At 38.1% G+C, this 62011-nt stretch overlaps 1 protein-coding gene across 1 annotated transcript; it reads left to right on the forward strand.

Annotated features, from left to right (window-relative positions):
• Positions 1-337: 337 nt before the first annotated feature.
• On the forward strand, positions 338-36255 carry not (ubiquitin carboxyl-terminal hydrolase nonstop). The gene is made up of 9 exons (XM_083110386.1): positions 338-572; positions 11116-11245; positions 12986-13201; positions 14281-14453; positions 16988-17238; positions 21769-22009; positions 31158-31318; positions 32148-32297; positions 34872-36255. The coding sequence occupies exons 1-9, from the start codon at positions 453-455 to the stop codon at positions 34912-34914; spliced, it is 1485 nt and encodes a 494-aa protein (XP_082966512.1). The 5' UTR covers positions 338-452; the 3' UTR covers positions 34915-36255.
• Positions 36256-62011: the final 25756 nt, after the last annotated feature.

Here is a 62011-nt window from a genome sequence, read left to right on the forward strand (position 1 = left end):
TCTTGACATGAAATGTACCTCTCGAGGTAAACTGGGGAAAATAAAGAAAATATGAAGAGAAGACGTTTTCATGATTGGAAAAGCATGTCATTTTTAATTTCTCAAATTATGGTATTTTGAAGTGAATTTCTCCCTCCCAGAGAAGCAAGTTTTCAAATTATGCCAGATTTTCCTATTATGCGAACACAGGGTGCAAACGAAGCTCAAATTGTGCTAGGTTTAGTATCATTATGCTAGGGTTGGCATCGCTGATCCTTCTTACCATCGGTTATCGGCACGCCAACTATCGCCAAAAAGAATAAGATTACTTTTTGACTATCGCAATCCGTCGTAGATGAGCTGCGCTGTGTGAACACCGGTACGAAGTTCTTCATGTGTTCTTTGTTCGTGCAAATAGTAAAAGGGCGAGTTTTGTTGTATGCACCTGTATCGTAGGATATTTCATTTTTGAAATGAGTGGATATGGCTGCGTTCATCTGAATAATTTTAAAGCAGCCCAAGGAACATCGTCTTATCGTGTCATACACAAATATTTTGTTGCATGTACGTCAAGTGAAGCTAGGAAGGAAAAGGTAAGTCGATTGAAATCCAACCAGCTGTGATTTTTATGCCACTGGTTTTAAAGTAGATTGGAAAATTTAGAATAAAGCTTGAGATACAAAATGAGTGTGTATTACATCCAGGCTCAGTAGCACAATTGTAGATTTTGTTTTCGAAGGGATATATTTGAGAAAACAGTTGGAGTTTTGGATGTTAGATTTTGAGAAAGTGCTATGTTTACATGTCATCTCACTTTGCATTGGAGTGGAATTCTCCGTGTTAAATGTCAATGGGAGAACATTTGGTGTTTTATCAATATAGACTATTCATAAGTACCATAATTAATTGCACATAGCCTGGTTCCTGTACTGTAATTAGTGTGTGTCGATCTCTGAGGCATAGTGGTTAGCGTAATGCAGGCAGGCGCTTCGGGTTTCGAATCCTCTATGTGTCATTGTTTCTCATCATTGCTATTAACCCGAGGGATAAAAAAGCCTCATATCGTCAACCGAAATAGAACCAGACTTATGGTGCGGATGTAATCAAGGCAACCCATGTTAGAAAGTAAAAAGTAACTAACTTCTACAAGTCTAAAGAAATTGCATTCGGTAAGTAATTTCTCCTGTAAATTTGAAGAAATCCGTTTGTCCGATACGAGAAATTTACCAAAGTAACAGTTATTGACAACGAAATTCTGATTTATAAATTAGGAAAGGAAATGATACTCTGCTTTTTTATAATAGTCATCTATTGCAACGAAAACAAATATAGGCATTATATATTTTTGTATATTCGAAATTACGACTGTTTAGAGAATTGGACAACGGTCTTAAGTAACAATGCAGTAAGAGGACATGCACTTTGAATTTAGTTTATTCATTATAAGAATGTACAGCATTATTGGGTTGGGTAACAGTTCGTTATATCGGAGATGCATTAAAATCTGATATTTTGCTTCGCATAGTTCGTACTTACCAATTTTGTATTGTGGAAGGTAAGAGTCTAGTTTACGTCCTTTTCTAAGGAATACGTGTCCTATATCGTTGGAAAGGTTATTTTATAAGGAATTCAACAAACTAAATCCCAAGGCGAGGAAAAATTTCCTGGAGGATAAAATCGAGAAAAACCGATGTTGTCCGGATATGCGTAATTGAACGTACTGAGGACATTTTTCGATGATGAAACACATATTTAGGGGTGAAATGAGTGCTAATGGAACCTAACCTAACAGGCCTAACCTAACCTCGTAGGCATACCTCGTTCCCGTGAATGGTTAGTGACAGAAAGTGTAAAAAGAAAAACTTACTTACTCTACGGATGCCAGCTGTCTGCTAGCACGGTTTTGTAAACGGGCAAGAAGGAGTATGCAAGAAAGACGTAAATGGGCAAGAAGGACGTAAACTAGACTCTAGACTTGTGGAACATAGTTCAAGGTGCCAAGGTGCCATTATGCTTTTTACACGAAAACAAACAATTTTTGGTAATTATGCGATATCGCCCGAACACTTCTCACTAGTTTATTTCGTTAATTTTAGCATTGATACTTACCTATTCTGCATTGCGGAAGATTCTTTAAGGTAAAGTTATGTCTTTTTCCATAAAATAGTGTCAACTTTTCATATTACGAGTCATTATTTGTCTTCCTTGTTCCGCTTGGGTAACACAATATGGTGTGCACTCGTCTTGGATCATCGCACGTCGTGCTTGTGTTTTGTCGATTTGGAGTGGGTATGCAGTGTTTCAACCTTCTTCACCGAAAAATACCTACTTTCGTATTCATTGTCATCACAAACCATTGACGGATAGCCCCAAAAAAACATTCACGATAGTCCCACAAACCATTGACTGATAGCCCCATGAACCATTGACTGATAGCCCCACGAACCATTGACGGATACCCCCAAAAACCATTCACGAAAGCCCCACGGACCATTTCCGGCAAGGTTGGGTTAGGTTAGGTAAGCATAGTTAAAATAAAAAACATCTGGTAGAAAAAAGTCACGTTTGGAAACACTGGCGAGACCGCGTGACTTTCGACGCTTACACGATCTTAATGGAAACAACGGCATAATGTTGTAGCTTTACAGAAAATGCAAGTTCCTAACATAAAAAGTTATTATTTCTTGTTCTACAGCATGCTATGGTGAAGTTTTTAGTTTGCGCGAAAGAAAATGCCTTGAAGAACTTTGACAATGCTACAGAAACTGATTTCAGTAAGTAGTTTCTCCTGTAAATTTGAAGAAATCTGTTCGGGTGATATCGCATATTTACCCAATTTTTCACATAGAGAGTAGTTTTTTCGCTTCCGTAATGCACAGGTTGACTACAGTTGTAGGTATGCAGTGTTTCCAACCTTCTTCACTGAAAAATACCTACTATCGTGTTCGTCACGTGTGCAAATTGTACATTATGCACGGGTAGCTGATGGATAGCCCCATGAACCATTTCCGATAAGGTTAGGTTTGGTTAGGCAAGCATAGTTAAAAAAGGGGGGGTTGGAAACACTGACAGGGGGTTACATCATCAAACGTATGCAGCATCCGGTTCACGTAGCGAAAGCAATAGCACTTGTGCGTCAGTGAGATATTTCTCTTGAAAAATACATGTTTTCGATTAAAGAAAATACCTCGACGAACGTTGGAGACCTTAAGAGAAACTCATTTCCATAAGTAGTTTCTTCTGTAAAAATGAAGAAATGTGTCTTCGATATACCGAACTGTTTCCTTGGGTTGTGCTGGTTTATATTATTACACGACATTTTAGAAATTTCTCCAATTAGAAGTTGGTTTTACCATATTGCTGTTTAAACATGACTTTGTCGGATAATAAGGTATTTTTTTTTAAAAAAATGCAATGGATGATACTCAGTTTGATGTCATCGTGCAGTGCACTTTGAAAGAAAACAGCATGAAGTCTGGCAAACAAATCTACTTGTTAAGGCAAGCGTATGAGAACCATCCTTACAGCAAGAAATTTGCTGTACACCATGTTTCAAAATGATTTGAACGATTCCAATTTATTTTTATTCATAAATGGTCAAGATAAGATGCAATTTCACACATATGTAATGTAACTCAAAGTTTAAGTGCCAATGGTTAACATGAAGTTAACTTACAGATGCTTAATGTGAGCACCCTTTGTTACTCGGTGTATGTCAATGCGGTAATCGATCGATATGATGTGAAAATCTCTCATTATGGAATTCCCTTACATAGGGTGGAAGCAGCATCGTGCTCCATCGAACTGATAGATAAAATTCTGCACTATCATGTATCAGCTGTGGCATAAACCACATAGTCCGCATGTTCAAGAATGTTTCGCCAGTTACGGCAGCCATTTTTCAACTGGTCAGTCTGACACCTGGTGGCAGAATTAGAACTACTGGGACCATTCCAGAAAGAACTTTAGGATGTGTTCAACTGTATTTCACTGGATATTTGATTGGTGATTATGTTGCATTGCTCATGGAACACATTTTTTTCGTTCAAGTCATTTTGAAACACCCTGTATTTTAGACGCACACATTCCTCATGTGATCATAATAATCATATCTTGAATCACTTTGGCAAAGATCATATGCACAATGCTTACCATCATGTTTTGAACGTAAGATGTGATCTCTTTGCCCAAAATATGGCAGCAGATGATTTTGCCCAATGGATTGTGGGGGAAGTTCTTCCCTGAATTTCATCCATTACTAAGAGATTTGGTGCCAATGACTTGACAGTAACCTCTTGAGTGTTAGGATGATTATTTTTAATCAATAGATTTTGATTTTTTATGAATTTTGTTTCAGGGTGCAGAAACCACAAAAAATAAAGTTTTTTGGTCCCAAAGTGTGGCCCATGTAATTAAGAAGAAGAAAAATGTATACACACTCAAAAAGTGGAAAAAAAATGTTCAAATGCTAATGCTAACAAACTTAACTCTCCTAACATAACAATGTAATATTATTAACCCCATTAATTCTAACACAACCAAGTAAAAACTGATCATATCTATAAGAAAGCCATAGTCAAGAAATATACATACATAACTTGAAAATATTTTTCTCTATGTGAAATGTCAGATGGCATGTGAATGACATTCTACAAGTGCAGTCAGTCACAGTTGTATCCTAGAACACTTTCTGTTCAAAGCTTTTTAACAAAATATCATTACTTGCACTCCAATAGAGCCATAGCAAAACAGGTGGAAATTCTAACAGCATAATGATCATAACAAAAAGGCAAAATTACTATCAGCACTGCCATCATGCCCACTGAACGAAATTCACCTGTAAGAATGGTAACAGAACTATTCACCCACCAGATTGTGCCACAAGCTGACTGATGCCAGAACAGTAACACATTGCCAGTGTTAGCATCAGATACTCATGATAATTCTTTTACCATATAAACAGAAACAATGTAACTATAAGCAACTTGATTTCCAATACACTTCCTATTCTTCTGCAAGCTATGATGCACCAAAGCAGTAACATTTTGTGAACAACACTCCAAATTACAATACATAATTTCAGATATAGCCTTTATCAGACATAATAAATAGTATCATTTAGAACCACTAATTATGTTACTATAACTCATCTCCATGAGCTACAATCAACAAAACATTCATGGACAATATCATCTCCATAACGAATGCAAAATTTTCCATTTTCTAGCCTTGGTATGGAGGATGAAGGGCACCCTACATTTTTATTAGAAAGATCATGGTAGGATTCTATGTTATACCTTTGGTATGAAGTACAGCACCTAGAATAACATTGTGTGGAAAACGGCATGCTTCTGCGCTCTCAGGCTGGTTCCACTCGAAAATGATCCGCTAGAGGCGCTGGTGTTGACCCCGGTGCTTGGTGTTCGACTGCTTATAATGGAAGTAAATGGAGTTTTCGCTGCAACATCTGATTCTTTTACATGAAGCATTTCTATGAATGTGATAATTGCTATGATATTTGGTACAGTGGTCGCGAAGATATTAACGAACATTCTAGACAGTCGACCACGTCCTGTTATCGTCATACTTTCGTTAATAATACGGGAGAAAAAATACGCGTGAAATGTTCTTGGCAACTAAATTTTTGTGTATGAATTAGGTTCATTATTATTATCATCATCATTTCTTTTAAAGATATACACACTGAAGCATTTGTATTTTTGATATTTACTGTCTCTTTTCTTCCGCTTTAAACTAATCGCGGCGATGATGATAATGATGATTGCATGAAACAATAAAGGGAACCCCACAAAACTTTCTTAGTGCCATCGACATGAGTGTAAGGAAACTTTCAAACCAATGGGACAAGCGACACGGGATGTTCACACTGTTGCACTAGTGACACACACTTCCAGACTGTAAAATAGCATTCATTGCACATGAGGATCCAAACAGCAAACGACACGTTCATATGGCGTATTCGCGTGCTACTTGTTACTTCGGTCGGAAAGCTCCTTAAAGGAAGGGTGCTGAGACCGAAGCGACGTGCTACAGGGGGAGTTTCCAACTAAGTGACAAGCGACATGGTGCCTTCAGTCTATTAGCAAGCGTTGCTTGCGAACAACAGATAGGCGACACGATAAACCGCACATTACAACAGATCTAGGCGACACGATAAGCCACACGTGTCGCTTTGTCGCTTCTCCGTTGCTCAAACTGGGCCATTTCCTCAATAGCTTGCAACATGTTGCCGTGGTTTGCAGTAGCGGCTGGCCAAGTGCAACAAGTGCAGATGTTTTCACCTAATTTTCAAATTAATATTGACATTTATCATTTGCTTGTTAAATTTAACTATTTCCCAGCAGAACGCACACGATAATACTCAAATAACACGCCGCTCGGCGCTACGCACGTATTGAGTTCGTCCCAACCCAAGAGCAAACACCGCTAGGTTGCGGAAAACTTAGCCGGTTGTCATGGCAACGGTGACGTCACCTAGCGTTGGCCTTGAACGGGTGTCGCCTTCTAGATGAAGCAGTTCTCTCGTCGGAGAAAACATCGCATCCAGTGCTTGTGGCAAAATCTTCGCGTTCTCGCGAGATCTTGTTCCGCGTGTGTGTTTCGCGTTTCCTATCGTGTGTTGTGTTCATGTGTTGAGCTGTGGTTTCTACAATGAACCCAGTAAATGACTTAGTGTGTAATTTGTTGCAGACACCATTTTCCAGATGGACGGATGAAGACAAAAAAGACGTTTTAAATTGGGGGGGGGGGGCACTGGCACTTACTATTTGTTTTCATTGCCTATAAATATACTTCTTCACCTGTTATTTTAGGCACGAGCCGCTACTGGTGGTTTGTTGTTTGCGCATACGCGATGCAATGAGTGTCTTGCTTTAGTGAAATTGCGCACTAAAGCGACAAGCGGCTTGAGGATTTCACCAACCGAACGCTGGCCTGTGCTTCCCGTCATGCCGCTACGATGTGAAATGTTGCTCTTCATTGGCTCTTTTCCAAGCAACATGTGTCACTTCGGTATGAAAGTTGCCTTGGACCGAATGACCCGTGTCACTTTGGTGTGAAATCCTCGTATCGTTTGTCGCGTGTCGCTTTGGTGTAAAATCTCCTTGAGGAAACGGTGCAGTCAGAGCTTTTGTCCCTACGGTTCGAAAGGCTGCATTGATTTCCGACTGCTCGCTTCCAGGCGACATTTGTGGTTTGTCGCCTCGGTATGAAATATCTCTCAGGATACTATTTATATTCTAATAACATAGAAAAATAAACTCTAATACACAGTCCAAGACCTGACGTCCGTAATCACATTGCGATGTTTCTTCTGTGTTATGCATGCTATTTATTTATTAATTTTATTTTACTTTTCTTTCCAAATTAATGTCATTTCGTGACTGCAAATCACTCCACAAATATAACTGTTTCCATGAATTCACGTACCACCTTTCAAGACAAACTAATCTACACAATATATTCCAAAAACTAACTAAGCCGCATTACTTTCATAACAAAATTAGCACCTGGGTCGATCGCACTGCCATCTACTTGTCATCGTCTCGGGGAACCAGTTTCTTGGGTCGTTTTCCACACTACGTTATTCAAGGCGCTGTAGTATGAAGTTTTCTTAAGCTAAGTATAATATATATTGAAATAGTGAATTTTAAAAACTGAAAGCAGATTGTGTCATCCTTCATTCCCAGATCTCCCTCTGCTGTAGTTGTTGAATACAAAAACCTTTAGAATATGCATATGGGTCATTCCATGTCAGTTTGAAAATTGGTTGGTTTCTATGACCAATTTCAGAAAAGATTTGATTTATCCCAATTTTGTGGTTAAAATAAATGGGTCATCTATTCTACTGTACACTAGTTGGTTGTTGGCATTTTGACACACATTAAGGAATGGTCTGATTTTGTAACATGTGCAACTTGGCTCCGTGCTACACTATATAAAAAATCCACCATTTTCCAGTAATTACCCCCCCCCTCCCCATTTTTTGCACCTTCCGTCACATGTAACAACACAAATTGTGTGATAGAATATGGAGGCAACATAATGAGTGTTTCTTGAGCCCACATCAGGGTTATTATAAAGATTAATACCACCTTGCTGGGTGGATTACATTTGTAACTTCAGGCACACAAAATATGCATCTTTTGACACACAAGTCTTTTTAAGACATATTTTGGATTTTTTATTTGCTGATGTAAACCAGCGGTGGATCATCTTGATACAATGTGTGTATTCCTTGGCTGCAGCAGGCTGTGATTTGATTAACAGTTAGAAAGCTATTGAGTCCTGAAGTTAGCTCCAAGACTCATTGCTCAAATGCGGATCACATTTTCAGGTTTGCACCATCTTCCTCCACAGGCTATAAATCTGGTACTATTTCTCGGGGGAACCTGTGACGATTTTCCACTGCTAATGACAATTCTTACGCGTCAAAAATAACGTCACAACTTCCTGTTGCTCTGCTTTGCCTTAGTTGCATTTTCTATGCGTCAATAATCTAGTACTTGCATTTTACACATATAGATGGCAGCACCATCACCTACAGTGCTGTAACGAACTTTTGCAACTTCGACACACAACTGCTCTCACTCGCCGGCAAGCTTCGTCAAACAACAGTAGTACAACAAGGTCTAAGTAGACACATGCCTTGCCTTGGTACCCATGGATAGTATGCTTAACTTTGTGTTAGCAATTGTTAATTGAATAATGTATTGTAAACATTCTTTTCAGACATGGTTGAACTGACATGGACCCCACATGATTATTGCACATCATGTATCCAAGTTATGGATTTTGGTTTTAAATGGTTATATTAAACTGTTTAATGTTGGGAAATTAAGTTCTGTTGCATATATTTGCACATGACCTACATTACCAGTTATCAGCTTTATCAATTCTGCAAGGCTTCGAAGTAGTTACTTCACTGCTGAAGTGCAAGCATTTTCTCCTGTGGAAAGTAAGAAAAAACCAATGAGATGTTCATTTAGTTCTAGTTACGTGATTTTTCCGTATTTATATTCTAATTCACTTAAGATGAATATACAATGAATTTCAGTCCTCTACATTTATACATATATATATATATATATATACGAAGCGTAAGGCAGAGAACAGGGAAAGCTGGAGATTGCAGTGAAAAACCTGCCAATTAGGCAGAAAACAATGAATGAATGAATATATATATGTGTATATATATATATATATATATATATATATATATATATATATATATATATATATATATATATATAAACAGTTGGGCTGAAAAGTTCGTAGGCTAACATAGTAAAAAATATTTTTTTGACAAAATTCGATTTTATTATTCAATATAGTTGCCTTCGAGGGCGATACAACGACTATAGCGGTCATACAATTTTTCGATGCCATTTTTATAGTACGATTTCTCTTTAGCCTCAAAATAGGCCTCAGTTTCGGCGATTACCTTTTCATCAGTGCTAAATTTCTTTCCAGCGAGCATTCTTTTAAGGTCTGCAAACAGGAAAAAGTCACTGGGGGCCAGATCTGGAGAATATGGTGGATGGGGAAGCAATTCGTAGTCTAATTCATATAATTTTGCCATCGTTTTTTTGTGACACGGTGCATTGTCTTGATGAAACAGCACGCGCGGCACCCATTTTGCACACAGGTTTCGCATGTTCAAATATTCATGCACAATATGTCCAACACGTTCCTTTGATATTTTTAAAGTCTCAGCTATCTCGATCAACTTCACTTTACGATCATTTAAAATTATTTTGTGGACTTTTTTGATGTTTTCGTCGGTAACAGCCTCTTTGGGGCGTCCACTGCGTGCATCGTCTTCGATGCTCATTTTGCCTCGTTTAAATTTAGCAAACCACTTCTCAACAGTTGATTTTCCTGGTGCAGAGTCCGAATAATGTTTATCAAGCCAAGCCTTGGCTTCAACAGTATTTTTTTTCACCAAAAAGCAATGCTTTATTAACACACGAAATTCTTTTTTATCCATTTTTTCACAATAACAAAAGCTGCTTCACTCACAATGCTATATCTCACGAACTAATTATCCGGCAGCTGTGAAATTTATACACGTATCTTTTGAAGGTTAGTACTAAGTAAAAATCACATGGATTTAATTCTAGTAACGCCATCTATGAGTCAGCCTACGAACTTTTCAGCCCAACTGTTATATATGTGGCACTCATCATCGCGCTGTTGAATTTTAATTTCACTAATCGTGTATATTGTAATTAACAAAAGCAATTAACTGTGAGTCAGTTTTCTACCTTTAGAAATAAGAATGTTCAATATGGTATCCATTTATATTCAGTTAGCTTTCACTAATCTCATGCATTCCAGTTTATGTAACAAACAAATGTATCAAATATCAGCTTTCTAGTTTCTAAAGTAGGAAAGTTTAATATGGCAGTCATCTATCTCCAGTTTTGCCTTGTAATCAAGGGGTCCCGGGTTCGATACCCGGTGGAGGCACAAGTGGTTCGGATCCCACTTTAAACTGTAGGTCCAGTCCCGATTAGCCTTACTGGGCATAAAGTGGACTTAAAACAAAAATCAATCAATCAATCTATCTCCAGTTTAATGGAACTTCCCTACATGAATTTATTCTAACTAACATGAGCATCATCACACCAGTTATCAACTTTTGTGCTTGATAAATGAGAATGTTCAGTTGGGAGGTCATAATCTACTAGTTAATGCAATTTCCATTTTTGCATTTACTTCAAGAACGTAGAGATTTTATTCATATACATCAAGTTTTGGCCTCAACTACTTGTACTATCCAATACCGTCCTTGTGACATTTGGTCTTGGCCCTTATTGGGTTATGGTTATCGTGACTTGCGTTTGACAATTGCACATGGGGCTCAACCCATGGGGGCTGCTTATGCATCATGGAACAAATGTTGGAGCATTGGAAAGAACTATGTTGGTAATTAGTGAAACAATGCTGCTTTCCTGATTGTATAATAATGATAAAGCTACAGTGATTACTAGTATGTATGTGACTTAATGCTTGTGTAATATATATATATTTTTTTTTGTAAAGTTGCAAATTTGAACCAATTTGGCATTGAAGTTCAATTCAATGACACATTTTTTGTTGGGTATATTGCAGGCATTGTCCTGTCTTTGTCATATGTGTTACTGCCATGGCCCCAGACTGCACTCGTGTCTCTACTGCATATTCTTTGGATGCTACATGGGGCATATTCAAGATCATGCCAGGGTGACAAACCATGCTCTAGGTAATTTTGAATATTATTTTTTTTATATATGATTAAGGAAATGTACAACTTAATAATGAAGAAGACCATGCTTAGAATTTTTTTTCTGTATGCTTCAAGTTCACATGCATCTTTTTCAAGAATGACATGAAAAATATATTTAATCATTGAAGATAAGATGTACATGTTTATGTAGTCATTGCGAAAAATTAAAATGCCATGTCTTCTTTATTATTACATATTATATAACAGCTGTCACATATGAGAAACTATATAGAGTTTGACATGTAATTACATTATTTGCTATCATGTAGTGATGGAAAAGTCTCAAATTATGCCAGAATTCAAATAAATATCTTTAGTGATCAGTCAAGTTAGATAACTATTGGCTGCTTTTTCTTCTAACTGTTGTAACAAAATAGACATCTCTCTTGGCATGTCATTTCTTCATGCAAATTTGAACAATGCATTTTTCTTCATAATTATAAAAGTGTTTGCACATTATGTATCCGACATTAAAGATTCTTTGAACAAATTCGTATTTAGTGGATGGAATTTGATTTTCTTTTGTAAGTGGTTTTCTGAGTCCATTAAGCAGAACTTAAAAAAAGTGACATGGGGCAAGCCAACAAGTCCAGGAATAAATGTATTTGTATTTGGGCCAGTTGATCATTGCATTACCTGCTCCAAAAATGCATATCATGATCAAAGGGAATAGGCCGAAGTCTTGGGCAGGTTTTCCTGCCATTAGCATTAGTGGGTTCATTGCTGCCTTTCTTTCTTTCTTATCAGTGCCTCTTTCTAAGAACACTCAATAATTTATTTTTATGTGGAATTGCAAATCGGAAGGTTGTTTAGTTGCTGCCATATGAATATAGAATGAGGACACTGTTGCCAAACCAAACATCATGGGAAGTAATAAATTCTGTTGTCTGCTGTATTTTTCTGGCCAAAATTCCATAGCCCACAATGCAAATGACAAACTGACCCAGGATAGGTGTGGTCTTTCTTCTCCTTTCCCTTTGTCACAATGAACAGGGGTGAACAACTGACAACTGAGCTCATGCTCAATAGGAGCCTTTCTGCTAGTTGCTGGACTGCCTAGTTTATTATTCATAAAACTTCATAATAATGCATGTCCTCTGTGTACAGATATTACAAGATACACGGGTCTGTCAAATAGAAACCAGAATTTGTTCCATACAGTTGCACAAGCAAATGTACCTGCCTATGACCAATCTGAGGTCGAAGTGGGTATGTCAGAGACTTGTTCGGTACCAAGCAGTTCAACATTGCCAGTAGAAAGCACGAAGAGTGAGCAAGCAGTGTCAGTCAGTTGCACAACTATTGTTAAATTTCTACCCCAAAAAAGGTGCAAAGCTGAGAGAAATTTTGCACTGAAACATTATTGAAAACCCAAGTTTGCATTGTGGCCCAAAACAAGCATAACAACAGACTGCTTGTGCTCAAGAAAATAATTGGACAAATGCACTCTACTGGGCTGGAACATCCTGCCTATAGCCCTGATCTCTCACCCTGTTTGGCCCACTTTAGGAGGCATTGGGAGGTTAACTTTTCGAGGGTGATGAGGAGGTGAACCGCTTCTCATGCAATTTGCTTTGGCACCAACCAATGTCTTTCTGTGCCACAGGCTTTAATAAATTACCAATCCGGTGGCAAAAGAGAAGGGAGAACCTTAAAAATCTGGGACTGTGAACATTGTCGTATCTGTAATCGAATCAAATATGCTTACTTTTCCAGCTATGGATCTTGTGTGTGGGGTTGTGTACTGCTTTCAGTGTGAAGACTATGTCCATGACAAAGAGTTGGAGGCTATAGCACTTGAGAATGAATCAAAGCCTCGAAAGTCTGGAGGAATTCGAGGAGTGTATCGTCCATGGGAACCTTCTAGTCATGAAATATCACTTTTGAAGCAGAATCCAAGAAGGAAACGCATCACAGAAAACTCAACATTAGGTAAGGAAATTTGTACTTCAAATTTTTACTCTAGGCTAACTCTATTTTTTTGTGTGTGAATCATATTTTGATGTTGAGGTAGAATTCAATGGGGGAACTGAGGCCCAGGGAATGAGGGATGTTTGTGTAAAGGGAATTGATATCAGTAGAAGCAGGGATGGTGTTTGGAGGTTTGTTGAATCTAACAGCAGATCTAATCCCTACAATCCAGCGCTAATATCCTGACCCACCTTGCCCTCACATGCAACAGCTTTATCTCTGATACCTTTGAAGACATACATCACCTCCGGATCCATGGCACATTTCTGGCAGAAGAATAGTCCCATTCTACAGAATGTCTTTGTGGAAAAACTCAAACAAGAGTACCTATAATTACAGAGAAACTTAGTACTCATGGGAAGCTGTTTTTAGTTTGCTCTATTAATTTCGGTGCCCACTGCCACCAAGCAACAATGCAACAAGTTCCAGCGAGGATGAAATTAATAGCACAAACTAAAAACAGCTTCACAGAAACCGTGAGTACTAACTTTCTCTGTAATTATTTACTACCGCGTGTCTCATTTCCCAAAATATAAAAAAGAGTACCTTGATACCCACCCACCCTTAAAACCACTTGGCTGGATCCATTTTCATGCTCTGACACCTGGGAAACCATCCCTATCCACTTTTCCAGACCAACTCAACCGCTTCAGTTCCATTAAGTTCACCCTGCCTCACTCCATTGATTAAATCACCTTCCTAGATGTGGATGTGCACATCGAGGATGGGAATTTGAAAACACCCACCAATATTGAACAGAACTACAACCTCTACCTACCCCAAGCCTTGGTCAACCGTGGTTATCCATCCATGCTGGTCACAAAGCAAATATTCCAAACTACCTCACATACCCCAAACCTGACACTAACCTCTCTGTACTTGTCACCCAATACTACCTCGACCTCAACAAAATCAACACACACACCACATGTTCCCTCTTCCTCATTCGCCAGTCATCAGAGAAATCTTTCCAGATAAGCCCAGACTTGTTTCTGGAGCCACTCCAACCTCAAAAACACTTTTTTTTGTTGTTGTTGCAGGGCTAAGAGGACTGATAAACCTTGGGAACACGTGCTTCATGAATAGCATAGTGCAGGCATTGACCCACACTCCATTGCTAAGGGATTTTTTCCTTGCTGATCGGCATTTGTGTCAGTTCCTGGATAAGCCTGGCCTCTGCCTAGGATGTGAAGTCTCCTGGCTCTTCCAAGAGGTAAGCTCACGAGGATAATCAATTGAAAACAGAAGAGGGAACAGCTTGTATTGCTAGAGGCATGCATATTTAATTTTTGGCAGAAACACAAAATGTGAAAGAAAGAAATTGTAGTGTTTATTTTTCATGTTTTTGACAGGTGTCAGGTGCATTTTTATACCATGTTATGTCACAAAATGATGTGAAAGAAAACTTCCAGATGCAAAATTAGCTTTTAAATGTGAAATTTAGAGTTTATTTATCAATGTGACACGCTCTGAAATCTTGAATTATCCAGCAAGTCATTTGCTGAAATGATGAAATTGATGATAGACAATCACAAATAACACCCATGCGCATGGTAGGATTGGAACCTTGGAACCTTGGAACTTTGGTGGCAAGATTGAAAGTTGGCCACTTAATGCACTTGGCCACTGAGCCAGGAAATTGTTCAATTATTAAACATGATGGAGCTTCTTGATAGTTGGCAGGAAAAGTGTGATGAGGTGATGGGGAACAAGCCTCACACTATCAAGTCCACTATTGGTGCATGGCATTCCTCGTACCATCCCACCCATCGAGAAGTCATTATAACACTGTTGCATACCATTTATGTAATGTCATTTTAAGTGTTCGGCATATTCTTATTGAATGTACAATTTTACTTTCCTCAGACAGGCTTTAACCTTCCGGGACGCGTGTTTATTTCACTTCCGCAAGCACTCGCTTGTTGTACTTTTTACAACATATGCAAATTAGCAGCTTTTACAAGTTTAATTTATCTTGTATTTCTTGACTATTTTTTTTTTGTTTTTACATGTATATTATATTTAATTTTTCTATTATAAATTGTAGGGCGTCTGACTACCATGCAAGAGACTCTGGTTCGATCCCCTGCGGGGGGAGAACCGGGATTTTTTTCCACCTGTTCAAGCAGCTCCGGCGCTCACCCAACATCGTATGAACTGGTCACCTGGAGGAAACTTTGGGGGGGGGGTAAAGGCAGCCAGGGGCATGGTACTGATCACATCACCCCCCACTGTGATCAAGATAGTGTGGGGCCCTCACTCCACACCCCCTATGCACCTACATGGCGTGGTCAAAGCACAGGGGAGCGCTTCACCTTTTTTTTACATTTATTTTGCTGGGTGAGATTATTTTATTAATTTTAGAGGCACAGTACACTGTTCTGATCTCACTTTAAACTATAGGTTCAGTCCCGATTAGCCTAGCTGTTCATAAAGTGGATTTAAAACACCAATTCTAATATTCTACTTATTATTTTATATCGGCGACAAGGTTTCTTCAAGAATAGAAAAGAATTTACCATCCACACACTGTAAGCAAATGTTTTGTTTCTGGACATGCTTCTTAATAATGTTACGTTCCATATTTTCTTCACTCAGGACACTCACTTTCATCTAATCACTAATTACGCCTACATCCTTCTCCTTGCCTGAAGGTTCTTCAAGAAATCGTTCTATTTCACTTGTATCTAATCCATGTGAAATGTTGAATAAAACAAAATTGCTCGCAGAAAGTACGTGTTGTAAAAAGTACAACATTCACTGACATTCATTGTTCGAAACCTTATTTGCCACTGACAAACCTTTAGGGGAGTTACTTGAACTTATGGAAGTGGTGGAGGAGGAGAGTCAAACAAAGAATAGGTACGGACAACGTTGCAACAATAACAAATGCCTTTGTTATTAACAAAAGAACAATGCTGTTGTAAAATTTACAATGGTGTGCATCCCGAAGGGTTAAGCTTCCTGTTGGGTTGTGACTGTGCTTTAAGTAATGTTTTTCAGAAGAGTGAGTCTCTTCCACCATCTGTGATGAAGTTGTTAGTGTATTCTTACCTTAATGTATTGTGTATTAATGTATTGTTTGTTGTGTGCAGGTGCCTTTACAACCTAGCACATTTAACCTTTCTCAAGAGGCTTTTTACACCACTTTTATAACTCTTGGGTAAAAATTTTAGGTAAGGGATTATTTCCTCATGTACATGGATGGAATGGTGCAAAATGACCATATGTGCTGATGGACCCAAATTTTTAAAATTCATTCAATAATGAAGTAATCACCCGGAGTGGGTGATCTGAGGTCGGAATTTTTCCGGCCTTGTCCCTGCATAAATCTGCTCTGGGACTCACCCAGCCTCAAATCAATGGGTACCTGGGTGCAGGGTAAAAGTGGCCGGAGTTTGATGCTGATCACATCACCTCCAAAATTGCCGAAAATCTAGAATGTGTGGGGCCGTACCACCACATCCCCTAAATGTGCCTTCATGACATGGTGCTATATGCATGGGGAACTTTATCTTATTCATTCAATAGTACTTGTATTGTGCTACCTTTTTGTAATTTGTGACTTTAGGTTTGTCAGTTAATGATGGTGGTAGATTTTAAATGGTGGCAGTATTTACAGCAAGACTGTTATCATGTTTTCTAGGTGGTAGATTTGCTAGTTGTGTATGCCATTGTCATTTATTTCATTATTTGTGAAATACGTATCAAAGTGAAGCTTGTTGTAATTATGTACTATTTCTTCAGTTCTACTCAGGTAATAGGGCTCCATTAATCCTTACAAGACTTCTTCACCTCACATGGACCCATGCACGCCACATGGCAGGTTACGAACAACAGGATGCTCATGAATTTTTTATAGCTGCTTTAGATGTTCTGCATAGACACTGTGAAGGGTCCAATCCAGTTCCTAGTTCAAATCCAGATCACTGCAATTGTATCATAGACCAAATTTTCACAGGAGGTTTGCAGTCTGATGTTGTATGTCAAGCTTGCAAGTAAGTATAAAGTATCATAATATTTACTGAGAGAGTATACGTAGCTCAATGATATAATGCTCAGAAAACTTGTTTCTTTATACCAGAAATGTGATTTTGAAACTGGAAGAAGAAACACAGCAGAATGTTTGTAACTGTACGTGAATCAACACAATTTACTTTCCAGAAAAATATATTTGTAGTAATCGTAAAAAATGCTTTACTATCATTGTTATAACATTGAAATAATTGAATGATAAGTATTTCATATACTCTGGTTTTATAAAGTAAATGCCTAAATACAAGGCGGGAACTACTGCAGCCACCTAATCACAGTGGAACTCCGATTTTACGTTCCTGGATTTTAAATTTTCATAAATTCAACCTTGATGGTCCCAATATAGCAAAATGTTATAAAATTTTCCTTGATTTTATATTTTCCCGCATTTTAAGTTCTTTCAAAAACATAAGGCTGATATGTAGGCCCTCTCCCATATTTTTTGTACAGAGGCTTTTGTAGATTGCGGTAAGGGGCAGATGATCGCTTCCGGGTTGTGAACCTTGCCCATCCCATAGCCAACATCGGCACTTTAGAATTGTAAATGGTTGCAAAATACCACTCATAAAGAGAACTGTGCACTTCTTATTTTCATTTTCAGGGAAAAAGAATTTAAAATGAAAATATGTTTCTCATATAATGAATATTACTACTGTAAATAAAATTGAATACCTCAGAATAGTAGGTATGAATACATCATTTTGTTCACCATAAGGTCATGCTCATAGAAGAAAGAGAAGAAATTATGAAAAAAAATCATGAAGAATTAACTTTTCCCCCTAACCCCATAGACTTGAGGGTAAGAAATAGGACTTGAATATCAGCTGCTTTATGGTTCACTTGTGAAAAGAATTGAATATTTGTCTCTTTTACTTTCTGAGAAAGAAAATAATGTTCTAATAATCAGAATATAGCAAATGTTGAAATTATATTTAATATCTTGGAGATTTAGAGTGATGGAGCTGTGATTCATACCTCATTATTGACCAGGCTGTAATATCATTTTCATAAAGGGCCTATATGCTTCAGGTATTAGAGGAAGAAGAAAATATGAAAATAAAATTTTGTGCGTAAAATTAATTTTACCCCCTCTCTTCTTGGAGACATCACTGATACTTGATAGCTGCTAAATGCTTAAATAATTCTTATTACTTAATATAATGCATTTCCACTTGCAAAACTTCACAAAGTTTGAGGCTCCCCCACCCACTACATACTTTAAAGTTCTTATTAGAGCTCTTGTTGAAATCCAAATATAAAACTCTGGATCATTATCCAAGATACATGATAATTATTATTATTATTATTATTTGAAAAAGTGAAGAATGACAAGTCCTGATGTTTGCTGGGATAATTGAATATGAAAGCTGGAATTAGGAACGCCATTTCTACACTACCTTCTAACATTATTTAGAAAATTATTTCTGAAAAGTGAAGAAAATCAATTTTGACCTTTTTAGAAATTATTTTCTCTAAACCACCCATCTCAAAATGTCTGACTGAAAATTGTATAATATAGTCTTTGGTTACTGTGCTTGCAGGAGGTGGATTCAGGCTAGGCAATATTTTTGTGTGTAACCGGTGAGAATTTTTCAAAAAATGTCCTCCATATTCCATATTTTTAAAATATATTTACTGTAAAATATGTTACACTGGCAACGCTGTTTCTAACTGCTGCTTATCAGTAAACCTGTAGAGCATCAAATATATTATTGATAACTTTATGCATTATGTGCATGCATGTGCTTTGAACAGGTAAAGGAAACCTCAAGTCTCTACCATTTTTTTAAATTTTTTTTTTTACTTTTTACTGGTTTGAAAACTCCATAATTTTCCTTGCGTAAAATGTTATACAAAATAGTGTTCTTTCTTTGTGAGCTTCTATCACTGTAAGAAATCAACAGAAGAGGAAAATATTAAATTTTTGGACATGTGTCATGTGGCCATTTAACACATTTTTTTTTAGCAAAATCCGCAATTGTGAGTGGACAGCACCTGTATGATCTGAGGTGAAATCGATCACCCATCTTAATTTCCAAAAATTCTATTTTGTTTTCTGCTGTGCATATTTCTCAAAGTATTATTTACATTGATATGCTATTTTCTTTTCTTGAATATCATGCATTTCAAATTAACATGTGTAGAAAACACATTTCAGGTGTATGGTCAAACTAAAGTTGCATCTTTGTGTAGCATCGAAACCTTGCAGGAAATACATGAAAGTGTTACTGAAGTAAACCACCATGCAAGAAGGAAGTACTGTTGGACAACCATGTACTAGACAACAATTAGAAACTAGGAAAAAATTGCTACCCAAATTGTAATTTCCCTGATGTGCTTTTCCAAAATATTAACACACATGGATGTCATTTTGATGCTGTAAGGGTAAAGAATGGACTTCTCTCATTCTGTATTCAAGAAGCAACCTCAAGGACTAACAACCACATTTGTTGTTGTCGTTTATGTTTCAAACAGGATGTTGTACAAGTGTATCTCCTTGGCATGCCCATTTGCACCATCTCAGTTTGTACAGATACAGAGGAGTGATCGTTTACAAGTGTAAGAAGAATAAGGACTTGCCTAAGAAATTGAAGTTGACAGGAGCACTTGATGTTAATGTCAATTGAAAAAACTTTTGCCAACATTAAAAGCAAAGAACACCTTTCATCAATATATGAGCAATGAGTTTTCCGAGGCAGATAGAAGACTACCTTTCACCTTCAAGTAGCCAGTGATTGCAGACTGTCTTGAAGGAATAGTGATGTTAACGAACAGTATCACGTAAAGTGTTCTCTATTTCAGTATAATGTAGCATACAGAAAAACAAATTCTTAATTCTTCTGTTCTTTTCAACCGGTTCAAGTGGCTCCGGCGCCCACCCAGCATCGTATAAAGTGGGTACCTGGAGGAAACTCTGGGGGGTAAAGGCAGCAGGGGCATGGTGCTGATCACATCATCCCCAGCTCGGCTGAGATCAAGACACCCTAACCCCACACTCCCTATATACACCTTCATGACATGGTGCAAAGCACAGGGGAGCACTTTACTTTACTTTTTAATTCTTCTGGATCATAAAAGAAAATTTCTTAATTTAATTGCACGAGGATCGTTCAAGTCCAACCAGGCCTTTCAATTTTTCAGAATAACTGAACATTCAGTCATATATAAAAGACTACTTATGATGGAAAGCACAATATGTACTGATCCTTGAGTAGTAAAGTTGTATGAGTCATTCCCTTGTTTCAAGTTATTCTGTATACACCAATGTCACAGTTTGAATATGGGGCAATTATTATAAGACAACAAACAAAGGTGTACCGGACAATAATTATGGGATAGAGGGAGTATTTTCCACACGTCCAAATGTGTTCAGTTATCCTGAAAAATCAAAAGTTACCATTTGATTTGAATGCCCCTCGTGCTTAACATGAACGTGTAAATTACTTGATTTGCCATACATATAGAAAATCTACACATAGTGTCAAGTCCCTAATGGCTTGGTTCTTGCTCATCTATGTCCCTCCAGAGGACTGCAATTGAGATATGGACCTCACGAGATCAAAATTAAGTAACCGTTATTAAGTATGTTTATAGGCCTAATATCATAGTCTTTGGAAATGGCAGGGCAGCTTAAGACAGAAGGGAAGATGGAACTTAACCTGTACATGCATGTAGAGTCTTGAACCCCCCCTTTCTCTCTCTCGCTCTCTCTCTCTCTCTGTCTCGCTCTCTCTCTCAACAGTCACACCTCCACAGTCGCCTCGGGGAAGTGAAATGGCGTGCGCCTTTTTTATTTTTTAAGTTGAAATGCTTCTTTTAGATTGATTTAACGTTTGTGGTTTTAAATAGTAGCATGGGAATGGCAGTTTTATTCGGTCTCTCGGGAATATCAAACATCCAATGACGTAGAAAGGTACATGGGCAGAGAAGGACACGTTGAACTATGTCATAGTAGTAGGAAGAGTCAAAACGCCATTTGAAGTTGAAGTTGATTTCCCATAGAATACATGGGATTCTGTAAATACTTATTAATCATATTTTTCGAACATCGTGTCTAACTTACTAACCAACTTGAAAAACAGTTTCCACTTGCAACATGGAGAGAAATTCATACTCTCTTGCACACTAAACCCTTTTTTAAATAGCAGTGCCCGATCCGACAATATTGAAATAAATGCACAACTAGTGCGTAATTGTCCCTCCTCACCTTAAAACACCAAATCAATCCAAACCTTTTACAATAACCTAGCATAACCCCACCATTCATTCTCTGGAACTCTGCATATGTATGTTATCGTAAAGTATCATTAAACATTTCAATGTGGTAACTCAAAAAGGAAATCTACAATGAAATGGTAAAAAGGTGAGCATTGGTAATTTTCCCCTTACATCACTGCTAATGTTAGCTTTGTCGGCAGCCGTACCAAAACCATTGAGAACATTAGTTAGCCCTTGTTTTTGTGGTTAGTGCTATCATCCATAATTTCTTCTAGTGGAGTGTCAACAACGATTGATCCTTTCTGGGACATATCCCTGGATCTTGGCCCTGCATCAGACACTGGAGAGAGTGATCCTGAAGCCATGTCTCTAATGAATTGCCTGGAGAGGTTCACAAGACCTGAACACCTAGGATCAGAGGTCAAGATCAAGTGCAGCAATTGTGAAAGCTACCAGGAGTCAACCAAACAGTTCACAATGAAGAAACTTCCTGTTGTTGCAAGCTTCCATCTAAAGGTAGTTTTTTTCACTGTTCATTTGCTTATGCTACTGTGACGTCTTGCATCCTGTTAATTATTATATTCTGAAGGAACACCTGAGTCACTTAAATTTTCTCGTCGTTCCATTCTGTTAATCAAAACTAGAAACTATTTTTGAAAATTAATAAAAGTGTTTAAAATACATTTTTAAGTGTAGCATGATTTGCGTAGAAAATGATATCAGAAACCGTTAATATTTTAAAGCATGTAACAGGCTTTTTTTTTGTCATGTGATCTTACTTGGAACACTTGAACTCTTAACAGTTTGAATTTTGATCAATTTCTTTTGAATTTTAAGTGTTTCTACTTTGATAATATGGTATTATATAGTAGAACAACACCTCCAAATACCCTGTAATTCAGCTTAAATATGGAAATTTGTGTACGTCCCAAGTAGGGGATGCAATAGCCCTAACATGGAAGCACAACTTTTAACATGTATATTAACCCATTAACTGCAGTGGAACTATATATAGACTCTCTAAAAATGGTCATTTTTGCAGAGCATCTATATATAGATGATATTTCAAAATTAGGGTTTTTGTATTGCGGCAAGTACTTTTCTAGACAGCTTTTTCACTTGCTATTATTAGTCTATATGGGCTATTGTCAATCAAAACAATCCATTGTTGATGATATATATTTATATATCCCGAAACCTCTGCCATCGTAGTGCGGTGTGCTATCCACTCTGACATGGAGGCAGACATATTATGTATGTGAAATCCCCTAGAAAATATCCCCCTGGTATGAAACGTTACGGCTCAATACAAATGTAATTGCTTTATATTTGATTGTTATTATTATTTTTGTCCAGAATTACATAAAAAATTTATAGCTGATTATTATTATCCTGTCTGTTAAACTAGGGTGGTTATAATTTTGATGTACTAATATTATTTATATTATAATGCCTATTATGTTCGTAATTTCATAGTATTTTTCACAATTTTGTTAACAAAGTTTAAACGCAATCTAAGGTAATATTTCAAATGATAATTCTCTGACTGAATGTCAAATTCGAGATATTAATCTGTTTTCTTTCTCTTAAGAAATTGTTTATGCTCTATATTCCTAAAACCCTTTAAGTTATTGTCGCAGTTCTTATTAACAACAATGGAAATATCTATTTTGTTTATTTTTTTGCATTCAGTAAATTCAATAAGGTCTTTATTGACAGAGATGAATATTTGCCCTGTACAAATTCATTTTGTTTTTGCTGCAAGGTTATAGAAATTAAGTTTTTAATATTGAGGTTTTATAGCTACACAGAATGTTTTGCATTTTTGGTTGATTAGATTTTGGAAAGGTCGCAAGATGAGCTGTGAAAATTATGTCATGCTATGACAGATGAACATCGAGTGTTAGAATAGTCATAAGCAGTAGAAGCATTACACAATGGATAATGTCCAATTACCGGGGCGAATCAAATGAAAACCTTAATTTTTTTTTTTATCTAGTAGTTTTCTGCAAATAGGGCTGCACAAGTTTTCTGCATTTCAGCATAGACCTATTGCAGATCTATATATATTTTCAAGTCTGAGTTAGTACCTGAATTCTGTAATAAGATGAAGAATTTTTGAAATGCACGTGCAATCACTTATTATGGGAGACAAATTTATGGTAAATAAAAACTGAGGAGAGCGGTAAAAAAAAAATGTGTAGATCGGCAGTATATACCAGCGGTGAAAAAAAAAATCAGTACTCTTTTGAATGGTGAGATAATACAAAAAAAAAAAAACCTGTAAATTAAGTTTTTGTGATCAGCATCTGCTTGTGGTTTATTGAATTTTTGAAGACAATATTATGGCAAATATGTTATATATTCTCAAGTCTAACAATGAATCTATTCAGAAAATGGCGAACACTCATTTAGTTGCATTTCAGACTCAAGTGATAGGTGACACAGGTCTCTTAGAAACAAACCTTCATAAATAAATGCAATATTTCAAACCGAAGTGACATGACAAGATGCATGTGTTTCTCAATATGGTGCATGGTGTCTCCTTGGTCTGTTTTGCTTTATACTAAAGGGACCCTTGTCGCATGAGGATATTACCAATCAGTTCAGGCCTGGTGCAGGCTATCATACTACTATGGCATGAAACATTGTTGTTGATTGGCTCAAACTCAAGTGGCATGCGTCTCGTGTTACTTGCCACCTAAGTCTGTTGTTCGCGCATATTTATGGATAGGGACCTTGAATTCTTTTTAATACGACAACATCAAAAAATGTTAATTGCTGCAAAACAACTAAATAATAGTGTTGATGTATGTGCAGTGGCATGCTGTGAATGCATTTTCATCCATTTGAAAATGCCCGACCCTGTGGCCGAGCGGTTAGCACATCGCGCTGCGACGCCAAGGGTCCCGGGTTCGAATCCTGGTTGGGCTTGGTTGTTTGTGAATGTCCATTCATCAATTTCATCCTTTCATCACTCATTCTCATCTTCGCAAATTAGCCAAGAGGCACAAAACGCGAAGTAAAATAAACTAAATCAATCAATCAATCAATCATCCATTTGAAATCACGAAATATCACAATTATGATCACTTTTGTGAATATCAACACATTTTGTGCTTTAAAAACTAAAAATACCATGAAAATCCACCACTTGTGTTTTGTATGCATGCCTACCACATTTCCAGATGTGTAATGTGCATGCCTTCCAAAATTTTGTACAAAAGGAAAGTATGGTGTGTGTGATATGAAATAATACCAAAAGCTACATGAAACCACATGTAAATACGTTTCGAATGTGCACTTACAGCCAGATGGGAGCTGTAACATCGCTAGTTACTAGGGATGGACGATATCGGAAATTTGATATCGCTACATATCAAGAAAATATAGTCAGACGAAATTATATTTTTTTCGTATCGTGATATCGACGATATATCATCTTCACAATATATTTTGCCAAAATATCATAATATATCATCTAGTTGCGCCTGGTCGATATTTTTTCAATATCGCAATATATCGTCTTGACAATATATCGCTAGAGGCACATATTTTTGGTAAATAAAAAAGCAAAATTTCGGTACAAAAACTGAGTCAATTTCGGGTTCAAAAGCGGTAAATAAAATGTAATATCGGTGTTATAGCGGTGAAAAATTGGATGAAAAGTGGTATATAAAAAGACAATTTGGTTTTAAAATTGTGAATATAATCCTAAATTTGATTTAAAAACTACACTTATTCCACAGAATTAACATTTCACTTCTAATAGCATATTTATGTAGTTATAAGAGTATTAAGTTTATTTCTGTGTAAAGGAGTCCATTTTTGCTTCTCCAATATTAACAGCAGAATTAATCAATTTTTGCGGGAATTGCATAACTCACAGGATACTTCAGACTTCACAAAGAGTCGCATCGGTATATAAATGGTAAATTTCGTGTTTAAGAGTTAATTTCGCTTTTTGAAGTTCATTTCGCATTATTTCGTGACAAAACATGGTCACAAAATGCATCTCACACCTTTCAAAAACATGAAAAATTAACACTACAATGTGTTTTTTCAAATTTCGTTTTTTCGTCAAAAACGAAATATGCATGCCCCTATATATCGCCCATCACTAGTAGTTACCCGCGCGAGAAACATTTTACGTCACCGAGTAAAGTGAGGCAGTTCTGACGGACATAGAGTGTGCATCTGCTGTCACTTGGAAACCATAACCGGCATTTGTCGCACGAGAAAAGTTTTGTTACCGAATGAAGTGGCGCGATTTCAGCGAGGATCAACATGCACCTACTGTCACTGAAGTTGTAAGGTAAATAGTTGTGGTTCCCTGTTTAGGAATACCGGGCCAAAGGTGTAAGATAGGTATATGTCGTCTTGCCATTTTGCCATCTCATCCTGCTTTCGACGTTCTTTTTTTTCTTTAATATTGGGTCAAACAGGAGGGGGGGGGTTAACTGAATGGTCATTTTAAAAAGTCGTTAATTCTTGAAGTTTTCTGCATTGTTAAGTTTCTCGAACTTATTGGAAATCGTTAGTTTTTATTCCAGAAATGCAAAAACAATCACTTAAAGTGAAAACGACGTGTAGAATTCAAGATTTCCAGAGCTTAGGGAAATGTCGAACATTTCCCGTACTGAATGTTGGGATTTACAAAATTTCCCATCCGACCCAAAAAATGATGTCCCGCACACCCCTAGTGAAGTGTTTTGCGTTACCTAACGAACTGACGCGATGTGCATGTACCATCACATGGGAGTTGTAAAATTGGCATTTGTCATGCAATAAACTTGTTTTTCCTTTGTTACCGAGCAATGTGGCACAGTTCTAGTGAAAATAAAGTGCGTACCTATCGTCACACGGGAGCCGCAACATCTGTATTCCTTGCATGAAAATACCGATCGAAGTGACGCGATGTATGCGGAGAAAGCTGACCTCCGTGACCGAGTTGTTAGCACAGTGAACTATGTCGCTAGGGGTCCCGGTGTTGGCATGGTTGTTCTTTCTGAGTGTGTCTTCATTAATTTCAAAATACCATTACTCATTCTCTTCATCACGATTAGCCAAAAATGACAAATGCGATGCTAAAATAACTTTTTAAAAATTAAGTTGCGCGTAAATAAGAGTGTCACGAGAGTGATAACGTCTGTATTTGTTGTCCGAGAGACGCTGAACTGAAAGAAGTGCGATTTTGCCAGAAATCCAGTACATGCCTACAGTCACACGGGAGTAGTAACATCGTTACTTGTTGCACGAGAAATGATTTGCATGTTTCCAACTTAATTTGATGATATTTCACGAAAAGCCGTTCATTTCGTGGAAAAACACACATTTCATGTTCCTTCGTGAATAGAACTTGCACTTATTTTATCATTGGTGATGTAGTTATTTGCAGAATGTTAGAAATTGCAACGTTTCTTCACATTTCGCATTTTCGCGCATCACGAAAATTCAATGTCCCTACTTATGAAGTTTTTACCACCCATCTGCTTGTGGACACATACCATGTTGGAACTTCTCCATTCGTAAACTAGATGATATGGTAAGCATTCATAGAGATATTTAATTTCATTTGCCGGAGAATTTCTGTAAGTTTTAGGTTTCGAGAGAGAAAGAAACCACTGCTCATACCTGGTGCAAGTGTGTGTGGATGAGACATCTACTTTCAAACGTCAAAAATGTCGTTCTGAAGCTCACTTGATCAGTTTCCCAGACTTGAGGTCGTTTTGTAAACAGCAGTTGATACCTCGTGTAAATTTATCTTTGTACAGTCGATCGGACTTTTAAGATTTTTCTTTCACTCCCTCGTAAAATTGCATGTAAAACTATTATTGTCCCTGCTATATAATGAACATTATTCATGACAAAAGAATGCACTTTGCATGTCCCCCCCTCCTCTCAAGGCCAATGCCACATCCACCCATATTGTTTGGTTTGGTTTGATTTGGTGTTTTAAGTCCACTTTATGCACAGTAAGGCTAATGGGGCTGGACCTACAGTTTAAAGTGGGATCCGAACCACTTGTGCCACCCATATTGTGTCATAATCCTCATAACATATTTAATTACGACTATGCTATTACTAAAAGTAACTTTTTTTAGATTTACTGAACACTTTACTTCATCTAGCTCCTAAATTCTACCTTTTCTTAGTCTAACGGATTAAATATAGTGCACTTAGTATCAAAAATGACTTGGAACCAGCTGCAGAAAATGAATTACTAAGGAAATATATTCCAATTCCCTCCCACATTTCATCGTACATATTACAGCATTGTGCCACAGTGTAAACTTTTTTTACATATATTTTAGAAAAATATATGCGTTGAATTTTATATTATTCTTAGGAAAATAACTGCCCCCCTCAAAAATTTTGATGGCACTGTATGAATCTTGGTCCCTTACATTGAAAGTGGTACATAAATTAAGAGTATTTGAAAATATTATCCTTAGGAGAATATATTTGAACCTAAAAGAGATGAGGAGGTAGTTGAGTGGACGGTTACATAATCTAGAACTACACAATTTGTATTCCTGTCCAGAGATTATTAGAATAATTTAATCGAGAACACTTAGGTGGGCAGGCCATGTGGCATGAATGGGAGAGGAAAGAGGAGTTTACAGGATTCTTGTTGGGAAACTTGATGGTAAGATACCTGTAGGAAGGTTAAGACGAAGATGGAGGGATAACGTTGAGATAGACCTAAAGGAAATCTGTAAAGATTGGATTGATTTTACCCAGGATAGGGACAGATGGAAGGCTTGTGTTGCTGCAACCAGAAACTTTCAGGTTTAATGCTATAGAGTTATTTATTTAGTTAGGCACATGCCATTATCTCCCTTTGTGGTCACTTGGAACACTTCCGTGGAACTTTTTTGCACCCATTGTGAATACTTTCCAACACATGAAATGTTTACTGAAAGTATTCAAATGAATTTATAAATGTATTCTAGAGTAATTTATAAGAGAGAGGAGCAGAACACACATGTTTTGATGCATTGCCTAACTCTATTTCACTTTGCATGCAAGTGAAGGAACCGGCCATATTTAAAACGTCAACAGTTTATGCCTGCATCCAGTTTATTCACCTTCCATGCAACAAAATCAGCTTGACATTTCATACTATTGCCTACAGAACGGATATCATGAATCAGAACAAGTTTCAAAGCAGACTATTATTATGTATCTTGAGCCACCTCTGACTGGAAGCGAGTCCAGATGCCAGTGCCTGGTTGGTCTGCAAATGCAGTCCAAAGTTTATTATATAAATAGAGATGGAGAATTTGGTGCTTCCAGCAACATCACCTATTACAACATCCACCACACTGTAAGAAAGTCAGATGACAATCATTGAAACCAAGGGAGCATTTCGCACTTCTTCATGTTCCTGGTTCCCCCAATTAAATAAATTTAAGGATTATTTCATTAAATATTTATGGTATTCCATTTGTTTTATTTTTGTATACACCAGCCTCGGTCACAGAAGGATTAATGAGGAGCATTACGAAGCTGAAGATCATAGATTCGCATCCTGAGTAAGGAATTGCCGTTTCCTTGTCTCCGTACCTTTTACCTTACCTAGTGTGGAAGGTTTATTTGCAGCAGAGTCTATACAATACACGGTGGCTCAAAAAGTCACTTAACACCCTCGGTACAAGTCCACTGCAGCATGCAACATGGAAATGGTGATGACCAATCATTGCCAGGCCAAGTGGGAACCACATTGACGCCACCCACATGGTCGATGTCCGCCATCTTGAATTCAACTTTAGAATTTTAAAAGGGAAGGGGGTGATATGAAATATCAAATCAGTCTAGAATTTCATGAGAAATGCAATGGTGAAGGTTTTTTTGATGTATCTTTAACCAGTAAAAGGTTATGACTGAATTCTTGTACCAATTTGCTCCTTTTCGAGGTGTTACAAAAATGCCTTAAAATTTGTTTAGCGCATCGGTAATGCATCAAGATCAAAGTGACGTCTAGGGAGAGAAGTTCACATGCCATTGCACACGATTTTAATCGGATACATCCATGAAGACCTGTGCATTATGAATGGTTGTCGCGAACAATTACAGTGTGACGCTACATTACCATTTGTACGCCATTAACTTTCCCCCCCCCGACAAGGATCATGGTTTGTTTGGACCAAATTTTCCTCACATGCGTATCACTCCCGCTATTTTGATATGTCAAGTTTAAATTAACACCCTGTATAGATGATTTATTTTTGGATGCACTTCTCTTCAATGTTGCCACAGGGCAGGGGTTAAGAGACACTGTCCCATGTAAAGCAGTCTATTTTTAACTTGGGACATTACAAAAAGTTAGCAATAGAATATAAACTAATAAAACTAAGTTGCTTATGATACGGTCCAGGTATTAAGCAGGCTACAAGGCATGGTCTTCACGGCCAGAAGAAGAGAAATCATAAGCAGATGTATTCTGTGTGTATTCTTGCTGTATCAGGATTCAATGTACTTGAATGTTTTGGACATAACGTCCAGTTTCTATTAAATATGTTAATTGTTCACCGTCTGGTTTTTATCTTGTGCAACTTATATTAATCTACATTACCATGTCCTTCACTCTGAACCTATCAGCTTACGTCTAATTAAATAAATAAACTAATAAGAATAAAGAAACACTCTTTGGCATGAACACAAAAGTAATAAGAAAGAGGACATTCTTCCAATAAGCATTTCTATATGACAGTAAGGGCAAAAATTTAATACTGATTTTCCTAGGCCTTCTGTAGACTTTCCAAGAAGTTTTAAACATTAAAAAAAGTTTACTGCCATTCCTTCCATTTTCCTATTTTATCCTTTTAAGTCTTTTTATGTTTTGACTGACATTTAAAACATCTTGGAAAGCTTGAAGGCCTAGAAAATGGGGCCAAAAATGCTGTGTATGAGAAGCAGAAACAGTTTAAGCACTTCTTAATATTTTTCTTATTGACAAATTCCGAGAGGACTAATAAAGACGAATAAAAAAATGTATACTATTCTTATTTTCTTGTTAAGCATAATCTCATCTATTGCAGGTGGAAGAATAAAAGTTTACCTAGAACCCTTTAACCACTCATAAGTTAGGAACCCCATGCACTTCTGTTTAAAATAGTGAACTTTTAAAAGGCAGGGTTGGCAATGCTGTAAAATAAGCATTGGAACTTATTTTCAACACAAAAAACACAATCTGTTTTTCTTTAAACATTTTTAAAGTGCAATATACAAGCAATGCATACAGTTAAAATGATTTACAGGTGGTTTAGAGGGAGAAGTTATTGGTATTTGCTATGCAAAACTACAGCCAACTTGGTGGCCACGTGCATCGACTTTTGATCTCGCCACCAAAGTTCCCAGGTTTGAATCCTGGTATTGCGATTAGCCAAAAGTGGCAGAAGAGAGAGACTAAAGAATAATGCAGATACAAGGCTACCAATGTGTCTTCCCAGAAAGGATTGTAAGCAATATATCATTGGATTAGGTTATGAAGAAGCAAGAAGGTAATGGTTTGAATCTGTTAGTTTCCATGTTATCAAAAATCAAATGTAGGCTTATGTGACTTTCGAATCACTTTCTATTTCATATGAATTCATTTTGTTTCATGTTATTCTTCTCCAAGTTTCTCCTATTACTCAACAATCTTTTCTCTACTTTTCAGAGATTTGAACATTCCAGTGACAAGGATATTCGTAGGAAAATATCAACATATGTTTCATTTCCAGAGTATTTGGACATGACACCCTTCATGTCTGATCAGCGTAACAACAACAATAATAATAATGGCCAAGATCTATCCATTGAACCAAGTAATGACAATAGGTAATATTTCATTAATGTTAATTGATCTATACAAAATTACTTTCTAATTAATTTCTTTTAATATAGGTTCCGCCAGCTTGGTGGTTAACTTTTGATCTCATCACTAAAGTTCCCAGGCTTGAGTCCTGGCATTGGGTTTTGTGAATATTTCTTCATCAATATAATCTACGTACAAATTAAAACCTTCATTTGTTTTTGTTTCTTATCTATTAGATTTATGTATGTAGGGTTGCACAAGTTGGCACAGGCCTATTGCTGATATACATATATTTTCAACTTGAGTTATTAAACTTGCTGGTGTGGTAAGCATGCATAGAGCTATTGAATTTTCATTTGCCGAGAAATTTCTGTAAGTTTTAGGCTGACAGAGGTCAAGAAACCACTCCTTTCCACTGATGCAAGTGTGTAGAGTAGGCACCATCTTAAAAATGGCATTTTGAAGCTCACTTGATTAGTGTTGCAGCCTTGAGGTCGTTTTGTAAATAATAGTTGATACCTGAAGTAAATTTGAGTTGTATACAATTTTTATTGGACTTTCAAGGTTTTAATTTGCCTCCTAGTAATTATCACATATCCTCACAATTCGTTGGCAGAAAATAGACACAAAAGGTCGAGGTCTACTCTTCTGCATGTTGTAAATTACCCAGTCACTAATGTTAATCAATATTTTGAACATCTTAATTGTTACAATTTTCAAGCATCAATATTGGTGTCAGTTGGAATCTGTAATCGTTTCGGTACTGACATGTGTATTGGTTCAAAGTGGTAACTGTAACTTACATTTTTATTTGTGCTTATTAAGTAATGATTTTTTTTGTTTGCATTCTAGGTATTCCCTTTTTGCTGTGATAAATCATATTGGAGAATTTGGTTCAGGTCATTACATTGCATATGTTCGTCAGCACAGAGATTATTGGTTCAAATGTGATGATGATATAATCACTAAAGCAAATATCAGAGATGTCCTCAGCAGTGAAGGGTAAGTGGCGAATCGGAAATTACTTGGCGTTTGTTACATCTTCCTATACTTCGTGTTCACATTTTTATCTTCATTACACATGTATGCTTTTTTTAATGTTTTTTCCATGTAGAACGTTCAGTTGACCAAGTCCCAGCAAACATCATGTTTAATATCAGTGTGTTAATTTTGTTATTACTTTTGATCTAGCTTTATTTTCCCACCTCGTACAATTTTTCAAGGTGTACGATTTTTATAAAAATGTCAGAAGGCTGTTCTGTTGACCATGCAACTTTCTTGCTCCCCCAGCATCACACCCAGTTTTGTGGCAGTTTCCTTCACTGAGCAAAATTAGGCCTTGCTGTCCCAAAATCTAGGATTTTAAGTCAAAATGTAAGGCACAATCATTTGTCATACATAATGTACGTATATTACTAGGAAATGTTAGCAAAGAATGTGAATTTGGTGGATTTTCAGGTCAAACACAATGTCTTCTACATATGAGGGTGTAGAATAATAAATTCCCTCAGAATATTCCCGTGGTTTGTTGGCATGTGTGCCACTTTGTGCTTGGTGCTAATGCAACTCAACATCAATCTACTGGTTCTGGATCTTGTATGCTAGTGTGGAAATCTATCAGAGTTTGGGTTCCTGATTGTGACATTTCCCATGGCATGGGTGGAACAAATGAGATTCTGCTTTTGTGCAGCACTTGGTAGTTGTGAGTCTGTCCTCCAGACTCATCTCCATATCGGAGATGTTTTTTGGTAAAAGTTGAGCCGACTCGAGCTTTCTCTTGTGCAATGGAGGTGCATTGACATATTTAGTGCCTGTCTCGTTTTCTGCTGTACAGAAGTGTCTTGGTGGTACCAGATCATGAGATGGAGGTAGTGGAGGTGACCATTTTTCAACATCAAAGTGGTACACAAATCAACATCCCAGTTTAGGAGGACCTTATCTAACTTTGAAAGATACTGCTTACACAACCCTGAGTTGTTACAAGATCTCATGACAAGGCTAACTGAGGTTCATAAGCTGGATAATCAGATATGCATGAGTTGCATTGGGCAAAGACCTGAACAATACCAAGATGGAGATGCCTTGACTGCTCCACAGGGCTCACCATTTCCTCAGACAAAACTCGCATCACGGTTTAGCAGAAACTAACTAAACCTGTGCACTGGACATATACGTATATCCTGCCTGCACCCTGCACTTGACAGTACGGATAAGTGTAGACCCAGGGCAAAACTCCCCATCCCAACCAAAGAGGCTTGAATCACAGCACACAGAGCAACATGGCAAGAAAAGACATGGCGCTGCTTTCCACACCTTTCAGTACCACCATAAGGTTGAGGCTTCCCAGTGGCATAGTGGTACCTGTCACCTTGTAATCAAGGCACCCTGGGTTCAATCCCCGGTGGAGGTACACCAAATGATAGAAATCTGATGCAGTAATATGATACTACTTCCATCCCAGATACCATCATTTATGGTGATGAAGAGGATGGACCTTCAAACTTAATAATAATACAGTAAGAACTGCATATCCCGGAACCTCTATAAGAAGGAAACCTGTAAATACGGAAAGAAAGTCCCCAGAACGGACCTATTTTATACCTGAAAATGACCTGCTTAAGGTGGAAACCTCTTTAACGTGAAAACGGAACACCATTTAAAGACCAATGAGAGGTTTTTATTCTCAGTAAGACGGAAATTTCTTCCTTTATTTTTTTTCGCTCTCAAGAAAACAATGCAATACTGTAAGTGGAACATGCCTCTGTTGCCACTCACTTATCGGTAACATTGTCGATATGAAAGAATGCGCTACAATACTCATAGCTGTTACGATTCAGTTTCTTTCTTTCGTCTCTTACCCTCTTTCTCCACCTTTCTTTGTCTATTTCTCCTCTGTTCTTTCGTCGTCTTTCTATTTTTCTTGTTATCTCTCTTAGTTTCTTTCTTTTTCTTCACTGATCTCAATCTTTCTTCACCTCTCTTATTCCATCTTTCAATCTTTCTCTTTCCCTCTATGCACATCGCGCTACGATGCCAGGGGTCCCGGGTTCGAAAAGATACATACATAAGTACATACTGTATGTTCTGACAATACTGTAAAAAGTGTACCAACATGTTGTGTAGTTACATAATTGTAATCTCTGTTATGCTTATTGCGACTGTATCGCATTTTTATTCATGTATGTACATGCATTAGTACCACAGAGAAGAGTAATGCAAAATGTAAATTTGTCTTTCCATTATTTCCTGCAGCGCTCTATACTGTATTTAAAGTCAACCCTGTATAAGAAGGAAAACTGTTAAGACGGAAAATTTTGCTCGGAACCATCATGTTCTGGGATAGACAGGTTTTACTGTAATAATAATGCAAAGTAATGAAAACCGTACCCTTACTGATGCTGTAGAATTACACTGCGAAAACCTTCTCTGAAGGTATGACCATTGACAATTACACTAAAACAATTATTCACGTGCAATAGCATACATAAAATTACTATTATTTTTAGAAATATTGTTACACATTGGTGTAGTATTAAAAGTCAAATCACACTAAAAACCTGACTTTTGTGATTTCAGGTATTTACTCTTCTATCATAAGAAGATTCTGGAATATGAATGAAGGGTCTGGAGGAAAACTTTTGTCCAGTATTAGGAGCTTTCCTTTCTGTGTTGACTTCCAAGGTTTACCAGGCATTCTCATGGGCACTTAGCCTGGGGCCAAATATAGTGTTTTTTGCTCTAGATGAAATTGGTTGTGAAAACTCACTTACTTGTCCATGCACTTTGGTATATTGATTTTTAATGTTGTGTACATTGCTTCAATGAATTCATACTTTACAGCAGTGTCCAAAGTGATTTTGGGTTGCAAGTGAAGTTGGTGCTCTTGTGGGATCTCCTGTGTTTAGAATTCCTATAGTTGTGTGCAGCTGATATCCATTGAAGGATACAGCAACTGAGTTAATGTGTTTTTATTATTATTGATTGGGATTCTGTTTGCTTTTGGCGTGTGAGTGAGTTGCTAGTGTAGCAATGCTTGTTCTATTTTTTTTCTTTTTAAATTGAGTAAGTGATTCTTATAGGTTGACTGTTTGGTGGTTATTAAATGGACAAATTCTGTTTTAATATGTCATCCCCTCTTGTAATATATCCTCAGTTTGAACAACATATGTTATTTTGTGTTCTTCGCTGACATGTGGTTTGTTTCTTTCATTTCTTTATACTGATATTGCATTGGAGGGAGAGCAGGAAGGACCCAAATATCTGTGTGTGTGTGTGTACAACATCAATGTCTTTTGTGCTTGTACATATTGTCATTCTGTGTTTTTTTTCAGCATTTTGTTCGTCCGTTGTTTTTGTTACAAGTATAAAGATTAGTAGTGTTATTTTGATAAATTTTCATTTTTTATTTACAAATTGTTAAGTATTTTAATTTTAATGTGAGGAAATACCCAGTTTTCCTTTCTACTGTGAGAGTTAAGCCTCGAAACAGCTTTTTTTGTGTGTTTGTGTGTATGTGTGAAACTTATTGTGTTTTGATGAGTGTTGATGCCTTTATGGTTCTTGGAAATATAATGGAATTTGTGAAAAAAATGTTTAATTCACAGTGTAATTATTTGGTATATGTAATATATGAAATTTTTTGTGTATGTATTAGCTGTACATAAATTTGACAAAAAAAAATCATTATGAAATGTAAACTTTTGATTTGAAGACTAGGTAGATTAAACAGTATTTTATCATCACAAAACAGAACTGATTTACTGGCAAATTGGAAATAATTGATTTCACACTGTACATGTGTATTTCATTGCACACATCGACTGCCATAGCATAAGACTGGAATATATAGAAGTGAAACAAAAGAGAGAGAGAGAGAGAAGTATGTCTGCAAGTATAGATTTGATCTTTGGCATTTGTTTCACTGTTGAATTAGCAAATGCCCTAAATCATGAAAATACAAAAATGACTTCCAACAGTATTCTTTTTTATTTCATTCTTCCTATCCTTTCATAAGTATGGCAGCTTGGGCATATCTGATATACAGAGGCTGTTCAGCATATGTTTGACCAAACGCGACTCCTTCTCCCAGAGCTCAGAATGAACTTGCCCAACCTTGGTCGGGCACGTTTGTCAGTGTAGTGTGTGAGCTGTAAAAGAGTGGTTGTGTTTTCTCACTGGGACCAAAGTCCCGTCCAAACTGAGCTGCTTTTGGGAGGAGTAAGTTGTATAACTTTTCCGAGTGTTTTGTGTTTTCTTGCTTGGCCGAAAATGCTGCCAAAACAGTAGCTTTTGGGAGCGTTATGTTGTAGCCCTTTACAATGCAAAGTTCAGTGTGTCAATGATCAGGAAGAAGTGTAAGAGCAAGGATTGTGACGTTAGTTTGACTTTAATAATCATGAATGTGATCGGCAAGTATACGGATTGCATGGCCCCAGCGTTCGGTTCTGCAACAAAGGGGACGAGAACACGGCCGTGCACACAAGCCACCACCAGTATGCAGGCGAAACTTCGCAGAATGGCCATGCAAGAGAATCCACCGACCCAAAGACAGATGGCGAATTGTCTAAATATGTCTGGGAACTGTTAACCGGATCTTGCACCTGCATACTGGTGCTGACTTGTGTGCACGGCCGTGTTCTCATCCCCTTTGATGCAGAACCGAATGCTGGGGCCATGCAATCCGTATACTTGCCGATCACATTCATGATTATTAAAGTCAAACTAACGTCACAATCCTTGCTCTTACACTACTTCCTTATCATCGACACACTGAACTTTGCATTGTAAAGGGCTACAACATAATCGCTCCCAAAAGTGACTGTTTTGGTAGCATTTTTGGCCAAGCGAGAAAACACAAAACACTTGGAAAAGTTATACAACATACTCCTCCCAAAAGCGGTTCAGTTTGGGCAGGATTTTGGTCCCAGTGAGAAAACACAACCACTCCTTTACAGCTCACACACTACACTGACAACATGCCCGACCAAGGTTGGGCGAGTTCATTCTGAGTTCGAGGGGAAGGAATCGAGTTTGTTCAAACATACGCTGAACAGCTTCTGTACACTTGCGTGCGAAAAAATAGACCCACCTCACACTTTTGACATGAAATGTTTTTCAGAAGAAAATAAGACAATAAAAGAAGTGTGAAGTATGTTTTTGAAAGATCGTTTTATAACGTTAATTGCTTAATATCTAATGGAAACTAATTACTGTTGGAAAAAGTAAGAACAAGTAAACATTTTATGTCAAAAGTGTGAGGTGGGTCTATTTGTTTGCACACAAGTGTATGCATATAACCATTCATTTTTTTCAGATTATATAAGTTTCTCCTACTAAACACAATATCAGGTGGCTACAATTAAAGTTGCCCTACTCGTAGCCCTCTGAAGCTTGTTCGAATTGCACTGTAACTTGGTGTAGAGGCAAGTGAATGCTGATGAAAAGAAAAATAGTTCAAATTTTCACAAGCAGGTTGAATTGTGATGCTGAAATTTCTTGCACAGTGAACAACTTCACAGTTATTCTTTGTGTGCCCATTGATCACACTGGATATGCTTCTAAAAGTTGTTCTCTGGCATAAGAACTCCAGGAACATAACTCCAAAACTGCAGTGTTCAATTTTGTTTAATGCATATGCCCTGAAGAGTTCTATTTGGAGTCTGATCGACATATCTGCACTTCTAATCCTTAGCAGGAACGTGGAGTCATGTATCTCCAATGTACTGACTCTCTTTAACCTTTAGACGGCCGAGCAGGTTTATGAAAGTAACCCCGTTCTGGCCCAGGCTTCTCGGCGGGAATTTTAAATTTGAACATTCTTTGGAGGAAAATTGTTAGAACTCTGCACTATGGGAGCAATCTACTTCGGATAACTTTTGTTTTTCAGCTAAAACATCAGCGCATGCAACCGTGTACAATTCAGAACGGCGGACTGAGGAAGAAGGGCTTAGAGGGGCCCGATCCCCAAATTTCAATTGATAAAACAAAAATCTGGAGTTTGTCCCCCTCTTCTCCCGCTATTTTGTGGAGAGTGTGTGAACTTTAGTATTTTTTTCAAAGAATGGACGTTTCCAAAGAGTGAAACATGTTTCATGTTCCTGGGTGCCATACAAGTTGAATAATAAGCCAAAATGTGAAACTGTTTTTTATGAAAAATAGGTAATTTACATATTGCTCAGAAAATTGTTATAACTCTGGCACTATGGGAGCAATCTACTTCATATAAGTCTTGTTTTGCAGCTAAAACATCAGAGCATGCAACCGTGTACAATTCAGAATGCCTAACCGAGGGGTTGGGGGGTGGTTCACCCCCGAATTTCAATGGAAAAAAACAAAATCTGGAGTTTGCCCCCTCTTTCCCTGCTATTTTGGAGAGAAGGCGCAAACCTTAGTATTCTTTTCAAAGAATCGACGTTTCTCAAGAGAATGAAACATGTTCCTGGGTGCCATACAAGTTGAATAATGAGCCAAAATGTGAAACTGTTTGGAAATGTGGCATGGATATGTTGAGGGGGGAGGGGAGGGGGGTCATCAGTGTGAATTTCCCAGCCTTGCTCCAGACCTGTCAGAGTTTCCACCCAAACACAAGAGTATGAAGGTTCAAAAAGCACATCCATTTCGTAATCAGCACCATGATACCATATGGTATCATCTGGCCAGTACGACCTTACTTTTGATTATACCATATGGTATCATCGGGCCAGTAAAGGTTAAGTCAGACATATCCGTACTATCAGATTAAAAATTATAGATACTAGAGTTTGGACTCAACATAAAAACGAATTACATCAAAATTTAGCTTATTCATTTCTGCGTTAATCTATGCTAGACAATTTTTTTTTAGAGTATGCCTTCTATTTTTTATCGTAGAGGTTATTCGTTAAGAAAAATTGGACAATCAATAAATCACATTCCACAGTTCAATACATAGTAAACAAATTTAGAGAGGAAGGTTCAACACAGAATGTGCCGAGAAAACCAAAAGAGTGACGCTTGAATAAACGTGATGAATGCTTTATTTTAAAAAGAATGAGAAAAAAACCCCGACTAAGTGTTCCTCAGTTACGACCATTAGTAGAAAAAGTTGCTGGCAAGATGTCCGATCAAACTGTCCGACGTGCCTTGTGGAAGCGTGGATATCATGGCAGAATACCACGAAAGAGGCCGTATGTAAATAAGGTGAATCGCAGGAATAGACTTTCATTCACGAAAGACCACATCCACAAGGACCAGGAATTTTGGGATAGTGTCATATGGTCAGATGAGTCCAAGACTAATATATATACGGGACGTATATATATACGGATAAATAGGGTCTGGAGAAAATCAAATAGACAATGATCACATTAACACAGTTCCAACAGTTAAACACGGTGGTGGGTCATTAATGATTTGTGGCTGTATGTTGTCCAAAGGTGTTGGTACCATCCAGTTTATTGCTGGTATCATGGATGCATATGTCTATTTGGACATATTGAAGAACAATGTAAAGCAGAGTATGCAAAAAATGGACATGCCGCCTATCTACAGATTCCAACAAGACAATGACAGTTATTTGAAACATGTCGGAAACTGGTTAATTCTATGAACAGGTGTCAAGCAATAATTAAAGCCAAAGGATACGCATCAAAGTATTAGAACTGTCAGTCAATTTGGTCTGAATATACTTTTTTCTTTTATATTATTAAGTGTACGAATAGAAAAGTTGTAAAAAAAATGGCGTGTTTCTCTTTCAGTTTCATTATTGTCATTTGTTATACAGAATTTGGGTAAGATTTTATGTTCCTAATGATATTAGTTATTGAATTGTAAAGAAACAATTTCGAAAGAGTGTATTTCCTTTCAGATATTAAAGCATTTTCTTTGAAAATCCGTGTGTACGAATAAGAACGTTACATACTGTATATATATATATTATTTTTTTTGATAATTGCAATGGTATTTTTTGTTGTGTACGCTGTATTATTCATAGTTGACTACAAAACTTTTTGTCAATTGTATTCAAATGTCCATATTGCAATAAATCATTGTTTTCTGCATGCTGCAGTCAGGGTCCAGGCTGGAGCCCTCGAATTTTCAAAATTTTCCCCAATGTTAACGTTAAAAGTCACGGGCTTAGCGATTTTTTTTTTTATATAGGGGTTGTTTTATTACGAGCTCTCCAAGAGTGGTCTTTGTGCTTTCCTCAAAATTTTGTGCACCCAGCACCCATTGGTTCCACGCTAGAAACTAATTTCGGAGACAACTTTTCTTCCTTGAAATCAAGGTCTGGGAGAGAAAATCAAACGTAAACACAGCGTTCTGGGCCGTAAAGAACCTTTTCATCTTTTAAGTATTTCAACTTGGTCCGTGAACCGAAATACTGGGAAGATATATTATTACGGTCCATGTTGCAAAAATTCCAATTCGGGTCCAGTCCTTTGAAGAAAGCTGTCGTTGCTTTCTCTCAGGCAATCGTGGTATGAAAGTTTGTAAAAACCGTAATTGGGACGTGTTGGATTCACGATATATCATATATATCTGACAAAAAAAAACAATTATCCACTCGTGAGCATGAGAGACTAATCCAGCTGATAGGTGAGGGAATGCAAACACATTCACTCTGTCTCAAGAATCTGAGGAGTAAGGCCACGTTGACTAGCAAGTGGGCAGAACTCGAGCAGCTGCAGTCACATTACTCCCTGCATGTACAGTGGCGTGCCAAGGATTTTCGAAAAAGGGGGTTATGTATTCATTTTTTGTTTGGTAGTCAGTCTTCATTTTGCCATTTTACTCCCTTTGATGTTCTTTTTATTTTTAGAAATACTGGCCCAAGGAACAGGCTATGACCCCCAACCCCTCACCTTGTGCACATGCCACGTAATCCCATTCTCTCGTGCATGTTCCAACCATTATACATACAGAAATGGAAATGGCTGAACTACAGATTATTTACATTGTCACGTACACAAACTGCATTGTTGTTCTTTGAGGTATAGGATCATAGATGGCAGCATGCAAAAAGAACGACGTTTATATTTGATGATACATAAAGCAGCTTAGAAAGTGGGCCAGAGATGGCAGCACCCAAGAAAACTTATACAATTGTAAATAGAGAAAAAGGAAAGCGCTGATGTGGTGAAATAATGATTGTAGATATTAATACTAATTATAATGAAATAAATAAATGAACTTAATACAATAACAGGATACAAATAAGTTGGAAAGGGTGATTAATATTCAGTAATAGCATAAGTGATCATTATATAAAAGTAAAGAAGTCGAATTGTAATTGCGATTCTGTGTCTTTTTCGGTTCCCACGAACTGAGAGTTTCGTGCGGCTTTTGGGTTGTTTTGTCCTAGGTGTAGCACCATCTCACGGCAGGCACCCAAGCACTTTTGGTAGGCACATCTATTGCAGCTCCAAGTTAAGGTTAGCGCCGGCCAGGCGGCGATCTTTAACTAACCCCTTTCTCTTCGTTTGTCTATGTGATCAATTAATATTTACATCAATTTGAATAAGATCGATATAGAAAAGAAAGAAGGAAAAATACACAATATGTAATAATTACAAGAAGAAGCAGCAGTATTAGTAATTATAAGAAGAAGAATTAGTAATTACAAGAAGATGAAGCCTTAGTAGTTATAAGAAGAAGATGCCTTATTAATTATAAGAAGAAGAAGCCTTAGTAGTTATAAGAAGAAGATGCCTTATTAATTACAAGAAGAAGAAGCCTTATTAATTATAAGAAGAAGAAGCCTCAGCGATTACAAGAAGAAGAAGCCCAAAGAAGATTGGCTACAATAGAAGAAAAATATTGTATGAAAAGATTTCCAAAGTTATCTAATATTTGTACATGATTATTCAAGAATATACGCGTATTACGAATTGAACCCTCCATAGTGGTAAAGGTAAAGTGTTCCCCTGTGCTTAGCACCACGCCATGAAGGCATATAGGGGGTGTGGGGGTAACGCCCCACACTTTCTTGATCCGGTCGTGAGTGGGGGTGATGTGATCAGCATCACGCCCCTGACCGCCTTTACCCCCCAGGGTTTCCCCCAGGTACCCATGTTATTCGACGCTGGGTAGGCGCCGGGGCCGCTTCCACCGTTAGAAAAGTTCCCGGAGGGTTAAATCGATTGTTTCTTTCCATATATTCGTAGTGTTAGTCACCCTGATCTGCACCCAGAGGTATCTCATCATGTCTACCCTGTGCTAAGCTGGTGGATGCTCACGTGAGAGGACGTGGCATTGATTAATGGCGACCAACGTGTGGGGCTCGATACAGACCAGAGGTTGAAATAACGCAAAGAATAAGATTTTGGAAAGATAAGTAAAGCGAAAATGGAAGAAGGAAAATATATATGTTGTGGCGAAGAAGGAAATAACGAAGAAATAATACAGTGTAAGATATGTGAAGAAATGAAACACTGGTTATGTGAAGGAATCCGGAAAGAAAAATATGAGAAGATATGTGAAAGAGGAGAAGGATACGAATGCAAGGAATGCAGGAAAGTAAAGTTAAAGGAAAAGGAAGGAAAGAAAGAAGAACAAAACACGATTGAGACGTTGATGAAAATGATGATGGAAATAAAAGAAAGTCAAGATCACAACAGCAGAAGGTTGGAAGAGAAAATAGAAGAAAACAGCAAAGAAGTTAAAGAAAGGTTGGAAGAGAAAATAGAAGAAAACAGCAAAGAAATTAAAGAAAGGGTGGAAGAGAAAATAGAAGAGATGGCAGAGGTATGCGAAGTAAACAGGAAAGCATTTGAGAGAGAGATAGAAGAAATGATAAGGATGTCAGATGAATGACATGAAGAAACCAATAGAAAGATCGAAAAGGAAGCTTCAAGAGTGAATGAAGAATGCCAGCAGAGGAGTACCAGTTTAGAAAACAAAATTTTGGCAAATAAGAAACAGATAGATATTAACATTTCCAAAATAGATGAAGTAGAAAACAGAGTAGAAGAAATGAAGATTGCGACAGAAGAAACAATAGTAAAAGAAACTTTAAAATTTAGAGAAATGATAATTAGAGAGCGACAAGAAGTTAGGGAAGAATTAGAGGAGAGTAATAAGAAGATGCAAACCCTCGAAAGTAAGAACGACAAAGGAAAGCAAGAGAATAAAGTACAATGGAGAGAAATAATACCTAAAATAGAGGATATGAGAATACAAGATAAACCAATAGGATTGGATTGGATTGATTTGGTGTTTTAAGTCCACTTTATGCACAGTAAGGCTAATCGGGCCTGGACCTACAGTTTAAAGTGGGATCCGAACCACTTGTGCCTCCACCGGGTATCGAACCCGGGATCCCTTGATTACAAGGCGACGACGCTACCACTGTAAACCAATAGGTTTCAATCGAGAAAGAAATGATGGAAAAGAAGAGTATGAGAAGAGGAGAATAAAAAAGGAAAGTAGTAGCGACGAATCGACTACAGAGGAGGAAATAAAACATAAAAGGAATCATCAGAGGAAGAAAAGGAAATGGAAAAGTAGTGAAGAAGGGAGCGACAATGGAAGGTGGTTGGACAAAGTAAACGGAACTAATTGGGAAGAGGGAAGATATAAGACAAGAATACCTAAACCTAATGAATTACAACACTTGCCCAAGTTTAATGGAAATATATCTGACAAGTGTCCACGAAAATTCCTGAAGGAACTGACAACTAACGTGAAGCTAATGAGGATCCCAGGATGTTTTGAAAAGTCTGCAGCAGGCTGGTATCAGTTAAATCAGCACAAGTTTGGAACATTCGAAGAGTTTAGTAAAAGATTTTTGGAATATTATTGCAGTGAGGAAATTAAGGAAAGGCAACTGGAGACATTGAAAAGAAAATATATAGATTGGTCCAAGGTTGAGAGTTTGGAAGCACACACATGGGAACATTAAGGAGCTTCAGAAATTTGAATGAAAAGTGGAACGAGGAAGAGTTGGTTAGACAAGTGATAAAAACGCTACCAATATGGACACAAAGAGCGGTGGCTGTAGTAAAGATAAGGAAGGTGGAAGATTTGATAGACTACCTTAGAACAGATGACATGCTCAAAAAGACTCAAAGGTCATGGGATAAGGAAAAGGAAGGTGGATATTATCCTAAGAGGCATCATCTTGAAGAGGAACAACGTCCAGAGCAGAAATTCCGGAAACAAGAATTCGGGATTAGGAATATAGAGGTCAGAAATGCATATAGAGGCAGAGGATTCTTAGAAGATAACAGAAATGGCAGAAGGCGAAATTATGTTCAGGAAGAGCAAAGAAATTATGATAGAAGGAATATAGGACCGTGGAGAGGAAACCGCGGATATAGAGGAAGAAATGATTATTGGCAAAATGTGAATCGAAGAAACTCAGAAAGAGGGATGGAGATAGATGAAAGGCAACCTAGAGGAAACAATTACAACGACAGGAACGAGAGGGGAAATCCTGAGATAAATGAAGAGCGAAGAGAAGCAGTGGAATTAGTCAGAAGCCAGGTGCAGAACGAAGTAGGAAATGCTGGATGGCAGCAGGTAAATGAGGAGTCGAGGAACTTGGAATCGGTCGAGAGGCTAAACTTGTAGAGCTCTCGCAGCAACTCCCAGGTGTGAGAGCAAAGGAAAATGATGAATATATGAAGGGAGAATATACGATAAATGAAGAAGGAATTCTGAAGTTATTTTAAATTGGAGAGCCGAGTTTTGAAAACTTAAAACCTGGAAGATCATTGTATGTGGAAGCAGAAATAATAGAAATTAAGGTTAAATGCTTGATCGATTGTGGGAGCGTTGTCGAAGTAATGAGCTATAAATGTTGGCAAAGAATTAAAGAGAAATACCCACAAACAAAATTAGACGCTTCTGAAAAGGACAAAGTCAGATTAGTTATGGCTGCGGGAAATGAAGAATACAAAATTCATGGCACGGTACGCATCATGATGAGCATCAAAGGAGCGAATTTCGAAGTAAAATTTCTGGTGATAAAGGGTTTGAGGTGTGATATAATCCTAGGAGTACCTTTCTTAGAAAACTACAATGGGCACATACACATAAAAGAAAAACGGCTAAATCTAGAATCAATGGAGAACATGAAAGTAGATATCCCTATGAAGGATGAAATAAAAGGTTCCGAGAGCGAAATAGGCATTAGGAAGCAAAGTCTTGTATATCAGAAACATGATGCAGTGTATAAGAAGAAAGACTACGATGATATAATTGAAAATGAAAATGTAAAAAGTGAATATGAAAAAGAGGTCGAAATAGAGGACCATAAATACAAGGCATCGAAAGAAGAAATACAAGCCAAAGTGGATGAGTGTCATTGGATCTCGGAAAAGGAAAAAGAAAATTTAAGATATATTTTGTTGAAACATAGGGGAATATTTAGCCAACGCCCAGGAGTGACGGATGTATACACCTATAGGACTGAGGTAGACACAGCGAGTCCAATAGTGTCAAAGCAATATCCTATACCCTTTGCAAAGAGAGAATCTGTAGAAAAGGAATTGAAGAAATGGTTAAGTTGGAGGATAATAGAGAACTCCAATACCGTACACGTAAGCCCAATGCACGTGGTAGACAAACCGGACGGAGGTGTGAGGCCCGTACTGGATTTAAGGGAGCTAAATAAACACGTGCTTCTTCTTCTTCTTATAAGGCGCTACAGCTCTTTATGGGCTTTGGCCTGCTCAATTACATCCTTCCATTCTTCTCTACTCAACACACATTTCTTCCAGTTCTGTGTCTTCAGTTTTCTTATGTCATTTCTGACATCGTCTATCCATCTGGTTTTGGGCCTTCCTTGTGATCTTGTAGAAATAGGTCTCCAATTGTAAATTTGTTTCACAATTCTTTCTTCGGGCATTCTTTCAATATGACCCAACCAGCTCAATCTTTGTGTTTTGATAAATCTTCTTATATTCTTACTCTTTATTAATGTTTCAAGCTCTTCGTTTGTTTTTATTCGCCATATATTATTAGATTGTCTCGTTGGGCCATATATTTTCCTTAATATCTTTCTTTCAAATATAATTAATTTTCGAATTATATATTCTTTCAGCACCCAGGTTTCACAGCCATATGTAACCACAGGTCTTATTATGGATTTATACAGCTTTAATTTTATTTTTCTGGAAACTAGTGCTACTTCCCAGAAATCAAGTAGAAAGAATGAATGAATTACTACACACTTTTTCAGGCACCATATAACAAAAGAAAGAAGAGGACGTCAAAGGAGGAAGTTAAAGGGAAGAAGATAGAAGTAAAAAAGGGTGATATAGTTTATTGTAAAACGCATCCAATCAGTAAGGCCATTGACCGCACAATTAAAAAACTGTTTTTCAAGTATGAAGGTCCGTATATTGTATTAGATACGTTTGGGAACACTATAGTTATACAAGACATGGTGACAAAGGAAGAAAGAAGAGAAAATCTAGATAATGTAAAAAGATATAATTGTACGGAAGACGTTAAACAAATGTTGAAAGGAACACATGAGAAGTGAATAGTAAGAATGGATGTTGCAGAAAATTTTTCCTTGCATACGAAATTTCTACGAAAGAAAAATTTTACCCAAAGGAGGGGAATTTTGTGTCACGTACACAAACTGCATTGTTGTTCTTTGAGGTATAGGATCATAGATGGCAGCATGCAAAAAGAACGACGTTTATATTTGATGATACATAAAGCAGCTTAGAAAGTGGGCCAGAGATGGCAGCACCCAAGAAAACTTATACAATTGTAAATAGAGAAAAAGGAAAGCGCTGATGTGGTGAAATAATGATTGTAGATATTAATACTAATTATAATGAAATAAATAAATGAACTTAATACAATAACAGGATACAAATAAGTTGGAAAGGGTGATTAATATTCAGTAATAGCATAAGTGATCATTATATAAAAGTAAAGAAGTCGAATTGTAATTGCGATTCTGTGTCTTTTTCGGTTCCCACGAACTGAGAGTTTCGTGCGGCTTTTGGGTTGTTTTGCCCCAGGTGTAGCGCCATCTCACGGCAGGCACCCAAGCACTTTTGGTAGGCGCATCTATTGCAGCTCCAAGTTAAGGTTAGCGCCGGCCAAGCTGCGATCTTTAGCTAACCCCTTTCTCTTCGTTTGTCTATGTGATCAATTAATATTTACGTCAATTTGAATAAGATCGATATAGAAAAGAAAGAAGGAAAAATACACAATATGTAATAATTACAAGAAGAAGCAGCAGTATTAGTAATTATAAGAAGAAGAATTAGTAATTACAAGAAGATGAAGCCTTAGTAGTTATAAGAAGAAGATGCCTTATTAATTATAAGAAGAAGAAGCCTTAGTAGTTATAAGAAGAAGATGCCTTATTAATTACAAGAAGAAGAAGCCTTATTAATTATAAGAAGAAGAAGCCTCAGCGATTACAAGAAGAAGAAGCCCAAAGAAGATTGGCTACAATAGAAGAAAAATATTGTATGAAAAGATTTCCAAAGTTATCTAATATTTGTACATGATTATTCAAGAATATATTACGAATTGTACCCTCCGTAGTGGGTTAAATCGATTGTTTCTTTCCATATATTCGTAGTGTTAGTCACCCTGATCTGTACCCAGAGGTATCTCATCGTTTCTACCCTGTGCTAAGCTGGTAGATGCTCACGTGAGAGGACGTGGCAACATTCCATAGAATAAAATTGGAAACCTACATGTTTAACGCATCTGACTACCATGCTAAAGTTCCCGGGGTCGATCCCCGGCCGGTTCAAATGCGGGAACTTTCCTAATTGAAGCAGCCCCGGCTCCCACCCAGCGTCGAATGACATGGGTACCTGGGGGGTAAAGGCTGTCGGGGGCGTGATGCTGATCACATCACCCCCACTCATGACGGGATCAAGAAAGTGTGGGGCGTTACCCCCACACCCTGTGTACGCCTTCATGGTGTGGTGCTAAGCACAGGAGAGCTCTTTACTTTTTGTAGCGAAGCTACAAAATTCCTGTAGTTGTAGCGAAAACTTCTTCACAGCTACATTTCTTCTATGCATTTTGAGGAAAATTTTGAATATGACCACAGCATCAAAACAAATCGGCAAAAACGCTTACTTTTGCAGGAGGTTCATATAGACAGTCTATTACATGGAAATACAGATAACCTAGATTGTAAATATCTTGTTATCGCAGATTATAGATATCTGCGTAATTTATTTCATTAATAATCTGTCTGTAGGATGACCGCCGAGATTCCTGAGCAAGCGGCAGAAAAGCCCGTGTCCATCGTCTTTGGACTGCTACTGGAGCGAGCGAAAGCAGTCGATAACTAAACTAGGCAATTGTACGTACATTGCGCTCATAATGTTATAACACGCATTAAACTCTTAAAAAGTAGAGAACTGGAAATAAGTAAAAATGAACTGTAGGAACTTCCTCACTTCCTACATGGAGGATTTGCCCCTGTCCTCATCTTTGTTACATTAACATTACAGTGTTATATCCCCCATACCAATCTTCTGTCAATTACGTTTTCCCTGATTTATTAACAAATTTCATTTTGTTGATTCCACGGGGTGGAAACACATGAAAACTTTTAATTTGTTCTGACCCATAAAACTATTTAGAGCAAAAAAAAAAAAAAAACCTGAACAGTAAACCTTACTTTCTCGCATATTCACCATGCTTTAAACGACTTCAACACAACGTATCCTACTTAGAGTACTTCCTGAAAATCCCGGCAGATGGCATATCGGTTAATTTTAATCGCGAATAAAGCATGGGGAATATGCGAGAGAGTAAGGTCTACTGTTCAGGTTTTTTTTTTGCTCTAAATCGTTTTTTGAGTCAGAACAAATTAAAGGTTTTCATGTGTTTCCACTCCGTGGAATCAACAAAATGAAATTTGTTAATAAATCAGGGAAAACGTAATTGACAGAAGATTGGTATGGGGGATATCTACAGTGATGGACAAAAGTAATCATACAGTGGAACTGAAAGGAAGAAAGGACGAATTGCAGCAGCTAGGAATACAATAAGGAAGTCAAAACTGTTAATGCTTTACCATGTATGCACCAAACGATATATTGACAACAAAAATAAATAACAGATGCTGCTTGTAGAAAAATAAAATACAAAACATTCTCAATACCCGCTTCTTTGGCTGGACAAAAGTATTCATACACCAACATAAAAGTTCACTTTGAAGAAAAGAAAGAAACAAATACCATGTCGTCATAATTTAGTATGTATTCCTCTGTTATGGAGAATAGCTGTCAAGTCTCTTTTGCATAGAATGAACAAGAGGCGTGGTTATTTCAGATGTAATATTGTGCCACTCATGCAAAATGACCTCTTTCAGTCTATTCTTGCTTGTTATGTCATGTTTTCGGAGTCTGGTTTCCAAATGGCTCCAAAGATGTTCAATGGGGTTAAGGTTGGGGGACTGAGGTGGAGTTTTGAGTGTGTGGAGAGTATTATATAACAACCAAAGGCGGACAATCTCAGCTGTATGTTAAAGGTCGTTGTCCTGCTGGAAGTAAAAATCATTCCCAAGACCCAAATAATCGATACTCTGCTGCAAATTATTCTTCAGAATATCCAAATAGACAAATCTATCCATAGTTCCCTCAATAAAGACGAGTTCTCCAACACCTGAGGCTGACATACAGCCCCAGACTATAACGCCACCACCTCCATGTTTAACTGTGGCCAAGAGATTTCCAGACTCAAGCTCACTATTGGGCTTTCTCCACACCAAAATTCTACCATCACTATGGATAATATTAAATATACTCTCGTCCGTAAACAACACTTTATCCCAGAAGTCCAAACTTTTACTCACATACTCCTTTGCAAATGTTAATCTGGCCTTCTTGTTGTTCTTACTGGTGTATGGCTTCCTTCTAGGTACCCTAGCTCTGTACCCTGCTCGGTTGAAAAGCCTTCTAATACTTCTTGAGGACACTTGTTTCCCCAGGTGTTCGTGAACATGTGCCGACACTGCTGACGATGTTAATTTTGGTTTTTCTTGATCATTCTCAACAGTGCTTGTTTCTCTCTCGAAGTAAGTTTCTGAGGACGCCCAACCCTTTCCCAATTTACCAGCACTTTCGTGTCTTTATATCGTTTGATGACACTTTGCACAGTCGCACGACTTCTCCCAACTATGTCTGCGATTTCAGAATATGATTTCTTATTGTGGTATAATGATATCATAATTCTCCTCTCTTCGATCGTGGTTTCCTTCCCTTTGCGGCCCATTTGACTTCCTGCAGCACGCCAACACCAAACCAACCACTTCCTTACACAGGTGCAAGTGCAGTAAACAAATATCTGGCACTGAATGATGGAAACGGTTGTTTCACGAACTTTTTGGGGGGTCTATAACCTGGCGTATGAATACTTATGACCATCCAGAAAGCAGTTTATCTAAGGATTACCCACATTTCTCACGACAATTTCAATTGTATGCACACAATTGCTTTGCGCTTCTATTCTTGCCATTCCAATGGAGCATATGTGCTACAGACTTGACTTGCCTTTACGGTCTTCTTTGTATAGTAACATGTTTCATTCAGACAATGTCTTTGTATGAATACTTATGTCCATGACTGTATAACACTGTAATTCGGCAAGGAAATTACGAAGATGCACGAGTCTGCTTACTTTATTTTCATGTTACCATGAAAGTAAAGTTTTAAATTGTACTTTATAAATAAAGCTTTTTTTTTTAAAAAAAAAGCGTCTTACCCAATGCGTCCATGTATTACCGGTATTACGTATGTGTGAAATTCGGAACAGGTGCAAGTCGATTAAGGGAGAAGATGAAAATAGTTTGAGAATGAATTAATGTCAAATGTAACCAGAAAAAAAAGGTGGACATGCTAATGTTACTGTTTCATTCAGTACGATGTCCTTTTTCAGTGAGTATAGCCTGGTCATGAAATCGTGAATATTATTATTAAACCAGCCTTTCTCTTTCGAGAAAGAACTGCAACGATATGTTTGCAATTTTCTCCTGTCCCAGCTTTTCAAGTACAGGCCAATTTAATTCCTTTATTTTCAAATAATTTCCGAGAACCCCAGTTACAACATGACGTGCAGATGATACAGCACTGCTTTGGACAACCAGTGCGTATACATAGTTTCGTCTGCATTTTCCGTGTTATTTTTGCCTATCATAATTAAATGCTTCGTTCTCAGTACAGCTTCACGTTCGTTAGAGTACCTGGAATTCACATCGCATTCGCAATATTTAAAAATAATGCGTAATTTAAACGTTTTCTACCATACCAGTCATGACAACACGCTGCTATTTTGTACTACTGCTGAATGTAAACAAAGATTTATCCTACTTAGAGGGGCCATATTGGAAGCGACACTAGCGCTCAGGTGGTAATTTTAATCGCGAATAGGGCAAGGTCCGTCAAATCTTCACCCTCCTTGGGGAAACTCTTCCGGGGTGCACATTCCACTTCCTGGAAAAACAAACGCTCGCCCCAACTCCCAATGTCAATTTTTTACGCGTTTTACATTTCGCGAAATCTAAAAAAAATGTAATATACGTAATATGATATATATGGAATTTAGAACAGTGAAAATGACTTGTTTTAGTTATTTTATGACTAAGAATTATTATTATATTCGCGATCTTGTTTACGTGTTCATGAATACAAATATTTGTTACTAGTTTTTGCTGGCAATGTATCCACAGATGCATCCTTCTGCTTTTGGTTGAGTTCGGCTATTTTCGAGAATCACGCAAGCTCAGGAAGCAGAGCTTTTTGTAGACGCATTGTGGACTGTTTCCTCCCCAAATTTCACGTTTCGCCATGTGACTCCTTCGGGTGCGTTATTAACCCGAAGAGCGGCCGCAAGCATTGAACCTGGTGCTTGCTACAGCGCTGCTGGGGGAGTTTGCGGCCGTAATTTTTCGCGATATCGAGTGCGATGGAAACTAAATAAGGCTAAAACATTAAGTACATTAAATTATATTTGAATAACGCAAGCAGTGCTTGCATTGCTTGTACTACATATCTTCACCTCTGATAATCCTCGATTATCCAGCAAATGCTGAACAAGTATATTTTAACTGTTTTGTTTAGCTAATGTTACTACTTGGTAAGTCATGGGAAGGGGGGCCAGACCCTTGGGCCTCGCCCTTTAAATACGTCCCTGACAGTGCGGTAAGATAGTTTAGTCTCAAGCGTCTCCCAATAAAAGAATTATGTTGTTATACAACAAATGAGTCTTTGTACTGCGTTAGCTTTATTTAGACACTCACACACATCAAATTAACTTTAAATAAAGCAATTATAAAAAGGAAATATTTACTTCTTGAAGATTATAGGCACACGCAGGAGATGTACTACGTAGAATTTTTTAGCGAAAAAATTGCAGGCTCGATCAGAACTCGAATCTGGGTCTCTGGCATACCGTGCCAATGCTCTACCACTGAACTAACGAGCCGGCCTGACCTCGCCTGATTTTCCGCTGTCGCTGTTTGAATATAGAACAAATATTAAACATAGCATAGTTTCATTATTTAATTTTTGTACTTGTTAAGTCTTTCGGAGGGAGGGGGTCCGCAACCGCCCCCCCCAATACGTCCTTGCCTCCTCCTCTCTCTCGTTGCCCCCTACCTTTCATTTGTCTGCCTCTCGACTCCTTGACCTCGTCGCCCTTATCTTTCGTATCCTCCTATATTCTTTAATCGCCCTTCATCATTCGTCGCCTCCTATCTTTCGTCATCCCTTTCTTTCGCCACTCACCATAAAGCTTCAGTGCTCTCCCATAACTGTGGTTCTTTGTAATATGCCACAATATTTGCGTCATTGCATTTTAAATATGCAATTTTAAAGTCCTCGGGTAGTTGGCCGCCGCTCTTGTATGTTTCTTAATTGACACTATGTATGTTATATTTCATTCCAACCGTGTAAATTATTTATCAAAGTATGAAAAAATAACATACGTCCTCAGTGGAAGTCGCCCATGATACCCCATTTAATCCGCCCTTGGTGAGACACTGTCTGCTAAAGGTTAAAAAATGATGACTATGATTTTAACATTGCTAGAATAAGCCTACTCACCGTGAAGCAGAGTATAAAGAACAGAGTAGTCTCTCACTGTGTTGAATTGACATTATTAGTGTAAATAGTATGCACAACTACTCTACTTTGAAAGTTGTATTAATTTATTAACTTTATAAACGTTTCAAATGTAAATATCTTCATGCTGTGTGTGGTTGGGGCGAGAAAGAAACATACGTGTAAAAGTCTTACATTAGAAATGTCTACATTCTTAATGTTGCGTATCTGTTTCAAAGTACTGTAGCTTGTTCATAATCCTTTTTACGTTGATAAGAACAATTCCACACAGTGAGACATTATATACAGTATGTAACATTCTTATTCGTACACAGGGATTTTCAAAGAAAATGCTTTAATATCTGAAAGGAAATACACTCTTTTGAAATTGTTTCTTTACAATTCAATAACTAATATCATTACGAACATAAAATCTTACCCAAATTCTGTATAACCAATGACAATAATAAAGTAAATGAAACTGAAAGAGAAACATGCCATTTTTTGTACAACTTTTCTATTCGTACACTTAATAATATAAAAGAAAAAAGTGTATTCAGTTCAAATTGACTGACATTTCTAATACTTTGATGCATATCCTTTGGCTTTAATTACTGTTTGACACCTGTTCTTCATAGAATTAACCAGTTTCCGACATGTTTCAGAGCTTATTTTATTCCACTCGGCTTGCACAACAGTTTTCAATTCTTGTTTGGACTTGACACCTGCTTTATGGACTCGCCTCTTCAAAATTGCCCATCAATGCTCAATGGGATTTAAGTCTGGACTTTGAGCTGGTGTTGTAGGAGTTTGGGCACATTCCATATTAGCCAATTCATGTTAACTCGCGCCTTATGCTTACTGTCATTGTCTTGTTGGAATCTGTTGTTTTTGGGCACTCTGCTTTACATTGTTCTTCAATATATCCAAATAGACATATGCTTCCATGATACCATCCATAAACTGGATGGTACCAACACCTTTGGACGACATACTGCCCCAAATCAATAATGACCCACCACCGTGTTTAACTGTTGGAAATGTGTTAATGTAATAATTGTCTTTATTTGATTTTCTCCAGACCCTATTTATTCCATCTGACCCGTATATATTAATCTTGGACTCGTTTGACCATATGACACTATCCCAAAATTCCTGGTCCTTGTGGATGTGCTCTATTGCGAATGAAAGTCTATTCCTGCGATTCACCTTATTTACATACGGCCTCTTTCGTGGTATTCTGCCATTATATCCATGGGCGTCCGGAAGGGGGGGGCAAGGGGGGGCCGTGGCCCCCCCCTGGAAAATGAAAGTCAACCAAAAATTATGTATTTCACACATATAATTTCATTTTTGCCACAATAATATGTGTTAATTATTGCATGAACACCATAAATTCAAATTTAAGCAATGTTTTTTTAGGGAACAACACTATTTTTGGGGAAAATGTGCCTTGTTCGCCCCCCCCTGGAAAAAAATACCTTCCTTGCCCCTCCCTGGAAAAAATCCTGCGGACGTCCATGATTATATCCATGCTTCCACAAGGCACGTCGAACAGTTTGATCGGACATCATCTTGCCAGTAACATTTTCTACTAACGGTCGTAACTGTGGAACACTTAGTCGGGGTTTTTCTCGCACTTTTTTTAAAATAAGGGGTTCACCACGTTTATTCAACCGTCTCTCTTTTGGTTTTCTCGGCACATTCTGTGCTGAACCTTCCTCTATAAATTTGTTTACTATGTATTGAACTGTGGAGTGTGATTTATTGACTGTTTGTCCAATTTTTCTTAACGAATAACCTCTAAGGGCCAAATTTATAACAACATCCTTCAGATCGGAACTACGTTCCTTCACCTTGTCCATTTCGAACACGCTGATAGATAGACGATAGGCCTACAACAATACCTACGCCAGCATTCCACTTGACGGGGAGCGCGCCTGCATGTTCAAACTTGTTACGAAGTTTCAAACTGCACGAAATCGCCCGAATAGCGGTGGCGCTGTATGCGAGGAAGATTGAAACTCTTGCCTGTACGAATAACAATGTTGCATGAAACAGCGTGGTTTTCTCTTTTCACATAAATTATACGCTCTGTTTATACACTTTGAACATACATTTTTATTGACATTTGTTGGTGAAACTTTCATTAACATTAATTTCCAGTTACATATGAAAATGATTATATTTACTAATAGATATGATATTTTTTCCTCGGAAATTCTATGTGTACGAATAACAATGTTACATACTGTATATTTTTTATCCAACAGCAATTGGCAACATAAGTAGAAGTTCCGAAAATCATTTTTCCACGGTCTCATGTAGCTGTCAGTAAAGGCGTCGTCCCGGAATGCCAGAGGTTCCAGGTTCAAATCCCGGAGCGGTTGGCGTTTTTGGTTGCTTCCAATTCCTTACCTCTTCAAGGCCATCCTTTACCCATACATTTCTAAGTCTTTCCCAGCTTCTCCGATCAGTGCGGAAGCCAACCACCATTGCCTGTCATAGGGGGCCGGCGGGAGGTGGACGCAAGATCACCAAGTCCAAATATCTACATACCTGCACCAAGCAAAGGGCTTGAGCCCAGGCCTCAAACGGCAGGATGATCTCCTTCACTGACTGAGCTACAAGAGAGCAGTTTTGCTTTTTTTACTCTCATGGAATTAGTTCAGAGCCTCGCCAATAGATGTCATGCCATCTAGTGGTGAGGCTCTGAATTACAAGCTTCAGAGTCGTACCCATAGATGGCAGCACTATTCTATTGTGATCTGCTGCCACCTGGTGGCAACTAACGGAACTATGTCCATTTTAACTTTGCATATTCCCAAAATTTATTCGGCCTATGTATAGGGCCGGTGGCAACCCACCATCGTGAGGAAATTGTGGAGCTCCGAATGAGTGAGCGGTAACCCGGTCGAGAAGACCTACAACGGCTGGGGGTTCGTCGGGCTGACCACCCGACACCCCAATACTGGTCTAAGATCTCCACTCTATAACAGGTGACGGAGGAACAGTGTGGGAGGGAGACCAGCAGTCGGTAGGTAAGCCAAGGCTCTCAAGGGCTGTCGCGCTGTGGGTTATTATGATGATACTATGATCCCCCTCCTCCTATCTTATTTTTATTATTAACAGTATCATGCCACCAATGATTTGTTGCAGCAAAGAATCAAACTACAACTTCTTATTAATATTTCTGCTAATGGATTTACTTCTCTCTATCACATTTAAAAAAGTATATATATATATTAGCTTATTTGTTCATTACAATTTTTCAATTTTTAATAAAAAAGGAAAAGGTTATAAAAACCAAACACACAAATTGTAACATTAATAAATTTATTTCTTTTAACTTCAGAAGCTATACAAGAATTATCATTGTCTTTTTAACAAAGAAATAAAATTTTGGGTTAAACATACAATTATATTTTACATTTTTAAGTGAAACATACAATACATACATACATTTATATAACATCCATCTTTTTTGAGAAACATATGGAAAAATCTATTTTCACACCAGTGGCCTACGCAAGGGGTGGGGGTGGCGGGTTACCAGGATATAACCACCCCTTTTTGAGCTTTTGAAATATTATGGAAAAAGCTGTGGAAAAAAGTTTAAAATGTCCAATTTATCAGTCAAAGAACTGCGACAATAAAAATAATAATAATAATTTGAATAATTAGTCCCATGCAGCACAGATAAATGTTCTTCCCATTACTGATTTCACATCCTCTTTATCACTTCTATGTAAGGTTATTGTAGTTTGAATTCAGAAATTCAAACGTGGCGCGGTAAACGATGGGAAGGCAGACTGGTGACTGTATTCTTGTCGACCCAGCCTCTGTCTATACATTAGTCGCTTACAAAGAACCCGTGCCATGAAAGCACATGTAGGGGTGGGGCCATTTTGGAGGTGATGTGATTAGTGTTGCCCACGAGACAAGACTTTGGCCTGTCTCGTCTCGTGGAAATGCTGTCTCGTCTCGAAAATATTCGTTTATCTTATGACACATGGTCAATCTCGTCTCGTCTCGAATTTTTAAGAGCCTGTCCCGTCTCGTCCTGTGGGCAACATTAGATGTGATGATAAGCACTACGCCCCACCAGCCTTTACCCCAAGGGTTGGTCTCAGGTACCCATTGATATGAGGCTGGGTGAGATCTGGACCCACTTCATGGAAAAACAAGGCCGGAAAAATCCAACCTTAGATCATCCATCCCAGGAATCGAACCTGGATCTCCCACGTTGTTGCCCTACCGACAAGACCACCGCAGCTCTGGAGGAGTTCCATACTTTGATTATTTCAATTTATTTAAAAATGGTCACATACATCAACTATAGATGTGAATGAATCACTTAGGTTCTTCATGAAATACCTACCGTTTTATATCGAATACTCAGTCAGTAAATTTTATATTGGTACTTTATGAATATCCGTTGGAAGAAAGTATACCTACATATAGTGTCACTGCTTTTCTACTCTTCTACTCACCACTTTCGGTTTCTTTCTGTCTGGTTTCATTTTCTCTATCTTCTTCAGTCAGTTTTGCATTAAAGTTTCAGACATTGTTACACTAAGCAGAACGACAACACACGAACTGAGATGCTACACTGAGCTGAGACTGACCTAAGGTATTTGACTGTTCTCTTCTCTACCACTCCAAAATCATCCATCGTGCCCAAGTTACAGAAAACAAGTGTTGCTAACCATAATAATAATAATAATAATCCGTTGCGCAACAGCCCATGAAGGGCCAAGGCATACCTACCGACTGCCAGTCTCCCTCCCACGCTTGTCGTGCGTCACCTCTAAGCGTGGAGATCGTCAACCAGTATTGGAATAGTCGGGGGGTCAGCCCGACGTATCCCCAGCCGTTATAGTAGGTCTAGTAACACAATTCACTACAAGGAGTCAAACCTGTAACTTTTGTATCTTTGAATTTCTTACCTTACTTTTATCGTACATTTTTCACATGAAAGAATGAAAGGAGAATGCAACAAAATGTACAAGGGTTGATCAAATGAAAAGGTACGAAACGTCGCAACAACGGAATCGTTTATATAATACCGATGCCGCGACGAGAGAACGTAGCGTGATATGTAGGGGTGCGATTGGAGTCGCCACGCGGCATCGGAGCATGCAGGGGAACGCGCATGCGCAGGAGAGAGCAGAGGCTCCGATACAGAGCGGCCAGCGATGCCAACCCTAGCATAATGGTGCTAAACCTAGCATAATTGAACCGTCTTTGGCACCTAGCACCCTGTGTTTGGCATAACAGCCAAATCTAGCATAATCATAGTCTGGCATAATCTGCAACGTCGGTAGATATTGACCTCAAAGGAAAGTGCTCTGAAGAAGTAAAAGTAAAAGTAACTGCACATCTCTATTCCAGGAGTGGACATGTTTCCAACAAAAGAGAGTAAACCGGCCAAGGGATCCCGTCCCCCACCAGCGCCTTTCATCTCCTCCGCATCTTCCCAGCACCGACACACGGGGGCCATTTGCGGTGCCTGTATTTTCGCAAGGAATGTTTAGTAGAAAGTTGGATTGACAAATAAAGCTCATGTGCCACCCTCCTTTGTCGGCAAATTTTGACCATCTTTGTCTTCAGCTTGTGTTCGGTTCGGTCGGCATCTTACCATTTCGGAAGCCGTCTCCCGCGGCGAAAAATGCGTTGTTCGTGTGTATGATTTTAATTCTTCGTGCGTGCGTCTTTCTGTGAAACTCCCGAAAAGGAAAAGAAAAAAACCTGGAGATTTAAACCAGAAATGGGAGTCGTATGCTCCGAAATAAAGAAAGGATTGGGAAAGAGGCGGTTTTTATTTGTTTGTTTGGTGAGTACCTTTTCTCCTTTCCTTTTATTTGGGGGGGGGGGGGGTGTTGTTAGTTTACATAGGAATGCATTGTATGAGCATTTGAAAGTTGTAAAAAACTAGCACAAAAGTGTGTGTGTCTAGCGGGGTGTTGTTGGAGGTGGAAATGGGTTAATAGGTCCTTCCATATAACGCAAAAAATGCAGTAGTATATGAAAGATATTTGTGAATTATATCATAGATTATACACCCCCCCCCCCCCCGCAGTAGTTGAAAGGTAACGACGCTTATACTGTGTCATGTCATCTTCCCTCTCCACATCTGCTAGAAAAGATACGCGAAGAAGTTTTACAAATATACTGAGCCACATGCCCTAGTTCGACCTTTGGTAAGGTATGGACATGTAATGATGTTTTTATTCCATCCCATAGTCCACAGACCATTTCATCAGTTCTTCATCCACCCTCATTGTCTCTCCCAGAGACCCTAAGGCAAAAAAGCGACTTAAGATAAATAGATCTTAGGTGAGATACAATATAACATCTGAAAATAATAATAAAATATATTGTTAATAACAATATTAATAAAATAATAATAATAATAATAATTCTGCCCTAGCACAATTGGGTGGCGTTCTAGCATAATTTCACAGTTCGAACAGCACTTTTCGTAGCTGAGGGGTTGGCAACGCAACGCCGTCCAAGTGACGCGGCAGTGCGTGTTCGGACAGGATGGCGTTAACATTGGCAAATTCGACTGTTGAGGAGCAGCGAGGCGTTATCCTTTTTCTGACAGCGGAAGGTGTTAAACCGGCCGATATTCATCGCCGGATGGTGAACGTTTACGGGGAAGACGAACGACCGGGGCTGCTCACGGAGCGTGTGGTTCTGCTCCATGATAACGCACGTCCACACGTCTCCAGGGTCACACACGCGGAACTGGCCAGGTTCAAGTGGGAGCAGCTAGACCATCCGCCCTACAGTCCGGACTTATCCCCCTGTGACTTCCATGTGTTTGGTCCCCTGAAAAAGCATCTCAAAGGAAAGCGCTTCACCTCGGACGATGAACTCAAGGACGCTGTGAAGGACTGGGTCGCGTCACGGCCACAGGAATTCTGGGAAAAAGGAATCATTCGGCTCGTTCATCAATGGGATCAATGTGCTCAGGCCTATGGAGGATACTTTGAATAAAGTATTCATTTACACCGACAGTGTCGTTTTATACCTTTTCATTTGATCAACCCTTGTAAATTTCATTGACTCAGGGGTTGAATTTACAAATCTGTAACGTGTTTATGAAATATTTATTTAGATATTCACACGCTGAACTGTCAACACTGTGTGCCGTATGTGCTCCCTGGAAGGAGGGCGAGAGATCAGTTTGACATTTTCCAGATGACAGCGTCCCTTCCCTACAGCTGACCGAAGCCTTGTCTTCCAGGAAATTTTCACCCTCCTTCCTTGACACTGGCTTTAGTTGATCGAAAGGTCCATTGGACTTGTAGACGTACAAATGGCCCCTTTCTGTTAATGTTGAAGTATTGTCATTCTATTATTGATATAAAAATTCAAATTTACACCCCCCCCCCGTAGGAGGGTGTTCCACTTTTCTGTTTGGGGGTGTTCGTCGAAATTTGGGAGGGTGTTGGGGTGTGTGGATAAATCACTGCTGGAGACTAGAGGGAATCATTATGAAGCATGATTTAGTATAAAGGGCTCCCTTAATCAGTTCTGCAGAGAGGCCCAAATCAAGGAAGGGGCAAGTGTCTCTGTGTACCCTGCTATATCTGCCAATGTGGCACAATATATTAAATATTTGCCCCTCTAGGATTGACTTCGCCCCACCTACAAAGAATTCCTGGCTACGGGCCTGTGTGAAAATGAAATACAGTAGATGATTATGGGCTGAAACTACCTAGGCTGACATTTTATGTTTCTACGATTATTGTCACATTCTATTGTCACATTCAGTTGAATGTTATAACTGCATTGTATTATTTCGCAGAATATGATTATCCGTTTCGGTAAGTGAACAATGATGTACACGTACTTATTGCACTGTGATACGATCTTTGTAATTCTTTAGGAGGGCCTGTCAACATGTGTATTCATTTTAAGTTTTTGTCTGTAGATATTGCATACTTTCATATTGTATTCGAGCCTTACATAGTAATATACGGAATTATTATTTAGAATTGTAATTGTACAGAGTGGTTTCCTTTAATGTATAGGTTTTCGGTTGACAGTGCTGCTTATTAGGATCTGAATTACGGGACGTTGCCAATCATTCCAGTACGAGTGCGGTACGACCGATCGAGTATTTTCGAGCGAAAGTGGTCCAATGCAGTACTCTGCCGTACACACTGCCACGTTTTGGTTAAATGTGAACTTGCCAAATTTTTCTTTGATCGTGTACATGAGCAATTTCAGACCATTCAAGATGTCCACTGGGAACGCTGTTCAACGACTTTCAATTGCGTGCAATTCAACGACTTGTTTATGATTAATTTGATCGTGTACAAGGCGCTTGACTCCTTGTACCCCCCATATGTGTGTGTGTGTGTGTGTGTCAGCGGCGTATACTCTGGGTCACCTAGGTAATCGGAGATGACCCGGCTATAATTTTTTAAAAAGTTGTTTTTTTTATTTCTTCACAATATTCTTCCGAACCAATCTTTGTCACATATTTCTTTGCTTCCAGCGCGCAAATGTTTTCAACCGTTTGCCGCGGAATGTCCGTGAGGCTTTTTCTCCAGCTGGTGGAATCTGGTGACGTCAGGGTGAGATTCCACCGGCTCCCTTTAAATCCCTTGACGGGAGGGGAAGGAAACAGTGCTTCTCAGGCGCGGTTATTCCGTGGCAAGGGTAAGCTCCTTCTGGAGA

Source organism: Lepisma saccharinum, chromosome 24, assembly GCF_977018435.1.
Source record: "Lepisma saccharinum chromosome 24, izLepSacc3.1, whole genome shotgun sequence".
In the NCBI taxonomy this organism is placed as follows: Eukaryota; Metazoa; Arthropoda; class Insecta; order Zygentoma; family Lepismatidae; genus Lepisma; species Lepisma saccharinum.

What these genes read in the sequence shown, in the direction of transcription:
- not (XM_083110386.1), top strand. Translation starts at nt 453, where the DNA reads ATGAGTGGATATGGCTGCGTTCATCTGAATAATTTTAAAGCAGCCCAA. An exon ending in TCTCCTGGCTCTTCCAAGAG is followed by an intron (nt 14,454 to 16,987) that starts GTAAGCTCACGA and finishes CTATTTCTTCAG; the next exon opens with TTCTACTCAGGTAATAGGGC. An exon ending in GAACCAAGTAATGACAATAG is followed by an intron (nt 31,319 to 32,147) that starts GTAATATTTCAT and finishes TTTGCATTCTAG; the next exon opens with GTATTCCCTTTTTGCTGTGA.